Source organism: Strigops habroptila, chromosome 8 (genome assembly GCF_004027225.2).
Source record: "Strigops habroptila isolate Jane chromosome 8, bStrHab1.2.pri, whole genome shotgun sequence".
Classification (NCBI taxonomy): domain Eukaryota; kingdom Metazoa; phylum Chordata; class Aves; order Psittaciformes; family Psittacidae; genus Strigops; species Strigops habroptila.
In genome coordinates, this window is record NC_044284.2 from 47,228,029 (window position 1) to 47,292,976 (window position 64,948).

The 64,948-nt window shown below is 43.9% G+C and overlaps 5 protein-coding genes across 12 annotated transcripts; 1 reads left to right on the top strand and 4 right to left on the bottom strand.

The window, feature by feature from the left end:
• Positions 1–336: 336 nt before the first annotated feature.
• Positions 337–28,468, bottom strand: UBXN7 (UBX domain protein 7). Of its 5 annotated transcripts, none has more exons than XM_030496132.1 (11): positions 28,359–28,468; positions 24,984–25,131; positions 23,192–23,259; positions 20,184–20,249; positions 18,326–18,438; positions 12,959–13,105; positions 12,465–12,555; positions 11,180–11,307; positions 10,365–10,758; positions 9,490–9,569; positions 337–5,652 (listed from the first exon to the last, which is right to left on the bottom strand). In XM_030496132.1, exons 1-11 carry the CDS (start codon positions 28,429–28,431, stop codon positions 5,491–5,493), a joined length of 1,470 nt encoding a protein of 489 aa, XP_030351992.1. In that variant the 5' UTR covers positions 28,432–28,468; the 3' UTR covers positions 337–5,490. The 5 variants fall into 5 exon arrangements, with proteins under 5 accessions (XP_030351992.1, XP_030351990.1, XP_030351995.1 ...); XM_030496130.1 differs by having other exon boundaries at positions 18,326–18,447; XM_030496135.1 differs by lacking the exon at positions 9,490–9,569 and having other exon boundaries at positions 18,326–18,447.
• A 2,453-nt stretch (positions 28,469–30,921) lies between these two features.
• RNF168 (ring finger protein 168) lies at positions 30,922–46,385 on the bottom strand. Of its 4 annotated transcripts, XM_030494424.1 has the most exons (10): positions 46,302–46,385; positions 40,742–40,888; positions 39,744–39,924; positions 38,873–39,178; positions 38,169–38,509; positions 37,234–37,310; positions 35,740–35,916; positions 34,829–34,953; positions 34,422–34,509; positions 30,922–33,743 (listed from the first exon to the last, which is right to left on the bottom strand). In XM_030494424.1, exons 5-10 carry the CDS (start codon positions 38,467–38,469, stop codon positions 32,679–32,681), a joined length of 1,833 nt encoding a protein of 610 aa, XP_030350284.1. In that variant the 5' UTR covers positions 38,470–38,509; positions 38,873–39,178; positions 39,744–39,924; positions 40,742–40,888; positions 46,302–46,385; the 3' UTR covers positions 30,922–32,678. The 4 variants fall into 4 exon arrangements, with proteins under 4 accessions (XP_030350284.1, XP_030350286.1, XP_030350285.1 ...); XM_030494426.1 differs by lacking the exon at positions 38,873–39,178 and having other exon boundaries at positions 39,512–39,924; XM_030494425.1 differs by lacking the exons at positions 39,744–39,924; positions 40,742–40,888; positions 46,302–46,385 and adding an exon at positions 39,512–39,737 and having other exon boundaries at positions 38,169–39,178.
• Positions 45,479–51,000, bottom strand: LOC115611457 (WD repeat-containing protein 53-like). The gene is made up of 3 exons (XM_030494428.1): positions 50,950–51,000; positions 48,938–49,429; positions 45,479–46,763 (listed from the first exon to the last, which is right to left on the bottom strand). The coding sequence occupies exons 2-3, from the start codon at positions 48,941–48,943 to the stop codon at positions 46,164–46,166; spliced, it is 606 nt and encodes a 201-aa protein (XP_030350288.1). The 5' UTR covers positions 48,944–49,429; positions 50,950–51,000; the 3' UTR covers positions 45,479–46,163.
• Positions 47,483–49,426, bottom strand: LOC115611458 (WD repeat-containing protein 53-like). The gene is given in 1 exon segment (XM_030494429.2): positions 47,483–49,426. A coding segment is annotated over 1 exon segment (507 nt). The 5' UTR covers positions 49,415–49,426; the 3' UTR covers positions 47,483–48,907.
• Positions 50,962–56,394, top strand: FBXO45 (F-box protein 45). Its single transcript, XM_030494427.1, has 3 exons — positions 50,962–51,460; positions 51,637–51,993; positions 53,891–56,394. The coding sequence occupies exons 1-3, from the start codon at positions 51,188–51,190 to the stop codon at positions 54,074–54,076; spliced, it is 816 nt and encodes a 271-aa protein (XP_030350287.1). The 5' UTR covers positions 50,962–51,187; the 3' UTR covers positions 54,077–56,394.
• Positions 56,395–64,948: the final 8,554 nt, after the last annotated feature.

Consider the following 64,948-nt stretch of genomic DNA (forward strand, 5'->3'; position numbering starts at 1 on the left):
AGCTTAGCAAGCAGCTGTAATCAACAATCCATTATCAGCAGAAACCGAATGCTTGCTGTTGAAGTCAGTTACTTGGATGTATTTATTATCAGACACTATACTGCAAACAGGCTTCAAATTCAGGCAAGCCCTGTCCTTGCTTGCTGGGCAAACCTGGTGCTAGTACCTAAAATAAAACACATTTGGACCTCTTCAGCTGAGCTGCAGCTTCTGCTACTTACTTTGGAAAAAGAGTCAATGCCAACAAAAGCTGCTACAGCCAGGGTAGGAAAATCATAAGCTTCCCAGAGGTTCAACAGAGGTTATGGCATCCAAAACCCAAGAGATTACGAAAGCTACTTAAAACAGTTTGTTTTATTTCCAGGATCAAATATTACAATAGGACATTTACATATATTTATAAAAAATGCAGCAGTTGTGTATATAGATCAGAGGTTTCCTTGAGTTTGGTCCCTCCCAGCACAGTGAGCTGAAATCTTCTGAATTAATCCTCTCCCTCCTCTCATATGAAGTTGCCATCACTGAAGAAGAAAGTGCCTACTGTAAAAACTGACAGGCCAAGTCAGAATTTTGAAACTCTATGGTCACCAATGAGAGGAAAGCCTCGTTTAAAAAAATCATCTGTCCTATGGTCGGTGTGTCTGACGACGCACCACATCCGAGTTGTGTTTTACCCAGATGTTCTTCATATAAATCTGTTCTATAAAATAGCACCTCATCCCCCTGCTCCATGTACTTTTACTGGCTATCCTTCTATACCTTAAAGTCTCAGCACCATTTAAGGAGCAGGTACAAAGTTACTTTTCTCTGTACTGCAGACACTCACAGTAATTAAAGACAGTGACCAAATCCCAAACTTCTGCAATCACTCATAATATACCCATGTAAAACAACAGAAGGTTAAACTGAGGCAAGTTGAGGCACTGATGTTAAGTGCCACATTCTCCAATTAAAAACACGTGTGTGTATACATATGTATATACATATGGCTATATTTATTGGGAGTGGACAGACACTAAGCATCTCACGGACAAGAGGACACAGGAAAACAAAGTCATCCTGTACATCACAGAAAGGGTATCCATTAACCTCACCGGTTTGGGGGCAGACAGAGTACCACCAAACTGTGGTAAGATCTTGGGCTTGGACAGAGAAAACCTCAACAGGACTGTCTGTGCAGGATGTCAAGCACAGACCTCCACACCTATGGTCAGGTTATCTCCAAACACGCACCTGCGGCTATTTCCAACAATGTAGATGACCAATATAGGGCTCAAAACAGTTTTGGTTTGCCTTTAGAACAGTAGCTGTTGTTCCATTCGTAGGAAATAGTTTGTTAAAATAAATAAAAGGAGGGGCTGCATTCAAATCTATTACAACACCTAGAAAAGGCACACTCAGTCTTCAAGGGACTGAGACTTTGCATCTCACCCAATTAAAGCACATCTCTGCTATCCCTTCTCCTCTTGGAATATAGCACCACCTATTTACTAATGAGACTAAAAACGGATTAAAAAAGAAAGTAGTGTCATTTACTAAAAACTAAGAAGGGACAAAAGTTAACCAATAAGCTCCTGAAATCACATGCATCTTCCCATTCACATGGACATTCCACACAGGTCTCTGTTATGTGTGTCTGTGTGGTTTAGAAAACCACCACAAATGCCCCATTTTATGCATTTGGTATCTGGCAAAATGCAGCCTAAGTAATGCCTTGCTTTTACTTTGGCCCCTGCTGCTTTTGTGCCCCTGCAAAGAAGCTTGGTGCTCCAGTAAGAAGGGAAATTAGAGAAATCAGGCCTTTCAACAGTGAGCATGCGTTATTAAAACATGTACTAAAACCAACTCCTAGTTTCTGCCAGGGGACAAAGCAGCAGATGTGGAAGCTGGTATAAGCTGGTGGAATTGGTAGCCTTTGAAAAACTCAGCTTTGAAAGCAGTGGACCATGAGAAATGCAAGATGTTTGCAGCAGCGAACAACAGATGTGCTCTGCAGATGAGAGGTGTTATTCTCTTGTAAAAGCAAAGCAGGAGATCTAGTGAGCTCTGGAAAGTATGCTGATGTAAAACTGCTGTCTAAATCTCCTTTGGAACAATGATACCTTTGGATGCCTTTTTATAGACAACTACATTTTACAAGGCTATTATGCACATACATGGATATTTCTTTAATATTGGTGTTGTCAACTTACTTGATTTATCAGGAAGTGTAACTTTAGTCCATGAATGTCAGAAGTGTAAAAATCGCAGACCTTAATTCAAAGCCTAATAAAAATAACACAAGTATGCCCAGAAATGTTTGGCACGGCCTTTATCTGCCCTTTTAATGTCAGTAAAGAATGCTGTGAGGTTGAAGCTGGTCAATCAGCTTACAGTATGTATCATTAGGAAGGCCCAAAATCCTTCTTGGGCCTCTGAAGGATCACAAGTGGGAAGCCAACTGTAAATGTGTTAACAGCAGCTGGCAGGGAAAGCCAGCGCTCAGTTTGCCTTCTGTTTACAAATACTGGTTGTGACTGTGACTCTTAGCTGCAGTTAGACAGTAAATGTCAAAACAAAGCATTGTTTGATGAAGAACACATGCAAAGGAAACTTCTTTGCAAGCAGCAAGAAGCTACAGCTTGAAGCACATTAGCTGTTTAGTTCTCTACCCAGAAAGAATTCCACTGTCTAGATGCACTTCTGCTCCTCCAAACTCATGGCAGTCCTTGCAACACAACATGCAAAATACAGCCAAGCAACACCCACAGGAAGCCATTAACCACAGCCTTTGAAGAATCTTTTTCCTTCGTCCTTCGTATTTCAGCATTTTGCAATCAAGAGATTTAAGACATTTTTTCCAGTCTTGTCAAAAGCAATTTGACCTTGAGATTTAACATCTAGAAGCAACTGTGACAAAAGCTCTTCATAAATAGAGCCCAAGTAGCTCACACCTTCACTGCTACAAGCTGTCACAGGCAACTTGGTTAATGTTTTCAGCGACATTAGCTATTTTGTATTGGATTGCTTCAACCACAGCCTAGCCCCATGTATATTAGTACAATCAGGGAAGGGCAGGATGGAAGAAGAGAAGCTACCAATAAAACAGGCCTAGGACTGAAAAGACAGAGTCAATTTTGCAGGTTTAACTTAACTGCTAAAAAAGCTGATGTGGAACAATGTTCCCAGAATGGATACAAAGCCAAGCCTGTCAAAAATGAGTTGGCCCTCCACCAGCAAACACAGCCAACCAGCAACAACTCCGAAGTGAATCAGTGGAACCACAAGGGCCCCCTGCCTTACACTGGCAGGCACGGGAAGGAGAGCAGGAAAGGTCAACGTGCTCCCATCCAGCCTGCCTGAGGGACATGAAGGGACTATTCATGTGTTGGGTGCTGTGTCCTGTTGGCAACCTGCCTTAATTTTCCTGTGGTTAACCACAGAAGAGGTAATGAGTTCCAAGGCAACAAACATTAAAGCCAGTTCTTTCAATTAGACAGCTGATCCTGCTTAGGGAAGCATTAGACCTACATGGAAAGGGTTTCCTTCTGAGTTATGAATTTGGGTATCCTAGAAACATGAAAGATCATCCGGTCTAGAGGTGCCACTGCTGCTTCACAGGCCAAACACCAATATCTCCATCTCCTCTGCTGGCCTTGTAATTCACTTGCCAATGCTGGGAAGCAGCCTCCGTGACAGGCTCTCTTCATAAATCAGAAGTGAGCTCTGACACCACATCAACCGTTGATTAAGAAACTGCAATCAGAGTTTGCTTTCCTCATACTAAATTTTGCAGTAGAACACAGAATAATTTTTATGTAGAAAGGAAATAAATTTATACAATTGTATGATTACATGTAAAACCTCAATTATAAGCAGAAGACAATTGTGAGCTAATATTATTATGGGAATGCAAGACATTTTCTGTGATTTCCTACACTTCAAGACTCCAACTAGCAAATGAAATTAAAGGCAAAGTATCTTGAAAAGTTTGAGTCTACGGTGAGTTCCTGATCACTACAGTTTTGGGTTTTTTTAAACAAGTATAATCATCTGGCAGTTGCAGAAAAGGTTAGCAGTTCTGGTATGTCTCATGTGCCTTTTTCCCCCTCATTGATTAAGAGGACACTAAACTGAGTTTTTAGTTGTAAATACACTAATTTGACATCCATCTTGAGGGTGACTGTGTTAGTTAACTTTTATCCCACTGTAAGACCTATTATAACACCAATTGATCAACAGCTCTAGGTCTAGAGAAGACACCAGAAAAGTAGAGCACTCTGCATGGCCCAGTGATAAGCCTGCATGACTTGTGGTGCCAGCTTCCAGAGCTGAAAAGAAGAAGTAGCTTTCCATACAGCCTTCTGGATTTAGATGGTAGATGAACATGAAATAGAATAAAAAGCAGCCCAGAGCCTTCAAGCCACTGGGTTGCGAGTCTTTCCCAAAGCATTAATTCCTTTCACAGTTTGACATGGCTGTGTATGTTTTTAATTAATGAAGGAACCTGCCTAGGACTTGCTGTCCTGCTCAACTGCCACCAGTGCTCTAAAACCCCTGCAAAGCCAGTCATTCCTGTGGAAAACGAAACACCATCACAGAAAAAAAGCCACTAACTGCCAAGTTTTTATGTCAGGTGTTTTCCAGAGACTCCAAGATCTTTACAGTATTTTGCCACCTTCTATTGTAATTTGGAAAATCCTGAGAGCAAGTAAAAAGGAGACACTTAAGGGATGCTGGGAAAAGAACAAATGGAAACCCCAACAACTTCTACCAAAGAGTCAGTTCTGCTGCAACAGTGGACATGCAGCTTTTCCTTTGGGCTAAGCAGTCAATACCATATAGAGTACAGTTGGTTTTTCGGGGGTTGGTTGTTTTTTTTTACTATGTCCACTGGCAGTTTTCAAAGCAGGAGGAAAACATGCATGCAATCTTTAAATTAGAGAGGGGCAGAATATCTCACCACAGCTCAACTCAAGTCCTTCCCCCAAAACCAAGTTTTCACAGAGCGCTACGTAAGTTAACCCTTGAGAAGGCTGTAAGGTTAATGGAGACCTTTTGTGTAGAGCATCAAAACAAAGGAAAGACTCTACTGAAGATCACACCCTCCTTACAGAGAGATGACTCAGTGCCTTATCACACACTATTTTAAAAAATAAATTAAACAAAACAGGTTTAAGAATAGCAGCGAGAAGGGTATGTGTATTGTCGCCTCTTCAAGCCCCAACATACCGGATACACAGATCATCGCTTTACTTAATTCCATGAAGCAAAGGAAAGATATTCTTCCCAATGCTCTCTGCAGGGCCTAAGCTGAGGAAGAAAATAAAACTCTGAACACTCTCATTTGGTCACTAGAGCAAGAGAAGGGAAGAAGAGAGAGAAGGGCCAGTCAGCTGCCTGCCTGACTTCAGCACTGCAATCCTATGACTCTCAACTGCATATTTAATGAGTTGGTGTCCCAGGCAAAGAGGAGAGGGAAGGAAGGCTGGGAGAACTCAGGCCACGGTGCTAATTCCTTTCCTGCACAAAGACAGTCTCTTGAGGACACAGGCCTGCTTCCTGTAATGTGATCTCATAGTCCAGGTGGGAGAGTTTCCTTCGAGGGAAGTTGGTGAGAAGTTCAAAACGTTCATTGGGATATCCTTTTGACTGGACATGTTTCACAAGAGCCTGGAGAGAAAGAAAGGTAGAGAAGTGTCATATAATTCAAAACAAAAAAATGTAAAAAAAATAATCCTGTTTTCCTTTAAAAAAGGAAGTTTGTAATCACAAATTCTAAATTTCGTATGTAGTATAGACTCTCTTTAATACCTAATTTGGCCCACACCTGGTCTGAATAATCACAAAAACTAATTATCAAGTGACCCCTTACCTAACCGATTCTTTAAACAGAAGGAAGACATACATTGGGATAGGACAAGTGGTGATGGTTTAAAACTAAAAGAGGGGAGATTCAGGCTGCACATGAGGAAGAAATTCTTTATGATGAGGACGGTAAAACACTGGCACAGGTTGCCCAGAGAGGTGGTGGATGCGCCATCCCTGGAGACATTCAAGGCCAGGCTGGATGTGCTTCTGGGCAACCTGATCCAGTTGAAGATGTCCCCATTCACTGCAGGGTTCCCTTCCAATCCAAACTGATCTATGATTCTGTGATGGAAGTACATTCATTCAAGAGAGCTGAATTCCACATTGCACCTTCAAGTCACAGGAAAATATGATTTGCAAAAAATCCTTAAGTGCACCAAAATACAAGCCCCCCCCCACATTTATCGGACATTACCCTTACACTAAACCTAAAAGCCACCAAAGAAACATTTTTGTGAGGCAGTATTGACAAAAATAAATGCAGTATTTTTACTGTATTTTTTCCTGCTTCAAGAAGCATGAGGGTTTGGGGTTGTGGGGCTTTTTGGTTTTTAAAGCTGTTTTCAATTCATTGACTTCTCTGCCTACAATAGCAACTGGAGCAGAATGCAGAGGGCATTGGGATGAAGGGGTATCAGCCTCAAAACCCAACAAGCAGGCACATCGGGAAGGGCTAACACCCATGTTACAATTAAAGAGATTTGCCAAGTTCATCAGAAAACACAGCAGATGAAAGCATAAAGAACAAATAGTCAGGAATAGAGAAATGGAGATTGGCAGAACAGCAGAGGATTCAGAAACACAGCAAGATTTGGGTGGAATAAAAAGTTGTAGCTTTTTGAAGAGGGGAAAAAAGACAATTAGTATGTAATAAAAAAGTGTGAAAAAATGAAAGGTCCCAGAAATACTGCTGACTTACTTTCAGTGGGCTACTTATGGCAGTAAATTAAGTGTAAGAAGGTACCTTGACAGCAGTATTAAACTTCTACTAGTACTAGTTATTCTACTAGCTTCCCCTCACTATTTAGCTGCCACTTCCAGACCACAGTGACCCAACACAAAATAAAAACCAGTTGCGAACAAGCACCTGGCAGTTAGTTCTGCAGCTCACAGGCAAGGGGCTCAGGATATTAATTGTGTGGCTATTTATTTGGGTGTCTTATGTTCTGGTGGGAAAGCTGTCAGTCACATGGAACAGATATGACACAGGATATGGTCTCCAACAACAGCCTGCAACACTCTTCCCAATGCCTCGGGGCACCAATGCGGTTGGAGCACGAGGTCAGGGAACTGCAGGAAGGGGTCAGCTTGTTCTGCTGCATCAGGTTAGATAAGCAGGAAAGCAGCAGGATGCTGGCAGCAACACTGAAAGGGCAGGTATTGAAGCCTTGTGCTGCAGACAGAATGGGATGACCAGAAACAAGACACAAACACAGGGAGAACAGCAACCTGCAAGATAAGGCACCCCGGAGACCTATGGCAGCAGAACAGCATCTCTCCTCTCATTTGGGGTGTGAGGGGGGAAATCAGTTGAAAAAAAATATAGAAAGTCTTCTCAAACAAGACTTTTTGAGACGACAAACAAGTTCCACTGGAAGAGACTACTGGACCTACTGATCCTATCAAGCAAGTCAAAACCAGCATGGAGAAGCAGTGCATACTGGAGGAGATAACTCCTTCTGCAGGGGACAGAAGCACCCAACTGCCAAACTCACCCCGAGACTTGGAAGCCTGCTGCTTGCCTGGAGTCAAGATCTGGGATGCCATGGAGAGATTGTCAAAACTCATCAAGAAAGCACAACAAGTCTGCAGTGCACCCTTGCAGCAGTGACAAGAAACCTGAGCTCCATCGACAAGAGTATTGCCAGCAGATCAAGGGATGCAACTGTGCCACTCTGCTGGACCACACTTGCAATAGTGTGTTCAGCTCCAGTCTCTTCACGTTCAAGGAGGACAAGGAAAAACTGCTGGTGTTGCTGAGAGACCAACATATACCATCAGCTAAAACTTCTGAAGTGCAACTATCTCTTTAAATGATTTCTTTTTATTGTTCTGGATAGTTTTAAAAATGGAAGCAACTAAGGGCTGAAAAACCATCATGGAAAAGACGCTCACGAAGAAACATCTGAGACTCAATCCTGATCTGACTGAAATGGCTTTAAAAGATCACATAACATGAGCATAAAAGCTGCCTGCTCAGCTCTGCAATAAAAATATATCTTTACCCACAAACCTTGACTCACCTAAATTCCTCTGCTGACTGTAGAGAGGGTGGCAGCAAAGGAAATCACATGCTGGGATTAACTTCCTTTAACTACCACAGTCCATAAAAGGAGTCAAACCAGAAGTCAAGATTATCAGGATTATATCAATATTACACCTATGTATCACCTAAATAAATTAGCTAAGTGCTAATAATGTTTAATTAAACATGTTTAATAATGAATGAAAATTTATTTAACAGACTCCTTTCAAAAAGCAGTTATGATATAAAAGAGTACCTGGTAAAGGATTATACACCAATGACTGTTATGACAAAGCAAGAATGAAGGTCTGCAAACCAGTAAAGTTGGTTCCTACAATAAGAGCGATGCTCTGCTAGTGTTCCTTAGGCTTTATATTTCAGACCCAGGACTCCAAGTGTAGCATTGCAGCCAGCCTACATCCTACCACTTACACTTGGATTTGAGAGCTGATGGTATAACAAAAGCAACTTTTCTTTTTCCTTTTATTTTCAAGCAAAAGAGTTAAGGGTGAGAACATGAGTTTGAAGCACTATACATTTCCAGAGAGTTGCAGGCTAGCTTATAGTCTCATTTTCTGTAAAAGGTGTGAGATTTCTCTCCTCAATCTGTACAAGATCCTTCTGAAGAGGTATGCTTTTGCCTTCCCTAAGACTTCAATGCACAGCTTTTAGGTTGATTACATGAAAATGAGCTTTACTGGCCACTGTGTCATGAAAACTCATGGCTAACAGGAATACAGTGACTTCTTTACACACTACTTCCAGATAAGCACCTGCAAAATTTTGATGGAAATGCCATTCAAACTGACCTCTCCAAGGTCAGCAAGCCCAAAGCACAGCTGAGACACACACCTCAAGCACAGTAATAAAATAATATTGTAATAAAATCTTTTGGAGAGAACTTCCTCCAAAGTCTGCTCTGCCATCTATATCCAGAAAGGAGTTTGGAAGTACAATAAAAGGGACTGAGAACAAGAATGAAGAATTTTGCTTTTGATTTTACCATTCTCTAACCATAGGCAACAACTAAACTTTTGCATTTAGGAAAATAAACCAAAACACAAATGAGTGAGCTGAGAGTATTTTATGGTAATTTAATGATTAATGCCAAAGCCATTTAGAGTCATTTTAGAAACGGAACTCTCAGTCTGGAGACTAAGGAAGACACTGGAGTGTATATGCAACCCAAGCAGCAATGGAAACATACAGAGCCAGCAGAGTCTGTTAATCAGAAGAGGAATGACACAAAGAAACACAACAGAATGACACTGCAAGCACTCCCTGGATATACCACTTCCATGAGATCCAATTTCCATAGTGCCACCACAGGAAAATAAATTCTCCAGTTTCAGCTCTCCTGTACTCAAACAAGGATTCCCATTAACTCCACTCACCAGAAGTTTAGCTTGTTCAGGCAGTGAAATCTGTTCCCTCTTTCCATCTGGATACCTTAGCATCAGCTGTGCCTTTGGTCCTGGCAAAAAGGAAGTTACTAGATGTTAACAAACAACAAGGCAGCTGAATTGAGATCTTCTGTAGATTTTAGGTGGCACACTTTACTGTGCAGCATAGCAGGGTTAGAGACTGGAGACAAATATAAGGTTCCAGTCTCTGAAGATACACTTCTACCACACGTGTTTAAAATAAAACACACATCAAACTCAGGATTCTGTCAAGAGTTAACGGTAGCAACCAAAACTGGACAGTGTTCTCAGAGAAAAGCACGCTGTGCTACCTCTGCCTCTGAAACCACCTCACTTTGGTGTCCAGCTCAGGCACCACAGGGAGGAACAGACACTCCAGCAACTTGTTTGTATTAGCCAAAGTTGCATTACTAAAACTCAGTCCAGACTGCCAAGGCAGCCAAGCTAACTGAGCATGAGGTGGGGCTGATGCCATTCTGCTTCTCTCTACCACAGCGGTAGAAGCCCTGCTATACGCACCTGCATTACACACATGCGTACTTTATTCCTGGATAAGGTCTCAGAGTAAGAAACTTGAGCTCAGTGACTAACAGAGTCCTGCAGTTTGAGGCATCACTATGCCAAAGAGGTGCTGCTGGCAAGGTGAATCGCTCAAACATCTGGTGTCAAGGAGGGAGTGAGTCAGAAGATTTAGCTTCTCAAAGCAAGGGATGAAACCATCCTTGTCAGCATATAAAGATTTTAGCGGGGGGGAGGGGAGGGGGGAGGGAAAGCCAAACAGAAACAGAACACAGGTCACTAAAAAAAACCCCAAAACTAACAAAAAACACAACATGGCAACTTACCATTTACATCTAGGCCCTGGAACGTACTTTCAGGCTTGTCAGTTGACTCCTCCAGTATCCCTGCATCAATGCAGGGCAGTACTCTGTGATTTGATGTTGTCCCAGGCTCAGTCCTTGCAGGGGGTTCAGGCTGAGGCCTTCGGCTCTCCTCTTTTTTGTACCCCAAGTCCTTGTGTGGAGACTTCCTCAACTTGGCAGGATTCTCCGATTCCTCCTCCTCCTCAGATCCACAAACCGAAATAAACTCCTCACTTCCAGAGAAAAGCTCTGACTCCGACTCCTCATCTGACCGACTCTCCTGCTTGGCCTGTGAGGAATCAAAATGTGTCTCCTGTAACGAGGCTCTGATAGCAGCTTCCAACTGGCTGTCCTCACTGGCATCAATGAGACTCTCCTGTTGAATGCAGACATAACACAAATATATAAAAATTGCTTTTAAATACATATTGCAAATCAACAGGACATCACTCTTCCAAAGGGAAGCTACTGTCAGGAACAAGCAGCATGGAAAGCTAGTCATGTTATGATGACTTAATGACTTCTTAGAGTTTCACATGGAGTTAATATATTTCCCTTCCACACATGCACAATTCTGTGACTGTTAAATCCAAAACAAATGCCAAAAGCACGAACTGCACAACCAAAATAGCTACCATGGGAGAAGGCATTCCCTGCTGCACCAAATCTTTACATGCTCTTGCACTAACTCATTAAGTCTGTTTATACTACTGAATGGGACATCAGTACAGCTGGGTAAGACAGGCTAGCATGTTCTTTCAGGTTTCTCCAGTCTTACTAGAAGGTCTTATACTTACTGAACGAGAACATTTTTCGGGAGGGCTGGTAGAATGGCCATCCAGCTGCCCATGCTCACTCAGAAACCCAGTCACTTGGTCCAAGAAAGAAGTCACATCCAGCTGGTGCCACTCCACTAGTTTCTGACCTAGGGAACAAAAGGTGTCATGAAACAGAATTTCAGCAAAAGAATGCAGCTTAGAGGTGAAACACACCAATTCACTGCTGTGTGTGTGTTCTGCAAGAGTCTGTACTTGTGGAACTGCAGCTTCCTACAGGCTACCACCTGATATTACGAAGCTTCCTCTCTCCACTCCCTTGAAAAGGCTTCAATCACAGACCTTCAATCACAAGTACAGACCCTGTTTATTTCTGTTCTTTTCTTTTTATCTATGGGAATGTGTGCACAGAATTGTGAATTAAGTTTCAAAATGAAACCAACCGAAAAAAAAACCAAAACCCACCCAAAAAAAAAAAAAAAAACCCCAAACAAAACCATTATGTTTATGAAGAAACATTTCTATGTTCTTGCCTGCTTTGATTCTACACCTTGGCAAACCTCATTTGCTTCTGTATGTAAAGAGCTAAGAAGAATATCCTAACTTCAGTATCAACATTAAAAAAAAATAGTAAGTGGCTTTGGGTAGATTAAGTCAAATAGCAAGAAATCTCAGCTTTGATTACAGACACTATTATTACTTCAGTCCTGAGAAGCAGGAGACCAGACCATTAATATCACTGCACTGTATGATGATAAAAGAAGACAGGGTGTTGGGATACAAAAGAAAAGTAACAATTTCGACAGAGCTGGAGGGGTACGTAGAAGTTTGATTGTTCAGGTAAAAAAACCAAACCAAACCAAACAACAAACCTGAAGCCAAAATTGCATTGGAAAATTAAGATGCAATTTAATAATTCACTGCTGAGAGACACAAAGCTATTGTGCAAGGAGCTGGAAGCAGATTCATGTAATGCTTACAAATACTTTAGTTTATTCATTGCATGATTTCAAGTAGCTTCTAAAGTAACACTAAAAAAATTCATTTCTGAGTTTTACCACCAGGTGGTACTATTTTCACTTGCTAATCAAAGTACCCGGTAAGTTATACCGGGTGCAATAACCAAATACACAAAATTTCAGCAACTCTTGGGAGTTTTATTCCCTCAGTTCCTCCAAAACATACTACTTCAGGAACAATGAGGTCTCAGAGAGCAAAGCAATGTAACTGAGATTCTTCACTGAATACAACAGTGAAGTTGTGTGGAATATATAAACTGCAGGTAACCGACTGTCACTTATCTTACCTGTCCTGGGATCCAGGATGGAAACATAAGGGAAGTCTGCTAATTTATAAAACTGTATGTACCTCTGTCCTTCCTCACTGTCATGGTATACCTACAAAATACCACATTGTAAGCAAATTACTGGGTGGAGAGGGAACACGAACAAACTGTACCCTGACAATAGACAAAGCTTTTCCTTTTACAATACGTGCTACAAATGGTACATACAGTTCTCAGTAACTGGCAGGCTGAAAATACACCTCTGACACTCCATATATTGGAAGCTAAGCAGTAACATCTTGAATGCACAACTGAAAAGCAGTTTATGCACTCAAATGTGTACCCATCAACTACATCTACATCCATGAGCTACCTTTCCATGAAGTACTGCATCTCTTCTACAAGTTCACCAAGAGAACTGCAACAGTGCCATTTTGTTCAAAGTCATCTGTTCTTTTCACTACCCCGTCTATCAGGACACCAAGTTACCTGCACAGCCCCATTAAACTTCTCACCTGCCAAAAAATGAAATGCTCCCGGATTATGTTCTTCACAGCCTCATTGCTCCAAACATCACGGTTGAGACACTGACAGGCAAAATCTTGCACATTCTGAATGTTTATCATGAGCCACTTGTTCTGCATCTGACCACACTCCTTGGCCTGTAAGCAGAGAGAAAAGCTTCATTAGATAAAACTGAAGAGCCAGACACAACCAATGCCAGCAATGATCAGTGATGGCTTCTAACACTGTAAGATTTTTCACCAAAACCCCTTCACAGTGAGAAAGATGGATAGTGCTAGTGAAAAGGCATCCACAAAACTGAAGGCAGGGCTGAAAGACCTGCTTAAAATGAGACTGCTTGAATTACAGAATCACACTGATGAAGCGAGCTGCTGGATTTCAACAAACCAAGCACAGAGTGGGAAAAGCAACTTGGGTGGGTGGGACACAGGGACACCAAATAAAAGTATTTGTTTGGGAAAGAGTGTAGTCAATCACACTGATCTGAAAACAGAGGAAAGACCTGCTCAGTCTAAAGATAAACCTGTGGATCATCTTCTATAAGTAGGTTGCATAATTGACAGAGGACTTGCATTAATTCAACAGAACCCCCTCTCTGCATGTTTTTTTTTCCTCTCCAAGTTTTGAGTCACTGTATTACTGTGTCACTGCCGAATTAGGCATCCTTTTTTGATGCTCATTATCCAGACTGCAAGTAGGGAGGGAGACAGGAAGGCGCAGGAAGAAATCTTACTGGTTTGAGTCACAAAGCTGGCATTGTCTGATTGCTTGGTTGCAAGTTAATGGTAGGAGTTTGATCAAGAATGTAATTCTGATCGCTGAACTGTCATACCTGTTGAAAAAAAGAGGGCTATATCAACAGCAGGAATGCTCTTACCGCCTGGAAAGACTGGAACTAGCATATGAAGTCCCTTTCTTTTTAAAAAATTTAAAAAGGATTTATAAGTGTGTTCACCATCCTGCTGGTAATGTACTTAACAGCAAATTCAAGGAATTGGGATGTTACTCAAGATTTTGCTGTTTTGGGCAATATTTTCTTCCCCAAACCAGAGTTTTTACTTTTAAAATGAATTTCAGCCAGTGCACTTTTGAATAGTCAGCCCATCCAATGTGTGACAGGCAGACACGTGAACCCCACACACTTAGCTTCATGAAATGAAGAATGTCAGTCTACAAAATTAATCTGCATGGCCAAGTGACCTGCAGAGCCAAGTTTTATTTTATTGAAAGGAAAAAAATGAATGTAGAAGCACAGAACAGTCCTCCTGTTCTCACAAGGGACCTCATGCTAACTACTTACCACTAATATTATAGTGTCAGAATCCAGTATTTGGTCACCAGGAGAGAAAAGTGGGGTAGGCGATACCCAAGTAACCAGTAAGGGTCTTAAATATAGTCATTAGGTTTCAAAGACTTCTTTTGAGCTAACTGTGGATTTTGAGAACTAACTCTATGAAATCAGTTTAAGATGAGGCCTAGAGGTACTGCCCAAGTTTAAAGGGAACAAAAATCCTCATGTTGTTTGAGTCAACTGGATTGCTTTAGTCCTGTGTTCTGAAGTAATCCATACTAGATTAAAACAACCCAACAACATGTAACTAGAAACTGGAAAGTGCATCTTGCTCTTCTACACCTACTTTGTATATTTTTCAGTATCAGTGAAAACCTAGCTCTACCTCTCCTCCACCCAGCTAAGGTCCTCACAAGGTTGCAAGCAGGAAATTCCACCCAGAATATTTGCAAAGATGAGTTTTCACCTGTAGAGCTGGTGTAGCTTTTTAAACTACTTTTAACTTCCTTCTAGAAAAAACAAACAGGCTTCACATGTAACATTTAAAAGGATGCAGTTAAATTGCCACCATTTCACACACACAGAGCTCTGCTCTTACACAGCTACTGCTTTTCTTCTGAGGGGGTGGAAAGAGTGTGGGGTGAAGAAATGCTGCGTGTTTGGAGATTATATTGGTAGGTTACTTTGGTAAGTGACAAAAGAACAAGGGAAGGCTTAAGTTCCAGCTTGCATATCCCGAAAGCTATATCTCATGGCTTTAGATCTGCTGTTTCCAATATCAACTGGCCCCCATTTCTGTTCCTCCTTCAAGGTACAAAGGGCATCACCAGGCATTTAAAGAGCACACACACTGGGTAAACACAGAACAATCACTCTTCGCAAGCATCTCTGTTCAAGTTTTCAGCAAGCAGCAGAGTAGGAACTTTCAAAGACAGAGGTAGCAGATCTCACGTACAAGGGGACCAACACAAAACCAAAACAAAACCAAGTTTACCTAAGTTTACCTTTACTCTTTCTACCCAGTCACATTTTTTATCACTGTGACAACTCATAGCAAGAAACCAGCAAATTTGTTAGACAGTATGTGGAAGAAGTCTTGTTTTACACTCAGTACTGGATAACCCCTCGTTTTTGCCCTACTCAAAATAACACATTTTCCTCTCATTTGCCTTTTCTGAACCATGTATGATTTATAAATGTGTTCCTCCTTGCTCAGCTCTGTTGAAATGCACTGCTCCTTTAAGTCAGCAGAGAGAAACAAGGAAGTGGAACCAGCATCTTATGACCTTCTGGACATCTGCTAATCAAGCATGGTTTAGTTTGCAAGACAACAGATGACCAAGTCCGAGAATGAGATTATTTAACAATAAATAGCCTATCTGTGCTGCACTTACACTTCTTGCATGGGCCAGGGCATACGTCCTTTCATCAACCAGACATTCCCAGGCCAACGGTGCATCCGCAGGCTATGCTTAGGCAAAAAGCCAGTCTAGAAGCACCTTATGCAAAGATAATTGCACCATTTGAGTACGAGGACTAGATTAGCTTCCAAACTTAATGCTGCTTGCTACATACAACGAAAATCAGCTGTGAAGCAAGGAGCAGCTAGAAGAGGTTCAACTTGCAAAAAGAGGACACTTCATCAGACAGGCTTGAAATTCTGTAACATTACAGTCACTTCATAAAAGTAGTGAAATCCTGAAGAGCAGTAAGCACAGAACTGCATGCACCACAACTATCTCCTCCCTAAACAAGAAGTGTAAACTAAGTCAATCTGGAGCATATCCCAACAAACTAAATCATATCTCACATCATATGCATGAAGGGATGAAACACCTGCAATTCCTGAGAGCAGTCTTTGAGATGAAAACAAAACCATGCTGTTCTATACAAAGCATGTTTGGTGTGCAAAAATCTACATTAAGGAGAGAACTCTGAAACTTCATACACATTAAAGCTCAATATTACAGTCAGGAAATGACAGTTACAAATCCCTTGTGCAATCTTAACTGACAACAGCCTAATAGTATAACCACGCAACACTACTCAAATACACACTATTTTAGTGACGGTGGGTATTTAAGCTCTAAAAGTTGCTCTGACATTTTCTAGTAGGAAAAAAAAAGGCAGTTTAGGCCAGCAAGACATTGTTTGCCCCTGGTTTGGATAGCCCATTCCATCAGTCACTACACAACTAATCTCTAGTAGCTCATGTTCAAAAAGCCTGTGGAATTAAAAGGAAGTCTTTTATAGATTTTCTGTATCAAGTATTTTTCACCACATTTCTATGGTGTAATATAGTTAATCACACACTTAACTTTACAAATACAGTGATCATAAGCTGTTTTGTATGCGAAGCACAGTCCTTTCTCACAGATAGCAAGTTAAAAACCAAAATAAATCAATGCCATTCAACACTTGAAAAGTGTTCTTCAACAAAAGTTAAATCTCGGCTACTCTTAAAAGCTAATATTACTGAGTTAAAATGAAATGGCAACTTTTTGCAAGTTACTGATAAAAGAGTTTCTTTGTAATTGAAGAAAAATAGGTTTCTTCTGGAAAATCAAAACCAACTGAATCTATTTACTATCAAAATCAACCCTAGAGTACCCAAAAGAGGAGCAACAAAAGATGAGTGACAAAGATACATGAAAGCCTTACTTACATGATGCCACCATTCTTGCTAAGTTTGAATAAAGTCAGAAATCCTAAATGATTCTATGATAAATGTACATGGCAAAACACTGACGATGTCCTTGTACACCCTCCAGAGGTAAGAATACATCATGTACCAACAATAACAACAATAAATCCCACTTAGAGTAACACCAAACTATAAAAGCATCAAAATGCCAGTATTTAGTCTTTGGTACTTTGGAATGTGATACACATCTCTGATTTATTATATAGTTCATATATGTTTCTCTAAGTGTACAGAGAAAGAAGAAGCTAACAGTAGCTTGCTAAAGATGAATTCCAAGAGACTGATCACTGGATTCACAGGAGGCCTGACGCTGTCCCAGGCTAAAAGCAGTACAGCAGTCTACAGGAAAAAGGTAAAATGGAAGTGGTAAGGGTCAACAAATTGAGAAGCTGAAGATTTTTATTGTGGTGAAGTTGAGCAGCATCAGCAGCATGTCACTGGACCAGGAACAGCACAAGTACAGAAAAAAGGTGAATACCAATACCAGAAAGTATACATGTTTTTAAATTTGAGTCAGATCTTTGGCACTGTTTGAAGTATCTGTATTGCACCATTTGATGATCAATTTGCATTCTCATGAAGTCATCATACAATAATCATCACCCTCCTCAATCTCAGCTACTTAAAGATGACCAGGTGGAAATTCAGTAGTAAGCAACTTCATAAGAATACCTAGAACTTATGGACTCAAAAAATAAAAATGTATACCAGTTTGCATATCTCTAATCACTAGTTAAGTCACTGATCCATATCATAGCTTATGACTAGATCCATACATGCCTACACAGAAAGGAAAAGCGACACTTGGAATTATTTAAAGCTAACAGTCCCCTTCTCAGGCAGACAATCTCTTGGATACTTTTCCATCATGACCAGATGCAAAAGACAACCACTATGATTTTATACAAGAGCAAGGCCTCTAACTGAAGATAAAAGTTGTGCCTTCATGACAAAGCCACATTCAAAGTACTTTTACTTAGCTGTGTTCATATAACTCTGCCTGAGCTTCTTAGCAGGGCTGTGCTGCAAACTATACTGCCCCTTGCAAAGTACTTGCTCACCTACCCAAAGCAATCTTACTTCAGCTTTTTCTGTATCATGCTCTACAAAGAGACTTTGAGGGATGCAATTTCTCCATTTTGACCAGCCTCCTTCCTGCACTAAGGTCTTTCACCAAGTGTGATTTGCCACACTGACATTTAAATATAACTAATGATGGTAGACCACATTAAGTCCTTCAATAAGTCATCAGCATTTCCATATGCAGCCCATCAAATATTTATCACTATACAGTCTAACACGAGGCTTCCACACTGTACACAGTCATCACAGAAGGAAGTGCACCAAAATTTCAGAACTTACCGTTTCAAAGCTGCCTTTGTGCATCAGATCAATGGGAGGTCTGAAGAGGTCTGCTAGAGTAGTGAGTTTCTTATCTACCGCTCCTCCGTTTCGTAGCTCCTGTTCCTGTCGAACTGCACAGCCCCAGAGGAAAGGAAGCTGAATTAGACAAAATACTCACAAAGATGGGTTTATTATTTACTATATGTCATACACTTTGGCACTAGAGTCACAAGGTCAGATCCCACTGAACAACATTAGCTGCCATGTAAGGGAAGAACCCCGCTTGCTCTAACTTTCTCAAGCACTGGGCATTTATTTTACTTTTAAAGATCATCTTAATAAATGTGAGTATCAGCAAAGGTCATATGCCAGTATTTGAAAACAAATGAGAAAAAAAGCAGCCATGACTTATACTACTGTCTCTTTCAGGTGAACAGATTTTCAGCCTTATTCATCCCCAAGTACCACACTTTGAGCATGTTTCTTTTAGTGCTATCAATTCCATTCAAAATAACGCACAACATATTTCCTACATAGACATGACCATATACAATGAAGGTAAATCACAGCAATTGCTCACCTAAAAATGCACGGATATGATGTATTTTATATGGAACCAAGACAGCTGAAATGTGCAATAACTACCCCACAACCACAAGCTTTCCAGTAGTAAAAGGAGGTGTCAACAGGCTATAACATACAACCCATTTTTGAGCAGACTCTGGATTCCACAGGGAAAAAGCATCTCTGTGGAGGAGGCCTGGGGCCAGGAAATAATCTGGACTTTCCTGGCCAGGGCTGCTTTTTTAGAGATTGCCAGTGACATTTATCTAGGAAGCTTTACCAAAAGGCATGACAAAGTTTCATCATAAGCCCTCACAATGACTCGACATATTGTGCATCTCTAAATGAATGGAGATGATGAGAAAAAATCTAAGGGTATGATGGTTCTAGAAATGGTGTATTTTCATTAACACAACTGCCAGTGGCTTTAGCATTCATCAAGTTCATTATTACTGGAAAACCCTGATCAAACCTGTCAGGGGAAAGAAAGTAATTATGAACACTTATTTTCAGTTCAGCATCCAACAGCACCTAACTACATGGGAACGTGGGCCATGGTTAGACCTCTTGAACACTACAGCAACATCAGTGACAGCAACTGCACAACAGCTCTAACTCAGCTGTGAAACATCTGTTCTGCTGTCAAAGAATCATACTCTGTGACGCTTAACGGCTTAAATAACAGCCAGTGCTTTGTCATTTGAAGATTCTGCATATGAACAGACAGACAGTGGTAAACAGCAATTAAATGCATGAGAATCCTGCGTGCGGCCAAGGAAGCCACCTCAGGGCTACTCAAATATAATTCAAATGCCAGAATGACCACTGGGTAGCCAAGAAAAATTTACTGGATGAACTTAACTTCTACATGGGTGTTAGATTCTTCCCCCTTTTCAATTCCCTCTAGAGCAGAAAAATAATTTTGTTCAGAGTTGTCAAGAAAATATCTGCTACACCAAAGCAGCCAGAATATACTGTGTGTAGGTTTTACTTATGCAACACAGGAAAGTGTTCGGACCAGCACCCTTACTACCTGCTTCATGCGTCCATTACTCAGTACTCTCAGCCACCCAACAACCTTAACTGTACCACAAATGTGGAAGAGGCGTGTCAGCAAACAGTACTGACACTACAACAACGAACAGCCTAACAATGTTAATAAAAAACTCCACACTTTTGCTATACAGTAGGCAATTTTAAAAACATTCAACAATTGAAAGCTGTCCTAACTTACAAAAGGAACTATTTTTCAATCTCATTTGCATTAAAAAACCAAAACCAAACTCTAGCTTACTGATCTGTAGACACTTACTGGTTTCTGTCTGAAAATCCCGAAAGCCATCAAATATTGAGCGCGCAGGTCTGCGTCTTTTAGGAGCTTAAAAAAAAATATTGCAAGAGTTATTTCAGAAGTATATTATCAAAATAATTGCATATTAGTACTTTCCATCACTTGTGTGGGAGAACAGAACAGGAACCCAAAGCATGAATAATGTGGGAGCAAGGTCATTAGAAAGGGCTGGTGGAGGATGGAAATGGAGGGTTTATAAGACCTATTTCCTAACACCTCCTCCCTCCAGCAAACCTTACCCCAGAAACAAAACACATATCAGCAATACACCAAAGTTTAAATTCAGCCCTTTCTGATGGGCTCACCAAGGCCCATCAATATGTAGCAGCAGTGCTGTCACAGCATCAACACGTCACAATTCCAGTCAAGATTTTTTTAGCAAAGGCCTTCAAGCAGATGAAAAAAACACTTTGAAGGATTAAACCCTGTAGGAGAATATTTTCTTTATTAGGAAATACATTTGGGGTTTTTTCCACAGCATGCTTCTATTCTTTACTAATCTCTTATCTAGATCCTGTCCCAACTTCTTGGCTGGACTGGCAACAGCCACAGTCTATCGGATCCAGCATCACTATCTGCAAGGAAACCTTCAGAACTGCAGCTGGACAGAGAGAGTGGCCCGGGAAGATAACTGGAATAGTACCTAAATGTATCACTGAAGTTCTTCCGTACAGCACAACCACTGCACTTCGAATGCAAACAGAACTGCCTGCCAGGACTTATTCCAACTATTCATCTGCATCACTATTAACTGAAAGGAGAACAATTTTAAGGTAGAACTTTCAAATACATAATAAATAAGACATAATAATTAATAAACAAATTTAAGATAAATACAATGTGTACTCACCAGAAACCTGTAGTAAGAAAAATCCATTTACAGTAAGAAAGCATGACCTATGCATGAGTTACAAAGCAAGTACCTCCAAAACTTGATTTTAGAGACCCTTCTAGTTTTGCACCCATACTGTGCACAGCATTTTTCAGCTTGTGCCACATCAAGGGCATAAAGAATGGTGCACAGTTCTTTTTCCTTGCATTCTTCCTGTACAGACTACAAAGGAAAGAATTGGTGTATCCCATACAGACTATCATGGAAAAAGAAAGTAAGCCCAAATGAGGAACATGCTTGTGAATAATACCTAACTCCAGTTAGCAACATCTCTTTCACCTCTAAATGCTCAGGCACAAGCACAACTCATTAAAGCCAACTTTGGAGCAACTTAAACAGCAGCTAAGAATAGCAACTGAAGGATCACTTCAGCAAAGGCAGCATTTCCCTTGCCGGGCTTAGCTACAGCATGACAGCGCTGGTGAAGATGTTCACAGCAGTTCAGGCAGGTGTTATGATTCTATGTTTTTCTGGTATCCTTTGTACTGCAAGATGGGATCCATGTATCTGGCAGAGCACAAATAGACAAGATCATCTCTTCAAGCAGAAGAAAACCTAAGCTCAGACGACCACCTCAATATGACACAGAAACCGGCACATCCCCTGTGCTTAGAGCTGAAAAGACAAAGTGAAGTGCCTTTCCAGTTTCAGCTAGCTTGTTATAAACACAAGCAGCATTACTGAGCATATTAGCACTGATAGACCAGACAGTGCCAGGAGGCCATCACTTATCCACAGATCTCTTCAGTTGGGTGGTGAGCGTGTCAGAGATCAGTGTGTGACAGGTGGGTAGAACAGGACCAAACATTAGGGTCACCAGATCTTAATCCTGCACTTCTTAGATTCTTGAACCCACAGGAGTCTAAAGACCTTTGTCAAAAGCTCTGTTGGGCCACAGGAACAAGTGCACTGTCTTCAGAGAGCCCTCAGCAGGGCATCTTCCTCTGGAACCACCTCTCAGCTTGTGCATCTCAGCTAAAGACCTTTCTCATGTTGGAGAAAAAAAGGATAAGAGAAAACCAATTCCAGGGTAAACCTGAAGCTTCACCTCCTCCTCTTTTCTAGCACAGGAACTGAACAATAGAAAAGAGCATCTCCTACGGTTATGAGACCACTTTAAATATGAGTGCTTGCATGCCTTTCCTTGATAAAAAGGGCAAGGCTCTAAATTCACTTGACATGGCAAAAGCCAGACAGACGGGCAGAAACAGTGTAGTTAACATGAGAAGGACAGAGCCTCGCAAGGCTAGAGGAAGAAAGCACAGAAAGAGAGCACCTTAGATCTCCACACAGACATCATACAATAGGAGAGGATAATGTACCAGATAATCCTGTCCAGAAGTTCCACACCTGTTCTTTTGTAAAAGAACCACTACAGCAGAGGTTTGAGATTAAGGTTTTGAGATTCAGAACATTAGTGTATTACCATGAGCACTACACAGTGTTTTAGATAAGTGCCCAAAAGAAAACAGCATTTCTATCACCTGTTCCCTTAGAGGGGGGGAAAAAAAAGGGTTTCAAAAGCAAAAGTGATAAACAGTTTCAGAAAACAAACAAGAAAACTAGCTGCATGATGCACTTTAAAGAGCAAATTAAATTCCTAAATGAGGAATGGAGAAAATTATGACTAATCATACAGTTCAGCCCTTTTTCCTGAATTATGATCTCCCTGAGAAGCATGCATTTGTCCTCTTCATTTTCACTTGTCAGTCAAGGCTCAATCTTTTATCCCACCAGCTTGAAAACTACACTTTCACAGCAGTATCACATGGTTCGGAACCACAGAGCACAGATGTAGACTTGCACAGCTAATAGGCTGTTGCCTGACAAAGTCTCATGAAACAGGAGTTCGCAGATTTGTACCACTGGGAATGCAGCATCTCTGACGTGCGAAGTTTTCAATAACACTGGTGTTACTTCCAAGAAGGCAATCATGTTACATAGCTGCAGAGTTGCAGCAGGGAAAAGAACAAGAATAAAAACACATCAATGCTTTCTTCATATTCAGCAAGTTCTGTTTTTCTTTCGTCACTTATCTCAAGGCAAAGAGAAGAAAGAAACAAGAGCACAAGCCTACCTCCAAACAAGGGCTCAGGCTCTACTAAAATTTCCTGTTTTTGAGGAATTGGTGCTCGTACTTCATCCCTGTGAAGTGGGAAGGAAAAAACAAATTTAAAAAAATCAGAAAGATTATAATACTCCAAGTACATAAACCACATTCCATTGTACTCAAAACTCTCCTGCAATTTTGAACCAGCTAAGGATGCTGCTGTACCATTGCACAGAATCAGAAGTTCTGACGTCAAAAGGGACCAGGCTTTGTCAATTTATTATTTAAACATTTTTAATTCTTTAAGAACTTAGCAAAGGCTGCTAACTGATCCACTTGCTACCCTCTTCCCTGATTATCTACATAGAGAAAACAAATATTATCTCCTTTATTACCAGCTTTCTTCGGTTCTAAGACTTCTTGCTTCCACTTGAAACTCACAGCCCTCTCTTTTCCAGAGGAGGGAAAACAGGATGGTCAAAACAGACATTTCCCCACATTTCTGAAGCAGTTTTTGCTTACACAGCTGGGGTCCCTCACATATCAAGAAGCTTAGTTATGCCTGCAGAAACTGCTAGATGATCTGACATTAAAACTAGGAGAAGAAAGGAAATCACAAGGGCTCCAAAACAGTTTCACTTACTCAGTGTGGTCACTCAGCCCATGGAACTATGCAAAGGAGGGCATGGATCACCCATGCACTAACCTTGCTATTAACCTCCATATCTTTGATTGCTGTTGTGAAGCTAGTTATTCTCCATTTTGCATTTACATATTTATTGTTCTCTCTTCCTCGAAGTAACATTAAGCTGACTAGCACCCGGAGGGTGTCAAGTATAAAAAAGAAAGTATTCCAATAAAAACTTGAATCCTAAGTCTCTGATGCACCAGAGGTTGTCTAGAAATAAGAACTCTTAACGCCTACAGATAGTTTTAACTTCATTAGTTGTCAAGGCTCAAGCAGGAAGGCACTTGACACCAACTATAAAGGTCAGTCCTAAAATAATTGTTCAAATTTGTACACGTGCTTCGGAAGCATGAGTGGCAAGAATTTTCTCTAAAAGTTAGTTGTCTCTTTCCTGAAGTGGAAGATTTTCACAAAGACAAAAGCATGGCTAGGTTTAATTTAGAACACTTAATGAATGTGACTTATACCAATTAGCTTTCACTCAAAATACTCCATTTATCCCAAGCAGCTGCATTTAACAGGCAGCACTGAAAGATTCTCTGCCATGCTCAAGTGGAACAACTCTTCCCTTTACTGGCATCTGATGTTAAGACACTGATGCTGTTAAGACACTGTTGCTTATTTCTCTGCATAGTAGCGCACACAATCTAGCCATCCCAGCCCTAAATCTGGTTACACTTAAACCAACACCATAAAACCCTTACAAGTGGGACTAAGGTCACTACTTTTATAAGAAACAACACAACAGAACTCTCTAACTGCCAAACTAACGTGAAGCAAGATCGCTGGAGCAATTTAAAAGTAAGAATCACTTGCTACTGGATCCCCAACTTCAATGTCTTGAGCTCTGTTTGCAAAAAAAAAAAGTATGTATAAGGTACAGAAAACTTCTGAAGTATATGAAAGCCAGACTAACTTATGTTAGTCTACATACCAACTTAATGTAGTAAGAACCTGTTTACCCAGAACAATATTGGAGCAATTAAATGTAACAAGATCATCAAAGCAGCACGTATTACAGTGAGTTGACAGCAGGTTAGAAGTGGCAATTGTCTTATTTTTTCTGGCTTACACTATTAAATTCTTAAGACAGAATAATCACTTTTACAGACATGTTCACCAGGTACATACTCCGTGTGAGGTCGAACAGCAGACACCCCTGCAGAACTGGTGCTAGGCTCCTCTGCTATGCCTCCACCATCCAGAAACATGGTGACAGCCATCTCCAGATTATTGTTGCATGCTTCAAGCATATGCTTTCCCACACTTTCACTGGCACCTGTAATGATGGAAAAAAAAAATCAGCATTCTTTGGAAAACATTTTGCTTGGAAGTGCTAGGAGCAGCTGAGCAGCAAGCTTTCTCTCTCAAAGCATTAATAATTAGAAAGACCAGTTCATCAGTTGCCATTTATCTCTGAAGTACAACTATGAAATGAGACAAACGTTATCTCACAGGGGAAGGGAATGTCTGTATATAGGACAGGCAGACTTCTTCCAGCCATCAAGAGACGACTTACTGGAAGCCATTTGAGGGGTTTAGCATTGGTTTTCTTTCTTTCTAGAGATCTGACCTTTTTCAACCGAACCAGACCTGGTTCAATTTTCCATACACTAGTAGGCATACACACAAAAAAATGAAAACCTGACTTCACATTTTAACAGGGAGAATACTATATCTACTACTAAAGGGTTTTTACCCCCTTACAACAGATATTTAGAGATAAAAGAAATGATACCCTGCTTTACTGATTGCACTGAAAGGCAAAAACAAACCAGCTAAAGCTCAGTCCAAAGGCGGCTGGGGGTGGGAACAGAGGGGAGTCAAGAGGGAGAAAGTAGCACTTGTCTACACAATTATTTGTATAATGACTAACATTTATTAAAATCTCTCCTAAGTACACCTAAATCAGCCTTATTCTTGCTGCTCACAATGTAGTTCTTAGCATCACTTGTAACTCCTTCCTGAGAGGGTCAGCCTCTACCTCCCAACTTCTCAAAAACCATACCATCAATAGAAGCACCCTCATCAGTGGAAGCTCTCCTGCACCCAACCCCTTAAATGACTACTTACTACAGCATCTGCCTCTATAGGTAGTGGGCTGCCAAAGAGTTTATTTTCATATGCGAAGGCTGGTAGAGAGGAAGAGTGGCAAAATGCAGCTGAACCAGTTTGGGAGCAGCTTTTAGACCTGTAGAAATTCTTACTAGGCTCACTGCATGTCACCAAAATGAAGAAAACACTTTCCCCAGCATCGGAGCCTCAGATGACATCAGTGTGAGCAAAACACATCTGGATGTTTCTATGATTTTTCTGAGAAATACTCAAGAAGCTCTAGTTTGAACAGAGAATACCCTTTGAAACTGTTGAGATAACTCAGTTCTAAATGACCTGCGCCATTACCCTAAACCACAGAGAAAGACAAACTGATTGAGTGAACTGGTCTTCCAAAACTCCTAGCCTGCCATGCCATGACTTGGATGACAGTCAGCTGTATTTTAAGATCTTAATCAAGATGATGAAAGCACAAAATAAAAACCAGTGACATCTCAGGAAATGATTTTCAGCTCATTTCAATGTCAACTGTAGCAATTAAACAATATCTGTATATAGTTATTATATGCACAGCACCCTACACCCTGAATGTACAGTCAGTTATGCAAAGTCATTAATTTAGAAGAGCTAGAAGAAAAATTACACTCAACCCTCTGCTGTTTAAAGAGATACCAGCACAGAAAGTGCTTGTACTTATTCCTCATCACTCCTAAGGAAACTGCCATCATATGCATGTTTTCAGTGCTTGTGCCAGCAAACAGGAAATACTAAAAAGTTAAGTCTCAAATCAAACTTCAAAGACATCCCACCATTTCATCAGGAAAGATCCACAGGAGCTACATTCTCTTAGCAATACTTTTCTAGATGAGAGCACCAAAGAAACACAATTCTGCCATCTAGTCAAGATAAATACATCAAGAACTATTTATCCTTATAACTCACTATCACCTACACTAGAATCGAACTGCTGTATATATTCAGCCTTTTTCCCCACAGACAGGAGTGATTTCATATACTTACAACTCAAAGTCGAAAGCTGCTAACACAAACCACTGAGGGTGTGTGCTTTTGAGCACCTGTCAAATCATGCCACTACTGGCAAAACACACTTCTAGATACCTCCTTAATTCTGTTAAAATGGAAAAACAAAACTTCAAACTCTATGTTAACAGTGGATGGGTGAAGCCCAGCAAATTTGTGGTTTTTTTCTTTTGTGAAAGCAGAAAGGGGGGTCCTCTTCTGTTTACCATTCATATAAGCACAGAAAGCTGTCAGGAAGAGCAAACTATCATGATTCTCCCTCTTCCGGTTCAGTTTTTAGCAAGTATCTCAGGCACTACCAAAAAGAACACACAAGGCACACAGGGGCATGTACCACAATGAAAAGGTATTTACTGTACGTTCTTTTCATTCAGAGTGTTTATTCTAAAAGGCTTCTTTAAGGATAGCTGAGTGATCAATAATTTCCCAGTTGACACAGGATGTTCACAGCGTACTAAACACCCTCAACATCCCTGTTCAGGATTTAAGTGCATCCAAGCCTGAGTACAAGGACACAACCTTAAATTAAATTAACCTTAAGCTGGTTAAACAATTTAAAAACAGTTTCATGTAAATCAATTTAAAAAAAAGAAAAGCCGAAGATGTTTTATTAAACACTCCTTCAGTATTCGATATGTAATGCCATAAGCAAGGCGGAACTATAGTGAAGCCGGTTAAACACAAAGTGGGTCAAGTGCTCAAAGTACGCAAGCCAAAGCGGGAATGATCACCTGCCGCAAACTTCAATTTAAAAGCGACTTGCTGTTTTCCTTAGAAAACTAACCTAAAACTTCTCAGTAACTCGAACGTATTTTAAGATTGTGTTATTTTTATTGTTTTTAACGCGGACTCAGGGCTCAGCTCCAGGCTCCCTCCCGGCCGCCAGCTTTATTTGCAGAAGCGGGACGCGATTCCCGGGGCGGAACGGACCGGACCGCCGGGGGGAAGGAAGACATGCACCCGCACCGCCGATCAGCTCGGCAGACCAAGCACCCCCGAGCCGCCGCTAAAAGCGAGGGGGACCCGACGACGCACAGGGCGGAGACACCGCGGGTGCCCGGCTCGGGCATCTACCGCCGCGGCGAGCCGGGCCCCGGAGCGCGCCCGCTGACAGGCCCGGGCGTCACCAGCGCCTCTCGCCTCGAGGGAGGCCGCGGCGGCAGCGGGCGGCCCCCCCGGGAGACGGGGGGGGAGCGTGCCCGGGGCCGCCCGCCGGCGCCGCTCCGCCTCGCCCCGCGCAGCGCCTCACGCCATGGCCCGCTCCTCCCGCCCGGCCTCCCGCCCCCGGCCCGCGGGACGGCCGCCCCCTGACGCGGCGACGGGGGCCGGACGGAAGCCGCCCGTTAAGCATGCAGCAGCGACGGCAGCCGCGGCCGAGGCTCGGCGGGCCCCGGCTTCCGTGTGCCTCACCCGTGATGGCGGTGAACTGCTGGATTAACCCCTTCAGCGCCGAGGAGGCCGCAGAGCCCCCGTGCGCCGCCATCTCGCCGCCGCCGCACAACAACACGCACGCCGCCAGCCCGCACCCTCTGCGCAGGCGCGGCGCCCGCCCGCGCCCTTCCTCTGCCCGCCGCCGCGGAGGCGCCTCTCTGGGCCGCTGCGGGCGGGGCGGGAGTTACCATGGCAACGCGGCCAGACCCGCCCTGCTGCCTCAGCAGCCCAGGGAGGCGGCAGTTGCCGTGGCAATGCGGCCCGCCCCGCCGCCTCAGCGGCTGTTCAAATGCTGCCGCGGCTCGGCGGGAACTTCCCCCTCATTGAACACTGCCCGCGTTCAGCGCGCGCGGGATTCCCCCACTTGGGGGTGTTGGTCAATGAGAAGCTCACCATGACCCAGCAGTGTGTGCTTGCAGCCCAGAAACCAACCGTGTCCTGGGCTGCACCAAAAGGAGCGTGACCAGCAGGTCGAGGGAGGGGATTCCCCCCCTCTGCTCTCATGAGACCCCCCCTGCAGTGCTGCATCCAGCTCTGGGGTCCCAACACAAGAGGGATGTGGAGCTGCTCGAGTGAGTCCGGAGGAGGCCACAAAGACGCTGTGAGGGCTGGAGCAGCTCTGCTCTGGAGACAGGCTGAGAGAGCTGGGCTTGTTCAGCCTGGAGAAGAGAAGGCTCCTTAAGGGGAGACCTTAGAGCAGCTTCCAGTGCCTGAAGGGGCTACAGGAAATCTGGAGAGGGGCTTTTGACAAGGGCCTGTAGTGACAGGACAAGGGGGAATGGCTTTGAGCTGACAGAGGAGAGATTTAGATTAGATAGTGAGAAGAAATTCTTCCCTGTGAGGGTGGTGAGACACTGGCACAGGGTGCCCAGAGAAGCTGTGGCTGCCCCATCCCTGGCAGTGTTCAAGGTCAGGTTGGACGGGGCTTGGAGCAACCTGCTCTAGCGGAAGGTGTCCCTGCCTGTGGCAGGGGGTTGGAACTGGGTGAGCTTTAAGATCCCTTCCAACTCAAACCAAACAGTGATACTTAAATGCTTCATGACGTGAGGCCGGAACCTCCACAGAGATTTACTTCATCACAGATGCCTACAGCAAAGCAAAGGGTCTGTCAGGCCTCGGCCCTCACATGGCAGCATGTACAGGGGCCACAGGTATTGCAAGGGAGGAGGCTGGACCTGAGGTGGCCAAGAAACGGTGTGGCTGCTTCTGTTGATGGAGCACATTACAGGGCAGCCCATGCCATTGGGATAATTTTGCTGTCAGGTCTTCAAAGTCAGAAGAGAAATACCCTCAACAGGAAGCATGCTGGGTGTTTTCGATCCTTACACTACCTGCAAAAATTGCACCTGCAGTGCAAAAAAGGAACATTTTACTAGTCTCACATGTGGCTGGCTTGTTGCCAGCACACAGAGCACCTTGTCATTAATCAGGGTCAACCAAAATGAGAACCACAGGAAGCAGAAGCTTCCTTAGAATTTAAAACCTTGCTTATGTGAAAACAGGTAGATGTGTTGTTCCCTCTCTGCTTCTCTCCCTACCTCCCATCCCCACACCAGCTTTGGCTCTTAGGGAAGTGACCAAGCCTGTCAAAGTATTTTGGCTTTTTTGGTACTTGCTTTTATTTTTCTCCTGCGAGTTGGATAAGCTGAACTTGCTCACCAAGGGGACAAACGAGAAACACAAAAAAAAGCAGGAAAAATCTAAAAGGACAAGCCAAAGAGGTGCCTGGTGAGGACTATTACGTCACACACACGGTGAGGAATGTGGTCATCTTCGGGACCCAAGACCTTGCAGTAACCCACCTCGGATGAGGCTGCTAGTATGGACTATAGGTTTTGTACATTTTGCAGTTACAGCTGGCTTTTAGTAAATGTTCAACTTTATAGTCTTGCTTTTTTTCCATTCTGCTTAAGAAAAAATGATTCTTATGTAAGACGTCATTCTTACACTGAGGACAAGATCCAGTAAGATGGAAAACCACACCTTTGGATATATACACACACATCAAAATACACTCCTGTACTATTTAGACATTTGAACCGGTTAATTTATGTAATTTTTGTATTTACTGTTAACGGAATCACAGCAGCAGGATTTGCTATCAATGGCAAGGAAGTAAGTCTGTGCAAGACCAAAGAGTAAGATGCAAAAAGCCTAACAGGGCTGGCATTCCAAACCCTTAGAGGGGTACAGCAGAACTGCCAGGACCATAGAAACAAAGTGTCCCAAGCTGCAGAGACAGTTGCATCAGGCATGCTGATCAGGTGCCTGCAGGGGCAACGTATGTGGGAAGAGGCCAGAAACTGCCCTGGACCACTCCAAACCATTCCCAACCTGCTCTGAAATCCTGAACAACCTATTACACCCATCAGCAATAACTCTGAGAAGCACAGAGTGCCTCTGCTCAGACATGACCGAGACAGGCAGCAGTGCCAGAGCAGGTACCATCTGCTGAGCAAGTTAAAACTAGACATGAGACTTCAGAAACTGACTGTAAACCAAAGCTGAATAGACTTAAAAAAATAAATGCTTTCTCCTCAGATGTTTTGAAAATAGTTTACTTCTTACGTGCTTATCGTGACTGGAAAGGCCAAGTGTCACTCGCATGAAAACAGTCACTACCTCTGCCTTAAAGAACACTTTAATTAATGAAGGATTGTATTTGACTGCATGGGTAAGACAGCAAACAACCCAAACAAAGGTAAAGATTAAACAGAAACAGATCTATACTGAAAGAAGGCTTCTAAGCACAATGGTTGAGGCAGCAATAGGAAAAGTGAATGACTTGCAGCTGGTCTCCAGTTTTAACTTTCTCAAAAAGCATCTCAGAACACATCATTCCTCTATGAGAAACCCCCCCATTCCTAGAGACATGCAGGCAAAGAAAAAGCACAATTCATAATTTTGTTTGATGTGCTGTTCGTGCTTTCAATAGAATTTCAGGATTTGTTGATTTTTAAAACTTAAAACATCAGAAGATACTGCTGTCAAGGATTTTGTTACTCATTTCCCAGAACCAAGTTAAACATCATCACCTCTACAGAGGCTCAAAAAAAGAACACATTTAAAACATTTGCTAACATTGGTGACCAGCACATACACTCAGCAATGCAGAGTTGTGCTTTGCTCTCTTTCAAACATGGACAGTGGAAAAATCTTTTATTACAAGCAAAGAAAGGTCAAAAGATGGCTTTATAATAGCAATAGCTAATACAATCTAGCAAGAATACTTCTGCTGAGTAGCAGCTGGTCAACTCTTCACCAGCCTCAACCTCCTGCAGGCCTCAGCTTCCCCACAAGTCTAAACAGTAATTCTTTTGAACTGTGTTAGTTCCAGCCATGCATGGAAGTTACGTGAATCTTTAATTATAGTTATGTCATTACTGACAACTTCAGTTGCTGTTCCCCCTTTCGGTTTAACTTTCTCCATCGTAACTGTCTTCTGGACTATGTTTTTTTAATATTATGCATTTTTAATCAAACTAAAACCAGTTTGAGTATGAAAATTAAACAGCACTAAATAGAGGTAATACTACTGTACAAGGATAAAGTTGCAGAACGCTAGCAATAAGACAACAGAAGTATCTTTTCCTAATGACAGCAAGTGCCAGATTTGCATAAGTGACCTCTATGAACAGAGGCAAATATAAGCCCACAACCACTTATACTGTTGGCATTTAAGAAAGATCCTTGGCTTTGGCAGTGGGGGAGTGACCTGTTTTTTCCCTCTTTCTCTAAGAAAGGGGTTAGTGTATGAGAACCGTATCTGCAAGACTGGCTGTCCAGTTATACTCTTGTTACCTGTTGTGCAAACAATGCCATTCAACAAATAGCCTAAATTCCACTAACATGCTTCAATCAAACAGAACAATGGTTGTGTTGAGTGAAGCTTCAACCTTGCAGCTGGCGGACAACTGGAAATAGAGACTCATTTTTTAGCTTTAGCTTTACCTCTGTGCAACGTGCATCCTTTCCACAAAAAGCTCCAAACTCTCATTTTAAGATCAGACCATCAGCTATCTTTGTTTCTAAACACTGACAGTATTCACATTCAAAATTCTGTAAATGCAAGTGCTAGAAAATAAGCTGCACTCCAGAAAAGAACAATTACATTTCCTTAAGGTCTGGGGGCATAAATTATTAAAACTTCTCAAAATACAGAACTCTCTGTGACCCAAAGTGATCCCGCCACAAAACCAACAATTTTACAACTGTTTGCAGGAAGCTTTGCCCAACACAGGAGGAAGCATCACCACAGCTTTCATTCTCATTCCACCATGTGCCTGTGGTTCTGCTGATCTACTCTGCAACAGGGCTTTTAAACATCTGAAGGATCGTCTTTTGCTTATTCTTAGGTAGTGTACAAATATCATTTGCGTCACTGGTATTAACCACACAATTCAACACCTTTCCTCCCTTGATGCTGGGCGATTTCATCCGGACTCTGGTAGGGGACTGCCAGTTTTCATTGCAAGAACCTCTGCGAGTTTTGTGGTGGTTTGCTTCAGCCTGGTTTTTTGGTACCTTTGCATCTTTTGCCACCTTAGAACTTCCCTTTCTAGCAGGAGAGTCTTTCACTGACTGAGGTGGTTTGGTGCGAAGAAGATACTGATCTGGAGAGCCCTTTTGCCGATTAAGTGTCCTTTCCTCCTTGTTGATCTGTTTTTGCAGCTGCAGAGCCAGAAGCCTGTCCTGCTCCTCTTGCATACGTCTTTCATAGAACTCCTGCTCAAATGCTTTCTGCATTTGCAAGTTAAAATCATTCATCTGCTCCCCCTGCTCCTCTAAACTTTCCGGAAAAGTTCTTCTCCTCTTATCAAGCACACAAAAGTCGACCACTGCTTCAGCTGGTGGTTCCAGCAACTTTCTTTTTGGAATCTCCTTAGTGTTCTGCAAGCTCTCTGGTTTCTCTTCATCTGAGTGTCTAGCCACCTTCATAAGGTCACATACTACACTTGTGTTGTCAGACACCACAGAATTTGCTGTTGATTGAATACAGGTACGAGGTTCAGCAGAATTTTCAAGGTTTATGCTTTCTACATGTGTTAAACTGCCACTGTCTGACTCAGTTCCATCATCCTCTCCTTTAGATCTAAGAACTGTTGCAGAGCCTTCCCCTTTTGTGATTCCATGAAACGCATCTGGAATCTCATCTCCTACACAATTTGTTCCTGGTGTGTTTCCCTGCTTGACAGCAGTAGTTTCCCCCAAAGCCGAGGTACTGAAATAGTTCATGCACGATTCCAAAAACAAATCCACAGCACTGGAATCTTTAACGACACCAGTCAGCTGTGGAGACAGTGTTGGCATTTCCTCTTGCTCATCTTGCCATGCTGAACTGCTGCCTTCATTGCCATTGGTTTCCTGAAAAAAAGGGAGAGACCACTAATGAAGTAAATTTATCAAAAGCCAATGAGTATGAACACAATACAAATCTCACTTCTCATAGCTGTACTGTTCATAACTACTCTGGGGTATTAACTTGGATACTTCTCTTAAAAAAAAAACCAAACAACATAATTGTTTAATAATAATGAAAATATTGAAAACAACCTACAGAAGTCTAGCTAAAGGACTGAAAACACAACTGCTGCATTCTCCTCTCATCAATGACTCAAATCACCTGTTCAAGCCTGCTCATCTTCTTTTGAAGCCTAACAGGACAGGTAAGACAGACAAACATACAGAATGACGAAAAATCAGAGTGCAACTTCCTCCAGTGAGCTCCAGAACCATCATTTAGTTTTACACACCACTGGTTGCAACCAGAGCTCACTGAAGTCATTCAGGTAAGGTGCCTGTAAGGCTATACAAGGTAACCATCAAAGTGAGCCACAGGTGCACATCTGCAGACTGTCAAGCATGGTTTCTTCCCTTTCCATTTTGAGAAATCATGAATACTGAAGGTAGTTCGAAAAGAGCAAGATAAACTGGCCAGTGCTCCTGTGCCAGGGGAATACAGGATTGCCAATGCTACAGGCAAAGGGAAAGTTAACCCGTAACTATTAACACTGAGATTTATAACAAAATTATTCTGGTTACCACAGAGCCAGAGTCACTCCTTCCTCTTTCTCTTGTTCTAGAGAATGATGTTGATCCCAATGTCTGATGAAGCTTTGGAGACAGATACCTTAAAAGTAAAAAAAAAAGAAAAACCAAAACCAAACAAAACCCTTTTAAAATCTTCTTTTCCTTGAATTGTCAGTGCTTTGCATTAATCGAGATCTTCAGGTTCATTCTGACAAACACAAACAAGAACAGAAGAACAAGTGCTTCCATTCTCCTCCATTTTATCCTCTGGGGAGATGTTTTAACATGCAACAGTTTACATTTACCTCAGATTATCCAGAAAAGTTGGACTACAGGATTCCAAAGAAGCAAATGGAGACGAGGGACATTGTACCAAGAAAAAGACTAATAATTCGAGAGAAAAAACTTGAATTACTCACTTTTGAATGTCTCCAGAGTTGCTCAGTTTGCTCTTCGTCTTGCACAAATTAGCTGGGGATGTTTCAAGTGAGACGCTGCCTGCTCGTGCAGGACTGCTGAGCACATGTCCTTTGGAATCATCATTCTTCGATGACAAAGACAGACAAAATAGTGTTAATAAAACAAAACACAACACAAACTGGAGAAAACCCAGAGAATTACTTTCTTTCTGCTGCAGATTTAGTTACTTTTATCCAAAGAATTCTACAACTGTAAGTAATGTATAGTTATGGAATAAGAAATGTTACATGTATCTTTCCTGTATCTAGCACTAAGGGAAGACAAGAGGTTTTCCTCAAGTAAGTACACAGGTTTCATCATCACATTATCAGGTAGCAAAACCCAACCAACCAAAATCCCCAAATAAATTAACAAAACAAAGAAACAAAAAAAGCCCAAAACATAAACTTTCATCTTTCACTGTACATTTTGGTCTTTTCAGTACAGGTTACAGACATCAATTTCTTCCAAACAAATATTTTTAAAATCATGGGGAAAAGGAAGTATTCAGAGGAAAACCAATGTTTTAAAATGTTTCACAATGAAAACATCCAGAGCTCATGTTTCAAGTGCATATTACACAGGTAGGAATCACAGAATTTGTGTTTGGGTTGGAAGAGACCTTAAAGATCATCCAGTTCCAATCCCTCGGCCGTGGGCAGGGACAGAATGTTTGGGGTATTTCATCCTCCTGCTGGTTCTTCAAAAATTAACAGTCAATCAAGGATCTAAAGTACCAGGGGCCAACAGCAGCTTCCAACTACAATTAAAATAAATTTATTTCATTCAAAGTTTTAATTTTTGCTCTGAAAAGTCTAAGTTGCTTGCACTGTATCAATATTTTCTACTGTCCCCTTTGCTCCTAACTCACCAGGCTGTTACTCAGCTGCCAGGCCAACTCTTCATCTTGCTTCAGCTGTTTCTCCATCTCCCTCCGCCTCTCTTCTGCCAATCTCTGTTCCTCCTCCTCCTCTGCCAGAAGGCGCTGAATGTATTCCTCGCTCGCCTTGTTCTCTTCTTGCTCATGCGCTCGCCTTTCTGCCTCCACCTATAAAAGGTTTTTTTAAATGCATCCGTATGCTACTGTAGGGCCGCACTTTATGCCAGAACCCTCCATCTGATGCTCCTTAAATGTGAATAATCCACTCTTCACAAAGCCACAGCACACGTCAAGACCAGTATTTAATTACACAAGTCTCCAAAGATGTAAGAATTAAACTAATACTGTGTGTAAGTCTTCAGTTTGATAACAGTGACCTACCTGTTGGTTTCTGTAAGACTATACCATTAACCTTGCTCACCTGCAAGGTTAAATTCCATCACCTTTTCAAAATGTTAGTAACAAAATCTAAGATCTCCAAATACATGGACCTAGAGATGAAACATGCAAAACCTGAAGCAGCAGACCAAGAACATCAAATCCTTAAGGTAGACATCCTCTCTTGATAAATCAGTTATCAGTAACTCTACAAGGAGAGCCAAGTACTTCAAGAATTAATAAAGCTTTCTTAACTGGGCAGTGGAATTTGGAGATTTGCTTTAGAGAAGAGCATCAAGCTGTAATACTACGAAAGTTAAGTGTGAGTTTGTTAGAAATCATGTATTGATGTCTTATGATTGGCACCAGACACCATGACTTACTTCAGTGCTTTTGGGCACCATCTCCTTTAACCATCAGAACTATTGCTACCAATCAATCTTATCCCCTAACTACTATAAAAGAGAATCCCACAGTCCCCTGCTCGTAACCTCTGCTCTTGCAACGACCAACAGGGCTGTCAGGAAAAGGAGCATTTTGATACAATTTCCAACTATAATTCTTACTACTACCATGTCTGAATTGGAAAAAGGAACCTTAAATAGGCAACCATTAAGATTTCTTAAAACTCTATTCTGATTTGCAAATGAACACAGATAAAACAGGGAATGAGCAAATGAGAAAGGCAATGCTAGATATTACTGAAGCTCACCTAATTGTGGACTGTTACTTAAGGAGAGAAATGAAGCAGTGCAAGACCAAAGCCCAAACAATCCCAAATTTTTACGTTTGCTAGTCCTCAGATGCCAAAAAATGCGCATCTGAGGACCTATTAAAGGCATTTTAGTGTTTGTGGGCAGGGATTCAGATAGTGAAAGGTAACGCTCTAACCCTGAAAGAACCCTTCTGCACACAAGGAAGTCTCTCCTCTTCCAATAGAGGATAAATATTTAATTTATACTTCAGGAATGACCAGTGTGTTCTTGCAGCAGCAATGCCCTTTAAAATATCTTTCTTTTTCATCAAACAACATTACAGCTGTTTGTGGGAAAATTAAAATAACTAGATACAAAGCATTTATGCTTTTAAATATATTTTTAGACTTACCTTGCTAATCTCTGCTTCATATTCCTGCCTCAATTCCCCAGGCTTGCTCAGCTGGTGCTGTGGATGGGGGGGACAGACTAATTGAGAGGAAGGAGAGGAAAAAAAAAAAGTGAGGAATGAAACAAGATCACGACAGTCAATAAGAAAAGATTTTAACAAAAGATTATTTCCATACCCTGTCACAGGAATGCTGTGACTTACGTGAAGTGCTGTGGGAGAAAGCACTGTGTTACAGAAAGGCCAGTGCAGTTTTCCAAGCACTGTATATGAAGCAAATACATACGCTGACCACAGCTTAAGTCTTTTGCTTTTTGCGGCTGAAAGAACTTCATAATATAGCAAGCGGCACAACATGTCACAGGGCCAACCTACCAATTAGCCTCCCCCAAGGGAGCTTACGACATAATAAACCCCAAAAATCCTTCTTCAAAGAATTAATCAGATTTCACTTCCTTTTCTCTGACACCACAATTTTAGGCTCAGAGACTCTTGCACAGACTAAAGCCCTAGAATTTCTAACCAAGCTAATTAATAGCATCTAAGAGTGAACAACTTTGAACCACTACATTTACTCGCCAGTGATAAACACACAGAGGCAAATACTCCACTTACAGCTTTTACAGCCAAAGTTGTGTATGTAACGAATTACAGCCTTTGCAAGGCTCAGCAGCCACACGTCAACACTTTGTGTAGAACACATGAACAAATATGCTCTTAAATGATCAAATATAACTCCCCCTCTGACCTACACATGAAAATAGCACAGGTGGCCATTTCTCTGCCTCACAAGCCCCTTTCACAGGAGAGCTCTGACACTGCATTCGCTAGTACTAACACCTGTCTATGCACAGCTTATTTCACAACATCCAAAGTCCACCAACAGTAATTATTTTGGTAATGCAGAGACATCCCAGGACAAGTGACATTTTACTTACTTTCCTCTTCTAAATCCTGTCCGTTAATCCTACGCTCACACTCCTTCGGGTAATGCTTCTGGATCTTCTCCCAGAGCTCCCAATTGACAAGAGTATTTCTGCGGGCATTATACCGTGCCCAAGAAGAGACCCGACGCCGACAAAAAGGGCAACAAAGACTGGCTTTTTCAACTGTCAGCTGGAAACAAGAGTTACAGAGGGTATGGTTGCATGGCAGCGTCACAGGCTCTACATAGATCTCCATGCAGATTTGGCAGAGGCAGTCAGACAAGGAAAGCGGAGCCCCCGATTTCTTCGACATACTGGCTTGAAGTGAAGGAACAAGACTAGTACATCAGCACCTGAAAGCAAAAAGAAACATGAATTTTACTTCCCATCATGACTATAAAAGAAAATAGAAAACGCTCAGTTTTACAGCTACTTTATGAAAACATTAGATTTAAGAAGTCTGCTTATGTGGTTACTTTTGCTCATGATCCAAGCTATTTTTGACTTTGAGAGGAAGACAGAAGTCTTTCCAGAAGATAGGGAGAAACTGTAGCAAGTTCTCCTACCGCAGTATCCTATGAGTTGTAACAGATGCTTTGGGGATAGCAATGAGGTGTTAAGGAGAGGGGGGGAAAGGTGGTGAGATTTCTTCCAGCATTTACTCTCTATTAGTAACACACTATTCTCATGTTTGGTGGATCTGTTATCACAGTTACCTTAGCCTTCTGCTCAGTCGGTTTTTCAGTATATGCTCATCCTTCAAAAGCTGCTCTGGTACAGACTTGGTCCCAGCACATTCTGAAGATGAACTACAACACCCCTGTGCATCAGAGGAGAGAGTGATCCCCCTCATTCATTCATTTGCTTAAGCTGAGACTAAAAATAATTTTTGTTAATATAGGCAAGAAATTAGCCAATGCATTCAACACTTCAGCATCTTCTTGTATGAGTTAAAATGGTGGGGATCATCCAGCCTTTCTACCACTTCTCCCCACAGGACTCTTCCACTTGGCCCAGAAATACTGTGGAACAGAAAATAAGAAAGACCTACAGCAAAAGGATTAAAAAAAACCCGGGTTTTTTTCTTTCTTTTTTCAGTTATAGGAAGTTAAGAAGTTTTTATACACTTCTCAGAAACAGCCAGCTTCAAAAAGACCTGAGGTCTTTCTGAGAGAAAGGCTGCAATTTCAGGCACGCAGGAACTCGACATGGAGACAAATACACTTTGAGCTGGGTTTTATTGTTTTTGCTTTCCCTTTGTCGATAAAACAAACTCTTAATATTTAGAAAAATAACACGGAGACAGCCAGTTTTACAAGCGGTTTGCTAAAAAGACGCACCAAGTCCATGTGTACCTGCTCTGGGCTGAGTTCGATCAGAACGCAGTCGGAAAACTGACGCTTGCCGAAGCCCCTGGATGCCAGGCGAAGGGGGCATGGCGACGGGGCAGCCCCACATACCACAGCCGGGGCCCGGCACACAGCGGCGCCGCTGCACCGCTAAGGACGGGCTCCCCGCCCGGTGGCCGCCCCCCGTCCCCCGCACACCCCGGTCCCCGAGCGGTCACGGCAAGGAGTCAGCACCCACCGAGCTGCGGCTCCGCGGCGGCGGCGCGGCGGCGCTCGGTGCAGACGGCAGGCAGGGCCGCGGCCTCCTGCAATGGCCGCCGCCGTGGCGCTGCGCGCCCGCCGCCCGCTCCGCCCCGTCCCGTCCCGCGCTGACAGGGCTCTCCCGCCGCGCTGCTGTTCGCTCCTCCTCCGAGCCGAGCCTGCCGGGAGACAGAGGCCGAGGGCGCTGGGGTTGGGCGGCCGGCGGGGGGCAGGCCCGCACCGCGGTGACCCCCGTCCTCCGCCTCACGCAGAGCCGCACCGTGCTGCGGGACTGTGTAGGAGCGCGGGGCTGCGGTTCTATTGTCTAAACAGGCATTTCGGCCATAAACCGCTGCCCGCGGGTCTCGCTGGGGGGCAGCCTGACGAGAGCCGGCTTCCCCCGTGTGCGGAAAGCAAGAGCTGCTCCAGGAGCAAGAGCTGCTCCGGAAGCGCTCGGGCAGGAGATGGAAAGACTAAATAGTTAAAAATGGGAGTCTTCTGGCCTTGCTTAATCAGAGAAAGTAATCGGAGTGTTAATGACGTGGTTTGGGGTTTTGTTCTTCTCTTGCTGTGGGACAAAGTTACGCAAAGTTAGGCAGGCTTGATGTCCCCACTGTCCTGGAAGTGGCATGGGTTTTAAACCACATACATACAGACTGTATTGTTAGTTTTGGTTTTTAAAGAAACAGCTATCAAAGGAACCTCAATTTTTCCTCAGATTACCCATTTCTGCAGTAAATACCAATTCCAACTGGGACAGAATCATAGAATCACAGTTTAAAGCCATTTGTCCTTGTCCTGTTACTACATGCCCTTGTAAAAAACCCCTCTCCAGATATCTTGTCAGCCCCTTTAGGCACTGGAGCTGCTCTAAGGTCTTCTTGGAGCCTTGAAAGGTAAATATGTCAGTACAGGTTGTACAGCCTCATGTTGGAGCCACACCAGCACCACCTGCATCTGCAGAACGAGGACCAACGTGTGCCTCCCCGTGCTCACCTCCCCTCTGGTGTCCAGGTCCACAGGGCATCCTGGCTCATCTCCTCCATCACCTTGGCCTGCAGATCAAACTTCTGCGCCAGTGTCTGCAAGCTGGAGTCCAGGTCTGTGAACAGAGTCTCCAAGGTTTGCAGCTTGGTTTCTACTCTGAGGAATGGAAAACAAGGGTGTTCACAGGTACTTGAGCATCAACTGGTGGTGCTTTCTGCCCTGATGGTGATGGTAGGTGACACCTATGTTGCACTGTGAACAGATCCAGACCCCATTCTGAGGCTCCTCTCAAGGTGCATGAGAACATATACCACTAGAAATTAAGGGTTTTTTGACACAGCCCAGGTCTTTTTTTGCCCTTCCCTGGTTCAGAGATCTTATAATTTGTAAATACAGATGCAAGATTTGTGTGTAGATATGTCTGCAGGTCTCAACATAAACATTAGTTGTGCAGGCTTTTTTCTCTAATACAGTTTGAGGTGATTTATGCTTTTACTTGTGGTGTCAGGATCTTTTGAACCATTTCCATCTGACATTGAGCAGAGCTTCTCATTCTTCCTCAGATTAAAAGTGATGTTAATAATGAACAAGTCACCCGCAGTGTTTCTTTTCTCCCATCAGCTCCTCCTGCTCTGGTTTTCTATTTTGTAGGACTGTCATTCCACAGAAAAACAGTGAGACAAGACCATCAGCAATAACAAAACTGCTTCATAGTTGGGATTTGCTGCTCTTTACTCATGGAGCAGGGTATGTTGTGCTTCTGTCCTTCTGGGGATGGTTTTTGTGAAGACCGTTTTCTTTATGTTAGCCTCTGAGCTGATTTACATTGCGGTGTGTTCTGGAGAATCCCGAGGATCTCAAAGCTATCAACATACGAGTCATTCAAAGTTCCTTCCTAAAAACTGAACAAATATCTCAGTGCTACGTACTTGACAAGTACTCGCAGAACATTAGCTATTTCTTCTAGACTTCTGTTCTTTTTCTTTGCATTTTACTGGCAGAACTTCAGGCTGTATCAGTTAAACAAAAACTATGTCACCGGCTAAATTTTATTACGGGAAGACCCTACATTTTTTTTCTTTAGCATCTCTCCCTTCATCCCCAGTTTGCTGCACTGCTTCTGTTACTATTATTATTGTATTGTGCTGATGTTTACAGAACTGGATTCTGAATTGTTATTACCTGTGTTAAACACTGTATTAAGGTCTTTACCTTGTTTGTTGTAGTCCTGTTCCCTTTATCTTTGGCTGAACTTTTTTGTAAGGACAAAATACGCAGTAGCTTTCAGGTGACATTAGGAAAAAAACCAAAAACCAAACAACAAATAGAGGCTAACTTTAGATTGCATGAACAGCAGATTATGTAAAATAGTTTTCCCTTCTTTCATGAACACTTCACAGTATTTTTAAGCCTGTAGTTTTAAGAGAAAGACCAAGAATGCCATTGCTGCACTGTCAGCAGCTCCCCCCTCTACCCGCGTTTCTCTTCTGCTTTAGATTCTGTCTGCAGTTGTCCTCGGTGAGGAGAAAATAAAAAGGCATCAACAGGGGCATATTTTCCTAAGTCTTCCTGACCTTAATCCATTGTCTGTGTGGCAGCTTGTACAGATCCTTGTCTAACACTTTTCAGTTGTTTCCTGAGGCGAGGAGACTTCTCTGACAGTCTTGGGAAAGCTGCTTACATCTTGATCGTACTTTGGAAGAGCTTCTCTTGCTTCAGCAAGATGTTTATTGCTCAGAGCCTCCTGTCTCCTGCTGGGTCACAACAGGTATTTTGAAACTGGGCACGTTTCTTACAGGGTGTTGGATTTCAAGAAATTATTGTCTGTCCTGTTGCATTCCTGGACTGACTTTTGGGTGAGAGTTTCACACATTTAAATGTATTTATGTATGCATGTTGTCCAAGAGAATTTTAGGACTAAAACAGAGCTTTATTTGGGAAATGGAGCTTGTGTGTTGTAGAAATGCAGGTAGTTCAGAGGAACTGAAGAGCTGATAGGTTGTAACGGGATCAAGTCTGTCAACACAGAGAGCAAGTGAATAAGCTGAGGTGAGGTGGGTCGGTATTTGCTGTGAATAAGTTTCAGCTCCACTTCATAGCTATAGCTGTGCAAGGAGAAAGCAACAGTCTAATAAGATAATACAAGGTGATAGTAGAGGAACTCCAGTAATAGGAATTTTAGGAATAACACAGTGTTATTCCTAAGTAACACACCTTTAGTCCAGTCCTTTAGAATTTGACCAGTTTTGCCTTTCCACCACTTTTTGGTACCACGTGTATTACCTGTCTGTAAATTACTCTTGTGTGGTTTTAAGCATCTGTAAGCAAACATTCCAGCATTTGCTAATTTGGTTCTAAAAATTTCTGTTACACCATGGTAGGACTGATCTCCATAACTAATCTGCTACAGCTTTTTGTAAATTCCGATGGAATTGGGGCTGCTGCCTCTTGGATCCTAGTTCTGAAGGAAACAAAGAATGGATTAAACCTCCTGCTTTCATTTCAATCACAACCTCTAAACACCTTTTCATTCAATGTAAGTGAAGTTACCGTTGCACTCACTTCATGGTACCAGTTAGATGCACGCTTCTGCAATCAGTTTCCCGCAGACTTAATTTTCACTTTTTAAATTCAGGAGTGTTTCCCCTGTTTCTGTTTCTCTCTGGTCAAGTCTTTAGGTTCGGGTTGGGTTTTTTTGTGGTTAATTGAAGTCATAAAAGCTGTTGGTGAACAATGTTAGTATCTTCACTAGTCGCTAATTTCATAAGCAGAAGTACTGCATTCCATCAGCTGTGATACTCTCAATAGACAATGATCATTTTTACTACAGGTAAACCAGAGTTATATATGTGGCACCTAAGTTGACTTAAAAATTTCTTGCTTGATACCAAATGCATAGTACTTTTAAAGGGAGTATATGAAAATCCCTGTGTGAAAGTCCACCAAGAGAGAAGACTGTGGAAAATTTCAGACCCTTTTCCAACTCTTCTTCCTGAAGAGCTGGGCTCATGGCTTATATTTGATCCTGCAATTGTTGCCCATCTGGTTAAAGACACCATCTACAAGTAACTGTGCTGTCGCATTGCAGCTGAACACGTGCCAGCAGGGACAGCTGAGGAGTATTATACATGAAGCCAATGAACCTGCCGGTAAAGTGTTCCGAGTACAGGCTTTGAAAATGGAGGGTGAATCAGTGTCACCTAGGTCGCAATTCCTCAGCAACAGTGATTTCCCTTCTTAAAACTTATAAGAAAGGTTCGTTCTCAGGGGAGGAGGCTGTTAACGATAACGAGTACTTCCTATCTTTGAACCCTCCAGACTCGAGGCACTTTCCTGAATTCAGAAGTTCACCCCAAACCTCCCATTTACAACAGTATTAGAGTGTGAACCTGAATTTCCCGATACTCATAATCACCCAGCAACACTTCATGCAGCTACAGGCTTTTGCTGATGGAGCAATTACGCAAATCCCGCAGTAAACAGCCAGGACTAGCAGTTTGCAGGCTGGCCAGAACGGCATTCACCCCTCCTCCCCAGCGACTAACGGAGAAACACAAGATTGCCCATGAACTACTCCCTTCCCATATACACACACGATGTATATTTACATCCAATTACCCATCAAAATGGCAAAGGAAGCACAGGTTTGTTGTTCTAACACATAGTCCTGTCTCCTCTCCCCTACCCCTTGTCCTTCCCTACCCCTTAGTACAGTGCCAGCACAACCCTTTAATGACCTGTTTAACGTTTCGTTCAGGGAGCGCAGGGAAATGCTGGCTTTAGCCATCTTCCTGAAGAACACGAAGAGAAGAAATAAAAGCTGGAGTGGGCTTGACTTTCTCCTGAAGCAGGCAGCAACAACAAGGACAGGGGATCTGACTCCTTCAGGAGGTTGTTTGTACCAAGGCTTTTTATAGACTGTATATCCAAATATAGGTCATAGATGCAGAGACACATGCTCATAAACGTATCACATACTGAACTACGCATCCGGACCACTTCCTCTGACCCACCGGTCCTGTCTGTCTTCATACATAAATGAATTCTGAGGGGCACATACACTATCTGGCTTTTTTGCTGTGTTTTGGCTTCATTTTGCTGGAGCACCCACCCACAGTTCATGCCTTGGGCCAAATTCTCCTGCTGTTAAAGTCTGCACAAACAGATTGCCCTTTTTTCTTGTTGTTTTTTGAACATTATGATGGTAAAATCAGATTTGAATGAGAGTGAGTTGTGTTTGGTTGCAGGGGGCTGCTTTGACCAAAGCCAAGATGGTTGAAAGCTCTTCCATACAGGATGGACAGCCAGCACAACTGGCTAATGATTTTCAGGAGCTGGGTATGCAAAAAAAGAGCTGGAAATTTAGTGAAGCAGGTCTTCAGCCAGTACCAGGCATTCCATTTTGAGAAAGGTTAAGGACAGCCCAAGGAAGAAAAAAGCACAACTTTTTTTTAGTTATTTGCCTGTTCCATGGGAAATCCAGTTGGACTGAAGATGTGAAGAGCTGCAGTGTTCCCACTTAGTACATTCTCCCCACCCGCATCTTGCAAATCGAGAGATATTTCCAGCAAGCCAAGTTCTGCTCGTTGTATTTATAAAGCTTTGGGAAGACAGTGGAAGTACCCGGGTAAGGAGGAGCCATGCCTTTGGCCCTTCATGTTCCCCCTGTGACGGTGTATACACACACCTCTTGACACAATTGTGTGTAAGTCTGGCAGTATTACAGTGAGTATAAGCACAAGAGAGCAGTGAGAAAGAAAGCATTTATTAAGACAAGTGTAATAGTTATTTTTCCCTGGGATAGACAACTGAATGCATAAAGCAGCTGACCCATTAAACAGATGTTAACATTTCCCCTGCTCCTTCGTTTACTGCAGTGTGAAAAAATCCAATTGGCAATGACAGTTAAACTAACTGGATTACTCATTAGTTGATGCGTCTCTAGTCTTATATGCAGCTGCTGACCTACTAATGAAAAATGTATTTCCACTTAAGCTATGACACAGTTTAACAGAGGAGAGTAATGTAAAGCACTGCAATAGTTCAAAGTGCAAGAGGCTCAGTCAATGTCATCTTTGTAACTGCTCGGCATCATTTAGCATTGTAGGCATCCCCATGAGTGTGAATGTCTTCCTCCAACCTTAATTATGTCAGCTTATTCATGAACTAATATTACCCCTAAATATACTGAAACCCGTTTCACCTACATTCAAGAAGCAAACTGCCAACCCTGTAAGAAAGAGCTGCAGTGAATACCAACAGCCACTGTAAAACATCATGTAAAGCCACTTACAAGTACTTGCATGAGTACACAGCAAATCCCTTCCCCTTCGGAAGGATGCGGCAGGTTTCACTGTTCAGTTCACTGTCAGCACATTTAACTGGACTCCTTTCAACACTCTTAGAAGTGGTTTTGGCCCTGAAATTTCTTTCAACATCTCAGTGTCGACTGTTCTGGCAATGGATACACAGATACAGAACTACTCTGATCAGCAACTAATACTCTTTTGGACCCTTTGATCTCTGCACATGCGATCCAGTTCACCTTCTCTCCGTGCTCAATGGCTACCTTTGGTAAAACTCTAGCATGTTCATTTGAAGCCACTTTGTTGAGCTTCCCATCTTTTCTGGTGGAAGCAGGTGCATGGGCCTTCCTTCTCTGCAGCGATTTTGCTGGACTTTTCAGCTGCTTTCCAATGTCACTGCTGACATCCCAGAGCAAGACTTTCCCATCGTTTCCTCCAGTCAACAACCAGTACGCTTCTGGCATAAAGAGAACCTGCGATACTCCCAAGCTGTGACCTTGAAACTCCAGCTCACGTTCAAACTTGACACCGGTGACTCTAAATATTCTGACTTTGCCGTCTTGAGCTCCGCAGCCAAAGATGTTGCCGCAGGAAGCAACAGACAGGGAATGTGCAAGCGGCGGGTTGAAGAACTGGCCAGCTGACTGTGGACCGTTCTCTGGTTCACACTCCTGCAGGTTTGTGGTCCACAAGGGGCGAGCTTTCTGCAGGTTCCACAGCATAACCTTGAAAAAAAAAGTATGAACCAGTAAAACTAAACCACCATGCTTCCTGCTGGAGCACCTCTCCTGTGGAGACAGGCTGAGAGAGCTGGGCTTGTTCAGCCTGGAGAAGATTCTTAGAGCAGCTTCCAGTGCCTAAAGGGGCTGACGAGAAATGTGGATGGACTTTTGACAAGGTAATGTGGTACCTCAATGTGGTAAGAGGACAAGGGGGAATGGCTTTAAACTGACAGAGGGGAAATTTGGGTTAGATATTAGGAAGAAATTCTTCCCTGTGAGGGTGGTGAGACACTGGCACAGGTTGCCCAGAGAAGCTGTGGCTGCGCCATCCCTGGCAGTGTTCAAGGCCAGGTTGGACGGGGCTTGGAGCAACCTGGTCTAGTGGAAGGTGTCTCTTGGCAGGGGGTTGCAAGCGGGTGATCTTTAAAGTCCCTTCCAACCCAAACCATTCTGTGATTCTTGCTTTAGCAGAGCAAAGGCTATGCATGAGTGCAAGAGATGAAAGATGGGCTGTGAGGAGTGGTTGAACTTTACCTGATAAACATGGCTGATCTTTATAGCATGCTTTCCAAACCCTCATACCGCCCTACTCAGCAGAGTCAATGACTCAGACCACAGAATGGATGAAAGAGCTGTTCTAAATGTTTTTGCATTCATCTCAGCAGTAGTAATCATGATATACTGCATATCAATTATTTAAGAGTAGCGACACAGAAACGCTAGCAGTTAATAGAGATCTTTATCATTCTGAATTTTAGTCTCGCCCATGCCATGTACTTGTCCTAAAATAATCACTTCCGCGAATGCGCCTGACAAATGGTACAGCAAAATGCAAACAGTAGTTCCGGCCCTCATTTTTAAACAGACATCTTTGGGTTGTTGTTTTTTTCTATTCAATGAGTAGATCTGGTTTGTGCTATGACCATATTGAGGTAGGGCATTCTTTTCCTGATGAGATGGGAGGGGGTTGTGCTTTTAGACTTGCTTTTAAAATGCCACCCCCCTCCCCCCAAGCCCCTCATGGAGCAACAACTGTGCCTTCAAATGAATCCTTTGTCTCATAGAGCATGTCAATTACTATGGATTTATACTGTGCCAGTTAACAATAATTCTCTCAATGCTTTTCTAAGATCTGAATTGATTATGAGCAGTTTCAAGGTCAACAGATACGAAAGCACAAGTCAGTCTACTGCAGTACTGGTGTACTGTTTGATTTTTTTCATCAAAACTTTGTTATTAATAAAAATATTCCTCCACTAGTAAACTCCAGTAGAAAGTACAGGAGTCTTTAAATTGGGGCCATAAAAGAGTTACCACACTGGCTCTGCATTTCTGGAATCCAAATCACACTTAAGACATTCAAAGTATGTTGGTTCCTGTCACTTTTCTGATTAGTGAGTGCTGTTGCTGCTACACTAAAACTACTTTGATCTGATGAATGGGAAAACTTCCCATAATGACTGCGTGTAGCACAGTAAAGCAGAGAGGCTGGGTCCTAATGCTTAAGGCAAACAATCCCATCTTCGTAACAAACAGCACTGCAACAGCTTTATGAATTCATCAAGTGCTAACAAGTTTTCTGCAAATTAAGTATTTTCTGTCCTCATGGCATTGTTCCTGCTTCTGTGGAACTTCTGAAAAAAAAACCAAAACCAAACCAAACCTCCATGCAAAGTGGTGTGCAAAGAACACATTTCCTCTTGATGAGGATAGAGATGCATACAAGGTAAAGAATATTTAATGCTTCCAAGAGGTTAATCAGAACAAAGGATAAATTATAAAAATGAATTGTCCTGACATGATACATACCACTTGGAAAGATATTTATCTACCTGAAGTGTTCTTGCTAGCTTCTGATTTTGCTCAGTCCAACAGGGAGCTAATGTGGCATGAGCAAGCTTTGGACCATATTCTGATTTCCCCACCCCCTGCTCACTTTTAGATTGTAAATATTAAGGAAGATAAAAACAAGGAGTGAAACTCCTGAGCAGAAAATGGCACAAACAATCTCGACACTTAGTTTCTCCACCAAAACTACTTTAGAATAGTTAAGGAGCTTTCTGGTGACTGCAGGCAGTACACTCTCACTCTTGGTGAAAGTCTGTTGGTGCCTCACTGCAAGGGTGAATAGTTATCGTTTCGCTTCTCTAATAACCATCTACTTGTATGCAAATCACCTGCATGTCGAGTCCACAGGAAACAAGGCTTTGAGGCCTCTGAGGTCAAAAGACAACAGAGGAACAGATGTTTGAGTGTCTCAAGGACCGGGTGACTTTCTTGTTTTCCAAGTCCATAACTTTTATTGCCCCTGAGTCATCTGCTGCAGCCAAGAAATTGTCAGTCTCGTTCACTGAGAGGCAGTTGATCTCCTCCTCATTCACATGGAAGCATTCAACGGGCTCCTTGAGGGATCGGACATCCAGCAAACTGATAGTTTCTCCGTGGGAAGTGTACAGCCTGGTGGGACAGCAGGGAGAGAACACCACGGAGGTCACATCATCTGCCTCCGGGAGCTGGAGCTGTCCTGCTGGGGTGCCTCCCCCATCCCAGAGCGTGAGCTCGCCTCTCTCTGCGCCTGAAGCCACCAGACCTTCCGAGTTTACGTTCAAGCACAATATAGAAGACGAATGTCCACCAGTCCATTTGACTGCCATGTTTCAGGGACACCTCTGAAACAAACAAACATACAAAAAAACCTGAATTGAGATGGTGTTGGCCTCATTACAGGAGAAAGCTTATCAAAGCAGCAAGATCATCCTGTGGACTGTAATGCAAACTGCTTGAAACTCTAGTGTCTAGCTGAAACAGGCATCTCTACGGATCAGTACCCAAGTGTTGCTTAAACAGCATTAACATCAGCAACACCAGCTCGGAACGGCAGTGATGCTAGCACAGGTACCTGTGCAGTACAAGGAGTAGATCTGCTACTCTGACGTAGCTGCCTAGGTGAAAGCTGCTTCCTCAGCACATAGGGACATAGCACACCCAACAAAACAGGCGGCATAGTTCCTAATGGGAGGCACTGGAAAGGAGCATGGGGAAGACCACAAACTGGTAAAGTCAGTCTGCAGAGAAGTCACACTGCTCCAGTCTGGGCGAGAGCACATGCAGACATCTGTCTTTCACCCAGCTGTGGAGGTGCTGGGTAGTCGGTACCTAACTTCAGTTCATAAAGTGGCCTCACAATACCTGGAGCAAGAAACTTGTGCTGATGAGAGTGGGATAAAGTAACCGCCTTAATTACAGTTTAAAGCATGCATTTGCGTGAATATATTTTGAACTGTGCACTTTGTGTTCCCAAAGTGAAGGTAATTTTCTTGTGACTGGTAAACACCAAAGCATAAGCAGCTCAACAATGTCATCTTTTTAAAAGAAGCATTACCTGTTTAAGGCAGGTAGTGACCAGGTTTGTAACACATTTAACTGGGTCTCAAAGCGCACTCATCGAGCTTACCACACAGGGTCCCCTCCTTAGCACAACCGCCCACAGCAGCCCATGTGACAGGGCTGTTTAGGGGACCGAACCAGCAGAAAATTAAGTGGGGAAAAACCCCAAAGAACACAAAAGCATGACAAGTTTTGGAGTGGGGGAAAAGGAGAGCTAAAACCCGGGTAGGTTTGTGGGACACAGCTATGGCTGTCCCTGCAGCAGCTTTGGCGACCGCAGCACTGCCTCGGTATCTACGGTTTTATTGCACTGCCAGGCAATAAAAGATTGATTTATATTTTTTTACCATGTTTTTGCCCGCGTTTTTTGCCGGTCTAAATCGTAGCTAGAATTCACCCGCTCCACCAGGAAAATTTCAGTCTTGCCTATTAACTAAACTACAGAAAGCGCAGGACGCCCTACCCGCAACCCGGGTCGCACACTCGCACCGGCCGCTCTCCCGCACGCCGGGAACTGAGGTAACTTGTTCTCCCCGCTCCCGCCCCGCAGCCCCGCACACCGGTAGGCCCGAGTCGCGGGTTTCAGGAAGACAACCCCGCCGCCCCGGGACGCCAGCTCCTCAGGGGAGCGGGCGCAGCTCTGGCGGCTGTGACGGGGCGGGGGGGGGCCGCGTCCGTGCTCCGCAGTCCCGGCTCCCGCACCGGACACCGGTGGCCGCGGGGCGGGGGGGGGGAGGTGTGTGTGTGCAGCGGGGCGGGGCCCGGCCCGGCCGGGCCCACCGGACCCCCCGGACCCCCTCACCTCCGCTCCGCCGGCCGCTCGCGCCCCGCGCATGCGCGGCGGGCGGGGCGGGGCGGGCTGCCCGCGGCGGTGATGGCGGCGCCGGGCGCGCGCGCCCCCTCGCTGTGAGGGCCTTGTGCGGGGAGCGCCCCCGGGCCGGGGCCCGCCGCCACCGCTGTCGCCGGGCAGGGGAGGGGCAGCGCGGCCCCCGCGTCCCGGCCCGCCGCCCGCGGGGAGCTCGGGAACGGGCACGGTGGCGATGGCGGCGGGCCCCGGCGGCGGCGGCAGCGGAGGGGCGGCGGCGGCGGCGGGAGGGCCGGGCTGGCGGTTGCCGGGGCGTGTGCTGGAGCTGGTGTTCTCGTACCTGGAGCTGCGGGAGCTGAGGAGTTGCGCGCTGGTCTGTAAGCTGTGGCACCGCGTCCTGCACGGCGACGAGAACAGCGAGGTGTGGCGCAGCTTGGCGGCCCGCTGCCTGGCGGAGGAGGCCCTGCGCACCGACATCCTCTGCAACGTGCCCACCTACAAGGGCAAGGTGAGCCCGGCCCCTCGGGGACACCTCTCTGCAGCCTCCCTACAACCCCCTCCCCCAGCCCCACGGGGACACCGCCCTGGCCGCCTGGCCCACCCGCCATTGGAAACCAAGGGGGCCCCTGTAACACATGACAGGGTTTTATCTCCCCTGCTGCCTGCCTTCTTCTTCTCCCCTAGGTCCGTGCCTTCCACCACGCCTTCAGCACTAACGACTGCTCGCGGAATGTCTACATCAAGAAGAACGGCTTCACGCTGCACCGCAACCCCATCGCCCAGAGCACGGATGGGGCGCGGACCAAGATTGGCTTCAGCGAGGGCCGCCACGCCTGGGAGGTGTGGTGGGAAGGCCCGCTGGGCACCGTGGCCGTCATTGGCATCGCCACGAAGCGGGCGGCCATGCAGTGCCAGGGTTATGTGGCCCTGCTGGGGAGCGATGACCAGAGTTGGGGCTGGAACCTAGTGGACAATAACTTGCTGCATAATGGAGAGGTGAACGGCAGTTTCCCCCAGTGCAATAATGCACCCAAATACCAGGTGAGCATGGCTTGGCATGGGCTGGAAGCTTTACCATGTCTCACTGTGGCTGGCCAAGAACCTCCTCCTTCACATGTCCTGGCTGTCTGCTGAATTGGTCCTAAGTATCCACTTAAGGGTTTTTTCACCTTCCCTGTAGAAAGCAAATGATTCTGCTTTGCAAGGTCTTTCTCCCTTCCTTTACTGCTTCCTCAGACTACACTTGTGTATGGTGTTCAGTGCACCTGACCCTCCATTTCTGCACTTTTATCTCACTTAGTGCAAAGCATGTGGTGACTACTTAGTCACCATGTTGCTTTTTGAAATAAAAGCTGGTAAGACTGTTGTATCCTTCTGAAGTAATGACTTGCCCCACAGCAAGGTGAATGTCTGTGGTATTTTATCCCTTTGTTGTATGGCAATGTGAGCGGAGGGTAGTGCTTAGGTAAGAGTCTTCCTGCAAAAACTTGCAGCAGTGCTGACTGAGTGCTGCTTGTTTGCTCGCTGGCAGCATTCCCATAGGTGACATCCCTTGGCTAGGATGCTGGGATGTGATGTTCAGATAATTTCACATTATTAAATAGCAAGTGCCATTCCACCTTTCTGTCTCTATAGAAGTGTTTATCTTCTGGCTGCTGACAACTACATTTTGTGTGTTAGATTTCCTCACATTACCAACTTAAGCTGCATGCATTATAATTTCTATCTCATAATGCTGTGGCTTTGTACGAGTATTGCCTAATGTTTCAATTTGGGTGAAGATCTGTGTAGTAACTTGTATCTGATGTTCCTAAATTTCATGTAAGCGTTCACTGCCAAGCACTTAATTCTGTGTGAAGGTTATACCTGTTCTTTGGGGAGTAATATCCAAAATTAGTGTAATTAAAGAGATTTAGATCTCTTTCCGCTTGCATGTTCCCTAACATGTAAACGGGCTTGGCACTTTCCAGACTTGGCCCTTTGTGGTTGCTTTCTGCTGTACTTGTCTAGGTCTTTCTGCAGCAACAGGGCGAGGAAACGTTTTGAAGCCAAAAGTCCCCAGCTTGTGTGGGAACTCAAGGGTGAACACAATCGCTGCTTTCTCTCAAAATTGGTGATCCTTTGGCGTTTTTTGTTACTAAGACATGTGCAGTGATCTGCTCATAGAAAACATACTTAAAGGAGTTTGTCAGTTTTGGTGAGAAGAATGTGCTGGCTGGAAGAAATCCCCAGCATTGGGGCTGGCTGGTGAGGAACAGAAGTTTGTGCAGTGTCCTGCTGTGCTTGCTGCTGGTGTCTGAGACTTCTATTTATGCCTAAAATAGTGCATACTGGATAAATGCAGGGAGCATCGTGCATGCTTAGATCTGAGTCTCTTGCTCTGTTCAGTGTTGGTTTCACTTGTGTGTATGTATGTATTTCTTGCTGCCTTGGTGAGGTGACAAGCACCTGCATAGTAGTGTATTCTGGTATGTTTTGTATGTGGCACCTTTCTAAAATGAGTTCATTGTCTTTAAAATTGCTCTTCATAAAGCAGTTGCTCAGCTATAGCAACAGTTAAATAGAGAGTTCAGGTAACTTGGAGAGCATTGCAAAGCTTCCAAACCTCTGCAGCATTCTAAAGCACATGACATGTAGTATACTCACTCTGAGTGCTCTCACAAGGTTCATACGAGAAGGTTACGTTTATTATCATGTAGGTGGGTGCCTACATACAGGCTTCCTGCTGGAAATGGGCAGCAGAGGTTTTTGGAATCCTAGTGCATTTGAGCAAAATGGAGAAATTCCTGTCCTAAAAGTAATGCAATCATGAGGAACAGGAAAGCCTTGCTTTAAAATTACCTGTTGCGTTATACATGGCCTATGCTTTATTTTTGTGTCTCTACTTGAATATGCTGACTCTCTGTTTTAATCCCTCCCCTTCAATCTCTGTTTCCAGATAGGTGAAAGGATCCGAGTTATCCTGGACATGGAAGACAAAACATTAGCATTTGAGAGAGGCTATGAGTTCTTGGGAGTTGCCTTCAGAGGACTGCCAAAAGTTTGTTTGTATCCAGCAGTGTCTGCTGTGTACGGTAACACAGAAGTGACTTTGGTCTACCTGGGAAAACCTCTGGATGGATGATGTGGATTGTTTCGTTGGGACATCGAGATGTGGATGATTGGGAGGAGAAATCTGCATGTTGGTTAGAGGGAAACGTATTAAAGGAAAACCAAAAAAGTGTGGGTGTGTGTCCAAGAACCATCGAGGGGATCACATGGAGTTTTGAAATGGAGGACCAGCCATACTTCAGGAATTGTGTTCCATTTCCTCTTTCTACCAGGCCAGAAAAATCCTCAGGGTTGCAGTTGGTTTAGTGGGAAGCTCACACATGCGTTTTGCAACAGATTTCATTGCTAAGATGGCAGTGCGTGACCTTATGTATTTAAGAAAGGATTTGATACAAAACTGCTTGAGGAAATTAACCTGAGATTTGTAAGTAGCGTGTTTTGTGAAAGACTCCCATTTTAAAACTGCTTGTTCCTTCCCTCCCCTCCTTTGGGCCACTGTGGGTACTGGAGGAGAGCAAGTCTAGTTGGGTTTTATTTACAGTTTTTAACATACTGAGAAGCATGGTCTGTCTGGACTGCCCTTCTCCAGTATAATGATACAAAATGTGTGCAGCTATTTTTAAGTGTATTTTAAGGGTTGTATATATAGAAAACATTGAAAAGAACAGTTAAAAGAAAGGGTTTGCTTTATTCTAACTGGGACATAATTTCTTAAAGGGAACCCCTTCCCCCCCACTATGTGGCATCAGAAAATATACCTCAGACAGGTATACAACATTCATGTAAGTGTATTTCTTTTGTTGTATTGTAAAGCATTTTGGGATGCTCTTGTGGAGTACGGTGCTACACTGGGCCATTTTCTGTGACAGTTTCCATAGCTTTAGCAACAGTTTTGTTCCCTGTAGAAAACACAAAATGTTTTCTCCACTAGTTTCCTTTTGCCAAAATTTGCAGTCCCCTTTAGGAGAGGAAGCCCCAACACAACGGTGAGCTTGTCATCCTTTCGCATCAATATACTAACTTACAAAAGCATTCTTATACTTTCTAATCACTGTTGTGAAATGTTTCAAAATAATGAGGAAGGAGCATTCAGTTTCTGAATCCAGACCTTGTTTTCAGCTTAAATGGCTTTATAAGGCTTTAAGACTTGGCTGAACTTTTCTTTAATGTACCCCAGTACCCAAGTATTCACTTGCCCGTTTTCAGTCAGGACGAGTAGAACTCTCACCAACCCTCTGATGGGGATTCTGGATCAGGTTGAGTGTTTGGACTTTTCACTTGCACTGGTTTTCTAAAAACCACGTACAAACCCCTCTGTGTGTTGGCATACGCAGGTTGGGGTGGCTGTGAAGCTGAGGGGTGCAGTATGCGGGGACTTCCTGGTGACACTGCTCTCCTCTGAGGTTGAAAAGTCTGGCTAGCTCTTGGCTCGTGTTGGTGTTTCCCAGAGCTGTCTGAACTATTTCAGAGTTAGGCATGCTTTTCAGAGAGGTAGAAGGAAATGTTTATACAACCTCTTCTTGCTTTATTCGTGCTAGAGAATGTGAATTGCTTCGTATCAGACAATTCTCTGAGCATGGAAGAGAGAGGAATTCCTCTTAGGCTGTTGCTCGTTCCCCCCCGCCTTCCCCCTGCCATTACTTGAGTAACGTGAGGAGAGTGGTGCAAGCAGGTGAGTGAGGCTCCTTTTCTACTCCTGATGAGCTGTCCTTGGAGTGCTTTTTACCTGGTAGATAACCAAGTTCTGCACTGGAATAGGCTATGTATGACGTTACCATTTGAAAGGATTTAAAAGTATTTATTTGTTTCCTGTGTTGTTTATTGCTTAAAGGCAGTATCAAGGTCTGTTCCTCTTGCCCGTGTTAAAGAAACAAAATATGCAGTGAGAAATGATGTTTGAAGTGGTGCTGAGAACAACCGAATAAATGATGTGGCACAGGCATATGAGTACCTTTTGGAAAAATCTGTTACAAGTATTGATTGTACTGGACTGTAGGTCAGCTACCTGCACAGCAGAACCGGGGGGCACAAAGTAGGGGGAAAAAGGAAACAAAGGCCTGTCCAATTTCAGAAGATAAAATTGTCCCTCAGATGAATGTATTCTCAGTGCAGTCCTGAAAGATGTGACCTCTGCGCTTGTTCATGAATCCAATTAGATGCAAGTAAACCCTGAGAACTTCCAAGGAGTTTTATTCACAAATTAAGATTGATTTCCATTCTTCAGACTGCATCTTGCCCTATAAATAACTTCCCTCTAAATTAGAAATGTTAAAGTTGAACATTCCTTAAGGGTGGGTTTGGGGGGACTCACTTATGTAAGATTATAACTTATTCCTGGAGACCAATGCTGGCTGTACAAAATATTAAAATAAACTCTGCTATAATTCAGAAGGCTATGTCAGTGTGGACTGCTGTAATGACATCCGTGGTGTGCTGGTAGGAAGAATGGAGCCGCAGTTCAGTGCACCAAGAAGATGGAGTTGTTGGGACTGTCTCATGTGCTGCATGACTGCTTGAAAAGAGAGAATCTGATGAGTGGTTAACAAGGACTTGAAAACTTGGAGATCTAATAGCTGTGCTTAGGAAATGGCATCCTCCAAAACAGGGATGTTTGCACATGACAGTGTGGGAAAAGGCTTTCCTAACTGCTGGAGGTCTCTTGATTCAAACTGAGGTGATGTGCTCGCTGCTGCAAGGTGTCTCCTTCCCAGGTCAGCTTCTTGCCTTCTGTTTCTTTAGCTTTCTGTAGGGAAGTTCAATATTTCGTGGTGCTTTTAGGGATAAGTAGGGGATTTTAGGAAGGAGACTTGTGGTTGTGAGCTCCGAGGCACTTGTCCAAAGCTCTCTGCATCAAGAATTTGTTCTAACACCTCTGTGAGCTGCTTTAGCAGCAAGGAGGTTTGATGCTGTCTTGCGAAAAATGCAGAATCACTTTTTCTAGCCCGAGGCGCTTCAAAGTCAGCTAAGCAGCTGTTTGAAGGGTTTCCCCTACCCTGACTAGTGATTTAGCTGCTTTGGTTGGGAGTTCATGGCTCCCATAACAGAAATCAGTCAGATTCACAGGTATTGGCTTCAGAATCCTGCGGGACATGCAGATTTTTTTTGTAAGTGAGCATTTTGTCTCTCTTTTGAATAAAGCTCAGAATTTCTGTAGTTTAAGTGTGAAATCTGTTGGGATCTTAACAGTTGGTCATCTGATCTGGTCACGTTTCTATGTGTTGGGAAGCAAAGAGCTCAGTGTGGCCTTTTATTTTGTGACAGAGTTTGTTCTTGGGTTTGGTGGTGGCTTGTGTTGGCCTGAAGTCAGAAGTTGTGTGACTTCTTTGTCCATAAGAAGACAGAGGAGTTGCTGGAACAAACTTAATGAATCAAGATAGCATGGAAAACTGACCCTGGTAGGGATATTTCCTTGAAAATGGTTTTTTTTTTCTCTACTTACAATGCAGTGGAGAGCACACGTTTCTGGGAGTCCTGCATGTGCCTTCTACTAGCAAGCACCATTTGGTTTTGTTACTTTTGGCTGTGTTTCAGGTGACAAAACTAGCCAGGAGCAGATGGCCTTGATCCTGTGGGCTGAACTTCTGCTGCCTCGGATGTGGCTGTACTCTGCTGCCTCTGAATCCAATAGTGAGCTGGAGCATATTAGCTTTTCTGTCTGTTTATCAATGATCCACATTTTTAAATTTCCTTAATACATGGGGGTGTTTTCCAGATGGCTCCTTCTATTTTATTTTTTTATCTTCCATTTTCACTGGGATGATCAATTAAAATAATGCTCGGCCTGCTAATAGTTTGATCATATGAAACTTAACTTTCTCTAAGTATTTGAGAGGTAACCAGCCCTCAGTGATTCCTGAACCTCTGTATTTCAGTACTGGTATTTCAGTTCTAGCTGAATCTTTACGTGATATAAATAGCTCTGGGTGCTGGCAGGAACACAGCGATAAGAGCTGTGCTGCCATTCTCCCGAACACTGCTTGTTCTTCCACAATAAAGATAACTTGGTGACATCTGTAGCCAGAAAGTGGCATTACTGAAATCTGCTCTAGGATCCTTTCCACATACACAGAACAGGTTTTTTGAACGGTTAGGAGTGTAACACATTGGATTTCTGTAACTGATAGTAGCCCACCTCATGCTAAGGAATAATTCAGTTGACAGTTAAGTGGTAAATGTATACAGCAGCCTTTTCCTGCAGTGATGCTGAGCCCACTAATTTATACTTCAAGCAGCTTTTTTTCACGCTGCTGTGTGATGCTGTGCATGTTGTGGGACTTCTGAGTGAATTCTCACACCTCCCCACGAGAGGGCAAAGTTAACAGCGCTGTGAGACACCAGACTTGGAATTTCCGAAGTGTGGAGCAAAGTAAATGTTTAACGTGGAACCTTCTCTGTTAGCACTTGCTTCCTGTCCTCTTCAATAAACCAAAACAAACTAAAAACTCCTCAACAAAACAGGATTGTTGAGAGGTGGATAATGGGCATAGAATTTTAAAAATATATTTCTTCATTTGAAACTTGATCCTGAAATTAGGCTGAGCAAAACTTTGCCTTTCAGGAAAGTGTTTTCAGTGACAGCAAACTGAGCTGTGACTCTGCGATCACCTGAAAAGATAGAAAGGGATTTGAGAGGCTCAAGCAGATTGTCACTTGCTGTTCCAAGGTCTCCTTCTTCCCAGGCTTGCTTTTACTTCCTCTCAGGCATTTATGACCAGGAAACAGGGATATTATCAAAAGACTATTTAAAACATTTCAAAAGAAATCCATTGCAGCTGGAGAAAAAAACCCAAAATCATTGAAAAGGGATTTAAAAATAAAACTAATTGTATATTACAAGTGTTGTTTATTATTCTGCAATTTTACCAGCTCAAGAACCCAGAGTATCTTTCCTTCCACGCCTGTGCTTGCAGATGTGCTGTGAGCTCGCTGGAGTTGTTTCATGTTTACTTGAGTTATTTTGTTGTCTTAATCCTAAAACCTGCTGGCGATGTTCAAATGGGGGTGAGTACGACAGTGTGACCCTGCCTGTTCTTGTCTTTGTGTAGCGTCTGATCTTCTTGTGAGCTCCTAGTGTCTGCAGCTTAAACCTCCATAGTTTTATCCGGAGACAGCAGGAGCGTTGCCGTATGTGTAAATGAGTGGCCATCCTGGGACACACAACCTACAGTGTTTTATTGCCCAGGATGGGTGCTATCACCCCAAATGTTTTACTGTATATTTTGCAAAGTAATTTTATTTAAATTTTTTTAAATTTTATTGTCCTTTCTTGAACTTCTGACTTCAGGCTGTGAATGTGCTTTCCCTTGTACAGTGCATCTTTAGAGGCATGCTCCAAAGCCAGTGACAGATGTCAAAACAGCTGGTTTGCAACAGTGTGTGGGCTACAGCTACAAAATGCCACTCTCTTGCAAACATTCAAGCTTGGTTATTTACCTGCAGCAAGACACGCTGGCATCCTTTGTTCCTGATGCCTTTGTTTAAAGCAGTCCATCAGCTTCGGTTTACAGCCAAGTGAGTTGAAGATTGAGGCAAGACAAAACCTGATCAATAACGGGAAGCACAGACCTTTTTTCAGCCCAAGTAGGTGAGCATGTGCTGTGAGTATGATTTTCCTTAGACTCTCTGTAGCTCAATAACATGTTAAATCTCAGAGTAACTGGGATATGGGCTGTGCTCCATCAAAAAAACCCTAAAACCCTCCATGGTACTTGTTTACAGGTAACAAACTAGTTGTTGCAGCTTCAACTGCAAGAAAGATTTCAGTGATTGGAGACTGAAAACCTGCAAGTGAGTTATTAAATCAAGGTATAAAGCTCTTTTGTTTCCTTAACATCCTGTGCGTAGGAGAAGTAAGCCATATCCAATCACTTTGAAACAGTAATTTAAGGCAGTATGCTCCACCAGCTTCAATATATGACTTATAAGTGTCAGTATGGAAATGCAGGTTCACCAAAATGCTTTTTGTACAATATTCCGAATACTGCCATGGTTAAAGCTTTCCAGGCTCTCTCAGCCACTTCCAAATCAGCATTTTGGGTTTTGGGGTTTTTTGGTTTTTTGGTGGTTATTCTGATTTGGGTTGTTGAGTTGTTGGGTTTTTGTGCTCAGATGACAGAACATTTTACTCATGCTGTATCCCATCTGACATCAGGCACCTGAGCCCTTCCGCAGGATGTTGGCAATTTCTTCTATTTTCTTACAGGAGACCAAGGAATACACCCTAAGTGCACGAGGATGCTCCAATCCCAAAACTCTGCGGACTGGCTTTTCTATATCACTTGTCCCATGCTATCACGTGGGATCACACCATAAAGGAAGGTTGCTGAGCCACATGGCTGAAGACGAGGGAAGGGAAGACTTTGGAGTGTGAATGCTCTGGCTTGCTTCCAGCCCTGATTGTAGTCCACCTTGAGAAGAGTTGTGTGTGAGATAATACCATGTAGGAGGGATGTTTGCCCTCCTGGCCAGAGGGGAAAGCTGGGTGGGATACGCTTAGCTCTGTAAGGAGCTGAGATAGTTTCACTTCCCTTTACATTAATGACAGAATTACTCACTTCTCTTAAGTAGAACAGCAGGAGGAAGGGAGTACATGTGACTACAGATGGGAGTAGTTTTTCTTGCCACAATTTGCATTACTGGATGATGTCACAGCAGGTACTTGCCCACACTTTCTCCTTTTGGTGACTTGGAGCCTCCAGTTCTGACAGTTTGCACAGAATCCTGGAATGGTTTGGGTTGGAAGGGACATTAAAGCTCATCTAGTTCCAACCTCCTGCCACAGGCAGGGACACCTTCCACTAGACCAGGTTGCTCCAAGCCCCATCCAACCTGGCCTTGAACACTGCCAGGGATGGGGCAGCCACAGCTTCTCTGGGCACCCTGTGCCAGTGTCTCACCACCCTCACAGGGAAGAATTTCTTCCTAATATCTAATCTCAATCTCCCCTCTGTCAGCTCAAAGCCATTCCCCCTTGTCCTGTTACTATAGGCTCCTCTCCAGATTTCTTCTAGGCCCCCTTTACATACTGGAAGGCTGCTCTAAGGTCTCCCTCGAGCCTTCTCTTCCCCAGGCTGAGCAAGCCCCGCTCTCTCAGTCCGTCTTCATAGGAGAGGTGCTCCAGTCCTTGGAGCATCTTTGTGGCCCTCACCATGCTAAAAACTTTGGTGAAAGTTCTGGTGTATATGGTTTATTGTGCAGTACAAAAATAAGGTAAATTTATCCACATCTGGGAACCCTGTGGGAAAAACCTGGGCAACCTTTTTGGGTCTGGCCTCCACCAAAGACCAAACTTTAGTTGTAAGCAACCTGGTTTGGGGGGCTTTCCAGCCTTTGAGATCTCTGGCTTCAGGCACTTGCTTCTGCAGGTGCATTGCAAGCAGTTGTCTAGAGCATCTGGATTTCCAATACTGTCTGTCTCAGATCATGACTTGTAAGGGAGTAGATACACGTGGCTTCCAGTTGCTACAGAAATACCTGTCTCTGCTACTGCAGTATCTGATGCGTTCTGCAGCGTGCCCTGCTCTGAAGACCATCTGAATGCTCCACCACTCTCTGAGGAGGAGGTTTGCTTTGGCGTTGTGGTGGATCCCTTGCACAGACCTCAAACCCCCAGCCTGGGAAGGGTGGGTGGGTGAAGGCTGGGACGGGCGGCAGGAGCCTGGCCGCAGGGTGGGCTCGGCCGCGCGTGCGGGCGAGCAGAGGGGGAAATGAGATCACTTCTGCGGCTCTCCCTTCTGCAGCCCACTTCCTCCTCATTTACACCTCGCACGCTGGCAGCTGTGGCAGAAGGAAGAGCTGTGACCACAGGGATGGAGCTGCCTGTGCTGGACCCGCCTGCGGGAGCGGAACCAGCATGCAGCCTCGCCCCCCAGCACAGAGGTCCCGGAAGTGGCTGTGGCTGAGCCGCTGACCAGCTCCCCTCTTCCCTTCCTGCATGGCCTGTGCTCTCAGAAACAGGCTTTTGCTTTCTATTAAGACCTATTTCTGCTGCCTTCTGAGCCTCATAGAGGATACTTGCATCTTCTGGAGACTAAAAGGTCACAGGGATCCTCTATGAACTTAGTGCCGTGGGGCTCCTGGTTGGTGTCTAGGTCCTTGGTCAAATGTCCTTCAAGCCCAAAGGAGTTGTTTTCCATGGTGCTGGAAGCTCACCTGGGTCCCTATAGGCTCATAGCACATGTTCAGTACAGTGGGGTTATTTCCTTCCCCCTCCTCCCTGAGCTCATGCAGCCCTGATGTCTGCAGGTGCCAGCAACCAGTGCGTTGCTGCAAAGGCAAGTGAGCAAGCCCTGCGCTCTGCTCAGAACAACACAGAATTAATTCTGAAGTCTTCTTTGAACACCCCCTTCCCATCAGGAAACCTGGCAAGAACTAGGAGACTCCTGATGGCTTACAACTGGGGAGTGAAGGTGAGCTTGGCTGTGGATAAATGGGTAATTGCAGAGCAAGAGCAAGCCAGGAGCACGGGCTGGTGATGGAAAGGGAGCAGGAGTGTGAGGGGTGGAATCAGCCCAGAGGAGGATGCTTTAGCTACAGGGAGTTCCAGGCACATGAGCTGCTGTGAAACTAGAGCCTGAAGCTTTAGTTGGTGACTAAATGTCAGTGCTAGCACATGTTTCCTTGGAAGAAGACTGAGCATGGCAAGGTAAACAAGCACGCAGGTTGTTTGGCTACAACTTGGGGGAAGAAAGCAGAAGATTTTGAAGCTGATTATAAATTGCTGATTTTTGTCTCTTGGTTTCCCCTGCAAAAAATACACCGAAGGAAAGCTGTGCTTCTTGCAGAGCTCCAGTTCAGCTGCAGCACTGGGCTGCAGAGATGCCATGCTCATGTACATGGATACATCTGTGCCACCCTGGAACAGGACATGTCCTTAGCTATCCCCTGGTGATAAATTGGGTGGACTCCTGTTGAGAAATTCATCCAGGCGAACTTCCAGAGCTGTAGTTTAAAGTTAAGTTGTCCAGCTGGCCATTTTAGCTTTTCCCTTTTGGCCATGTAATGAACAAGCTGTTTGCTTTTTTCTGTTCATCTTAAATTAGAGGCAACTACCGCTACCAGCAGCTTCTGAGATATGGTAAACCTTCTGCTTCCAAGAGCAGGTGATTAAATTTAGTAACTTCTTCACTTATGTCGTCTTGATACATTTGCACTGCCTGTGCACACTTCAGCCAAGCAGCAAATGAAAATTTGATGTGGGATTTAAAGATAAAATTCGAATTTTCTTTAATTTTCAGAGTCGTCACTGACCACAGTGCCTGTAAATGAATGGCTGGAGGCAAATGTTGGTCTTCACCCTGCGGCCACTCCTCTCTTTCTGATGAGGTCCAACAAGTGAGATGCTGCTGTGACAGAGCCACTTGCTCGAGCCTACCTGATATTTTCTGTTTGCAGTTTCCCATGAGCCTGCAGATTGTGATGGCAGGTGATTGTGACTGTTTCCGTAGGTGTTTGTCTAAGCCCTCCCAGGCTTGTTTCCTGGAGCAGCTTCTTCATCTTCCCATCTTTTTTTGCCTTTGCAAGGGTGCTCTCTGCATCCTCCCCTTGTCAGGCAAAATGCTGGAGACTGAGCAGGGCCAGAGGCTTTCTGGGGATGCTTTGCACCATCATTCCTTGCAGAATGACCTGCTCAATTCTCTCCAGTTCTCCATCACGGTGGGAGAAGCAGCAGCCCATGGAGAAACATTTCTGTTTTGCTTTGCCCCGACTCATCCAAGGCTGTGGCACTGCTGGGGTGTGGGCTGTGAATGACCCTTCTCTTGGTTCTTCCACTTGGGAAGAAATCACGTTTCTTGCACAAAAACAAGGGGCATGCTGAGGTGCGGTGATGGGGTTGCTGTTTTCTGTTGCAGTTTCCCCTTTCCCATGTGGTTCTGTGCTGGGTGCAGCAGGGCAGGGGTGACCAAGGAGGCTGCCCTAATGTTGCCCAATTTTTCTCTTGGTTTGAGGGTTGTTAAGGGAAAAAGATGATTTGGAGGAAGAAGGAGGTGGGAGGAATGGAGGAAGCTCAGTGGGTGTAAAACTATATGGGGATTCCCAGACCTCCCCTGCAGCTGCATGAATTGCAACTGTGTGTGTGGACACTTCTCCAAGCATACGAATTTTCTTCAGTGTAATCTCCTATGCCATTGAGCTGGACTGGAGCTTCATGAAGAGCTGATCAGAGCAGCGGCTCCTGGCAGCTCGATCCCTATCCCTTTACTGTGCTCATGTTAGAAAACAAATAAACCCCCTCAAACACACATCCACTTCTTATCAGGAGGGCTGGGTGGGGGCATGATGCTGCTCGAGAGGAAGAGGAGGGGAGCAAGCAGCAGCGTCGGGATGTTTTCAAACCCACCTGGCTGCAGGATGTGGGGAAAGTGTGAAATGCAGCACTGCTGCCAGATGCCCCAGCGCGGAGCTGGTGACTGCTCTGCGGGACCAGCACTGGCATGTGGCTGCTTTCTGTGGAGGACAGGGTGGGTGAAACGTGGCCGGGTGGTGTAGGGGCTCTTCCATCCCGTGGTGCCCTGTCAGCGAGCACCTTCACTGCTGGGGAAAGGGGGCTTCGCTGGCTTGGGTTTGGTCAGTCAAAGCATGAGTTGGGTATGAAGCAAGGGATGACGTACATTGTTTTCTCTCCCAGCCCCTCCTGGGCTGTAGGGAAGAAAGTGGTTTGACCTTTGGGACATCACCTTGTTTGGTGGCACCACATGAAGGAAATCTCATCAGAAGGTCTTTGAGGAGCTTCCAGATCACCCAAGAGCGGAGTATTACCACAGGTGAGGATGCTCAAGTTTTACAGCTTCAGGACTTCCCAGCCCTGGAGCGAATCTCTGCCAGCTCCTGTGTCTCTGAGCATTGGATGAGCGGGTTTAGCGTGAGTTGGGCTCGCGACAGGGTTTTGGGGATGAGGAGTGGGTTTGTAATCATTGGCCTGTCTCAGCCCTTTGTGTGACCTTGA

What these genes read in the sequence shown, in the direction of transcription:
- UBXN7 (XM_030496130.1), bottom strand. Translation starts at nt 28,431, where the DNA reads ATGGCGGCGCACGGGGGCTCTGCGGCCTCCTCGGCGCTGAAGGGGTTA. An exon ending in GCAGTTCACCGCCATCACGG is followed by an intron (nt 25,132 to 28,358) that starts GTGAGGCACACG and finishes CCATCATTACAG; the next exon opens with GTGCCAGTGAAAGTGTGGGA. An exon ending in GGATTTTCAGACAGAAACCA is followed by an intron (nt 18,448 to 20,183) that starts GTAAGTGTCTAC and finishes CTTTCCTCTGGG; the next exon opens with GCTGTGCAGTTCGACAGGAA.
- RNF168 (XM_030494424.1), bottom strand. Translation starts at nt 38,469, where the DNA reads ATGTCGAAGAAATCGGGGGCTCCGCTTTCCTTGTCTGACTGCCTCTGC. An exon ending in ACAGGATTTAGAAGAGGAAA is followed by an intron (nt 37,311 to 38,168) that starts GTAAGTAAAATG and finishes CCTCTCAATTAG; the next exon opens with TCTGTCCCCCCCATCCACAG. An exon ending in GGAGTGACTCTGGCTCTGTG is followed by an intron (nt 33,744 to 34,421) that starts GTAACCAGAATA and finishes CCTTTTTTTCAG; the next exon opens with GAAACCAATGGCAATGAAGG.
- FBXO45 (XM_030494427.1), top strand. Translation starts at nt 51,188, where the DNA reads ATGGCGGCGGGCCCCGGCGGCGGCGGCAGCGGAGGGGCGGCGGCGGCG. An exon ending in TGCCCACCTACAAGGGCAAG is followed by an intron (nt 51,461 to 51,636) that starts GTGAGCCCGGCC and finishes CTTCTCCCCTAG; the next exon opens with GTCCGTGCCTTCCACCACGC. An exon ending in ATAATGCACCCAAATACCAG is followed by an intron (nt 51,994 to 53,890) that starts GTGAGCATGGCT and finishes CTCTGTTTCCAG; the next exon opens with ATAGGTGAAAGGATCCGAGT.